The 71,881-nt window shown below is 45.7% G+C and overlaps 1 protein-coding gene and 1 long non-coding RNA gene across 3 annotated transcripts; one reads left to right on the forward strand and one right to left on the reverse strand.

Moving 5' to 3' along the window:
• Window positions 1-24,557: 24,557 nt before the first annotated feature.
• On the reverse strand, window positions 24,558-32,379 carry LOC123375373. Of its 2 annotated transcripts, XM_045026182.1 has the most exons (5): window positions 32,221-32,379; window positions 29,531-29,855; window positions 29,300-29,360; window positions 27,902-27,972; window positions 24,558-25,478 (listed from the first exon to the last, which is right to left on the reverse strand). In XM_045026182.1, exons 3-5 carry the CDS (start codon window positions 29,343-29,345, stop codon window positions 24,720-24,722), a joined length of 876 nt encoding a protein of 291 aa, XP_044882117.1. In that variant the 5' UTR covers window positions 29,346-29,360; window positions 29,531-29,855; window positions 32,221-32,379; the 3' UTR covers window positions 24,558-24,719. The 2 variants fall into 2 exon arrangements, with proteins under 2 accessions (XP_044882117.1, XP_044882118.1); XM_045026183.1 differs by lacking the exon at window positions 29,531-29,855.
• An 81-nt stretch (window positions 32,380-32,460) lies between these two features.
• LOC123375374 lies at window positions 32,461-50,521 on the forward strand. Its single transcript, XR_006581419.1, has 3 exons — window positions 32,461-32,705; window positions 50,135-50,238; window positions 50,375-50,521. It is a non-coding gene; the product is annotated as an uncharacterized LOC123375374 (long non-coding RNA).
• Window positions 50,522-71,881: the final 21,360 nt, after the last annotated feature.

The raw sequence follows: 71,881 nt of genomic DNA on the forward strand, positions 1-71,881 counted from the left end.
ACGTTTACACTTGCCATTGAGTGGCTCGCTGAATTTATAGGGCCAGATTCACCCTTTGGCATAACATCAATGAGTGCCACAGAGTTACACCATGGCTGAATTTGGCCTATGGAGTCTAAAAGTGCTTCGTGGTATCTTCGATGTCTAGAGGAAGGGCCTGCTCTCAACAGGAAAGATTGTCTCTATCAGTAACACCAATTGTTTGTAAGGAACCCCTAAACTAGTTGTCATTCCTCTTTAGAAGAGGAAGACAGGTCTTGTTAAGACGCTGGACTAATACTCAGAGGTGGGTTCAGTTACTGGTTTATTTCCTGGGGGATTTTGGCCCAGTTATTGAATCTCTCTCTGCCTCAGTTCCCTTTATCTAAAATTGGGATAATAGCACTTTTATCTTGTTTATTTAGACAGTAAGCTCTCCAGGGAAGGGACTGTCTCTCTTTATGGGTTTGTACAATGGAGCCCTGGTCTTGGTTGGTGTCTCTAGAAATTGCTGTAATACAAATAATAATCTGGGTTCCACTGTGAAAGTATCACAAAGTTTGTTCTAGCTTTTCTGCCTACAACACATTCTTCCCACTGCAGTTTCAATGAGATACTGGACTGTTCATCTGAACTGTGTAGTGTAGCTGCACTCTGTGAAACAGCTGCTACATTTCACATCAGTGGTGGCTCCATTTCTGTAGTGGATGAACTAATTCCCATGCCATTATACAGAATTTGTAAAGCGAGTTGAGTTGAGGATGAGAGGCTGTATATAAATGTCAGTAGTTATTCAGATGTTCAATGGTGAAGATGCTTAGTGTGTTTAATCACACACCGCTTACAAAGAGGCAGAAGAGTCCTTCCACAAAATAGGAGGGGGATATGAGACCTGAGTCACTTAGGAGGACTGCAGATGACTTGAAAACAGGGGCGGCTCTACAAATTTGGCCGCCCCAAGCAGTCATGCCCGGGAGGCGCCCCCGAGCCGCGGGAGCAGCGGACCTCCCGCGGGCATGACTGCGGAGGGTCCACTGGTCGCGCGGCTCGGCTGGACCTCCCGCAGCTGCGGGCGGTTCGCTGGTCCGGCGGCTCCGGTTGAGCTGCCGCAGGCATGCCTGCGGGAGGTCCAGCCGAGCCGCGGGACCAGCGAACCGTCCGCAGTCATGCCGGCGGGAGGTCCACTGGAGCCGCCGGCCGAGCGTCCCCACCACAGTCATGCCTGCGGCAGGTCCGCTGCTCCCGGGGCTCCGGTGGACCTCCCGCAGGCATGACTGCGGCAGGTTCGCCGGCCCAGCCTGCCGCCCCCCCCGGGAAAGGGCCGCCCCAGGCAGGTGCTTGCCCCGCTGGGCTCTGGAGCCGGCCCTGCTTGAAAAACACAACTGTTGTTTTCTTACATTATTACACATCTCTTGCAGAGAAGGTGCCCAACCAGGCATACCATAGCTGTGGCCAGAAAAATAATCCTTGCCCATATCCCACAGCTAAGTGATACTCAGTGTGGTGTGAAATCACCATCAAATCTTCATTCTGCTGGATCTGCTGACAGGAACAGATGTGAATTCTTCATTAGACATTAAGACCTACTGGTGTCCAGTAGGGAGTGTTTCTCTCTGAAACAGGATCTTTGCTAAATAGGTGTAGAGGGAAAATGGCTGCCGTATGGAATATAAACATTGTTCTGAACTCTTTCATAGAGAACTCTTATCAAAGTGAACGTAAGTTGCACCCATGTATCTGATGGCTGAATTTTTCCCATAGGCTTTAAGGTAGCACATACTGAATATATGTAATGGTATTAAAACCAGAGTTTTCTACTGTGGTGACAGATGAAATATGGGGTTTTATTTAGTACTGTATTATAACAGAGGATCTCCAAGCAGTACTTTCAAGTAACTGCTACATAAATGCCATGCATCGTTTTCAATTTTGCTTCTCGAAACATGGACCAGGAAAAAAAGTGGTTTTTCTGGGCTGCTTGGGATTTTCTATCAGGGTTTTCTATTGCCTGAACAATGAGGAGTCCTTGTGGCACCTTAGAGACTAACAAATGTATTTGGGCATAAGCTTTCATGGGCTATAACCCACTTCATCAGATGCCACAAGGACTCCTTGTTGTTTTTTCTGATACAGACCTGAAACCTATTGCCCGAAGTGACTCTAGAACTGCACCAGTCTAGCAAACACTGGGCCTGATTTTCAGTCCAGCTTTTGACCAGGCCTGTTTTTTTGTGCTTGTTTTGCAGGTGTAAATTATTGCAGGTACAATTCACATTAGTTAGTGCCTAGGGAACTGATTGCACCTGCAAATCACATGCTTGGACTTTCAGGTGGCATGAATTTTGTCAGCTAAAGTGTAGCCTAATTCTTTCTAATGTCTTGGGACCAACATAGCTACTACACTGCAAAAAATCTAGCCCAATGTCATTATCCATTAATTGAACAGAAGCTCAGCTACCTTTTAGTGTAGAACCAACTCCCAGTTCTGCCTAAAGCAACAGCTTCCAGCCACTCTAAAGATGTCAAAATGTGCCTTTTGACCCTTAACTTTCCATGTGTGTTTCAAAAAGAGCTGTTGATGCAACATTCTTTTAGTCTGAAGTATGCTAAAGGCTTTTGCAAATAATTTATTTGGGTAGAAAAATATGCCAAAATAGCACAAGGGAGTGAGAGTGGAGAACACTGTAGCAAAAGCTGTTCTTGCATCTTAACATACTTAATTTAGCTCTGTCCAGTACTGCTGCTGGGAGCTTTTAGGATCTACTTTGCCTGGAGAAGAAAACTATTGGCTAATGCTAAAGGCATAAATAATTAGGATTTAAAAATCCTCCCTTTTCATAAAGCTTCTTGTGATATAAGGTCCAAGTTTCCTGGACCCCAGCTTGCAGAGTACATTATAAGGTGAGTCTTTATTGCATCTGTCTCGTGCTGATGCACCAATTTACTTGGCTCCCAAGAACTGTTTTATTGGGTTTATAAACTATTTTTCTCAACTTCACAAAACGTAGGTTTCACTGGCAGAGTGCTGGTTTTACAGTTTTAAAACTTGTATGATATAAAAAATGACACACTTACCATGACATCCTCATTACACATAAGCTCCAGCATCTTACATAATACAACTCCTGGGCTCTTTTTGAAAATAATGATCCCCAGCACATACCTATGAGAGGATTAAAGCAAACATTTAGACAGTGCTGGGATCCATTACATAATAAGAAAAACTTTCCGTTTTGGTGACAGCAGCCTTTTATTTGGCTCTTAAACTTCAAGGAGATAGAGGTAAAAACTGAAGAAACCGGCCCCTTCCTTCTCCTCCCAGGAGAACCCTATAACATTCGACAGCTGCCAAATGCCAGAAGCATTTTCTAACCCAACAATGCTGTTGGTTTGTGAGTCGGGCTTTGAATGATGATATCCTACATCCCAGCTGAGTTCTCTAGCATAGTTCTGTTTTCTGAGTGTTTTTCCTGTGCAGAATCTTAGGAATTGTACATGGTTCAGTGCTGCTGCTGCTGGTGGTGGTTTCTCCAGTGAAAGTACAATACCCAAGTTGATTTCTTGATTACATGGTAACTGGGATGTGTTCCCTTCCTGCTGCTTATTTACTGGGAAAACAAGGTTCTGAATTCTCTTCAGGCTTTCAGCTAATAGCTGGCAATTAAAATGCTGGTGCATTGGCATGACCTGTGGTATTGTGTGCTGGCAGATGGCAGAAATGAGACAAGGTGAAAAAGGCACCTTGGAAAATGTCTCATTTCAACAGAGCTGTCAGATGCCTACAGGGTTGGCCAGTTAGTCTTTATGGGTTTCAGTGGCTCATCTGCCATCAAACCCAACCATTGTAGTTTATTCTAAGGAGGAAGTACATAACGTTTTTGATTGTACTTGTTAACAAGGGCATCTATTGCCTCCTAAGAGCTGCATGTAAAGAGTTTTACATAAGAAGCCATTTACAGTGTACAACAATCTGTATTGGTCATGCAAAACTGAGGAACGTCGCTGCATGTTCCTGACTGTCATCTACTGACACCTTATATTTGCATATATATAGGCACTTCTCTTTCACAGAGCATTCCTGTAACAACCCTGACACTCAGAGGGTCACAATGAAAATAGCCTATGAGATCATCCATTTCATCTTGGTCACATTTCTCCATAATCTTTCTTAGTTAAGGAGGGCCTATAGTTACTTGTGGCTTCTATCTCTTGTGTCTGCCATGATTACCTTGTATGTCAGTGGTAGCATACCCTGTAGGACTCAACTCAGGACAGCCAGTGTCCTTGGTGAAGGACCCCTGGTTAAAAAACTTGCTTCTACTGGAGATCTAGGTATATCAGAATGTCACTATATTAAAGCTCATTGCAAGCATTTCCCCAAAGAGCTGTGATTGTAAAGCTTCTGATGCTGAAGGAATCCACCACCAGCAGCACCTCTTAGTGTAAGAATCCCTCTTAAGAGAAGAAGGTAAGATTTCTGCTATTTTTTCCAGAGGTAAATTGTATCTCCTCATTTTGGTAGGGTACTACTGGATCCTACACTGATGAAAATGCTTATGTGCATCTTCTGGTGCCTAAATACCTGAGTAAGTCTGGCCCTTAGGAACCAGAATACCTAAGTCACTTTTGTAAATGGGACATAGGGTATGAAAGGTTTTGAAAATTTTCCATATAGACTGATCTGTGACGGGTGTTACTACATCGATATCAAGTGACACTGATGAGTCTGGAATCTCTTCATGGGGGAGGCTTGTGAGGCTTTTAAAATGAAGAATCCAACAAGAAAGCAGAAGGCACAATCACCAAATGCAAAGGTTCAGAAAGGTCTCTGATTCCATTTTAAAAACAGATGAAAGAAGACTATTTTTCCCCTTTTAATCTGTCCGCAAAGGGACTTCAGTTTAGTCCTGAGTGTCCCAGCTTTAGCCAGCTGAGGAACAGGAGCTTGAGGGCTGCCCCTACTTAGTATAAAATGATACAAAATGTAGTTCTTATCTCAAATATATTAAATGCAGCCTACAGAAATTTCAGGTCCCAACATGCAATGTACCATCTAATTCCAAGTGACACTTGTGTTACAGCAGTGGATATCTCTTAGCTTTCAGCTTATACTTTGTCCACCCTGGCTTAAGCAATGAAGCTGCTATCACAATCCCCCCTGCAGGAGTTAAGTGTGATGAAGACCACGAATGGAGCTAGCAGTTCCTAACGTTTATAAGGAAGCAGTAAGATTTAGTAGAATGCTCAGCTCCAGAACAAACATCTTTGAATTACATAAACTGAAGATTTTGGTTTTCCTACTGACTAAACATCAGAGCACACTATAGTGAGATGCCTGTCTAGAATCCAGCCTGCATGTATCTGATGCCATCATCCTGCTGAAAATTATGATATAGGACCAGATTGTGACCTGTCTGATATGCCTGTGCAGATGGATGAGGTAATGTTAGGCTTTCTCTGTGCTGGCTGCCTGTATGGGATGGAGAATACTTTTGCCAGGTTGCTGCTCCCCCCTCACTCATGTGAGAAGCAAACGATAGGCAGTGGGAGGAGTTTCGTCTCAGTGGTGATGGCTGATGCACTCTGGGAAGTAATCTACACCAGGTATAGGTCTGGCACTGATTGTTTCTGCCCACCCAGAACAAAGGGGAACTGGGAAGGAGACTATGACTTTGAATCAGAATCTGCCTACTGGTCTGCTCCTAGGGCAGCACTACTATAACAAAGCCACAGTTAGCCCATCATATTTATACTGAGGCAGATTCAAAGTTTAAAATGTGATTATAGTCAGAAAAGAAACTCTGTCCTCAAGGGAGTTGGTGTTTACCCTCTGGGACTTTCCAAACTCAACCTGGGATCTGAAAATCACCTTGTGTGTCTAGCTGACAATGTTGTGTACGCTGCACAAGTAAGAATAGAACCCCATAGAGCTGAATGAAATTTTTAGACCAAATTCTTTTTTGTTTAAAAGTTCAGCTTCACTGAAAATTGAACTCTTGAAAGCAAAAATTCAAAATGAAGCAAAATGGAAATTGTTTCATTCCCAACAGGAAATTTTTATTCACTTGTGAAATGGAAATTTCAATTCAAATTGAAAGAAACCAAAATGAAAATATTGTTTCGTTTTATTTTGGGGACTTTGTTGAAGACTCACAATTTCCCATGAAAAGTTTTGAACAAAATTGTTTCATTTGATACTTTTTGCAGAAATGCAATTGGATTTGTCAACTGGCTGTAGAACCCAACTCTCTCTCCCATTGCTGCGTTGGCTCTGCAAGGCTAACAAGATAAATACTTGTAATGTGATATTTCAGGGTGTGTTGTCAGCTGTGAAGACTGAACCCGAGATTTCTGGATCTGAAAAACACGAATCTTTACTGTGAGAGATAGAAGACCCAGCTCTGTTAACGCAAAGGTTGTAGCAGGTTCATCCACCTCTGTCCCCACCTAGTGGCTGAATCACAGAGAGCAACACTCTAATTTGGGAGTTAAACATCTATGACCATGGTGTTATCAGGACCAATTCTACAACCATCTAAAACATATTTTGATCAGCAGATAGGACATTGAGAGACACAGGGAGCAGTTAGGTTAAGAGGAAAACGTCATTTTTTACATTCTAATGATACCCGCCTAACTTGTAATTTACCTTAGAGCTGCCTTTGGCTTTCCTTACTGTTGATTGGCATATGGTGTTTTTTGGCTTATTTTTTTAAAAATGAAAAGTTTGGACACCAAATCAATTTGATTTACTAGAACAGAAATATCTATTTTTGTTGAAGTTTCAACAATTCCTGAAGCCAGACAGGGTCCTGTTTCCCTCTGTGAATATTTGGAATATGTCAGGCAGGTGTTTCAAAAGTCCTTATGCTGCAGGGAAATACACCCTGATGTAATCTGCCTAATTTGGCTCTTTGAATTACTTTCAAGAACACTTGCTGTTTGTAATGGAAATAGCTCCCTGACCACTTCAGAGAGGACTTTGTAATGTGAGCTGGTAAAACTCTGCAGGTGTAGCGGGCTTTTTATTTTATTTTACATCTTGGGTTTGTTTACTTTAATGTGTTACTGAAAAAATGACATAAAAGTGGCTTAACAAGTCATTTTTCATTTGAAAAATGTTTTCTTATTAAGAAAGTTAACATCCAGCCTTCTGCTAAAGAACTACCGACTCCAGGAAACCACACTTTGCCCAAGAGAGTGTTTCCTGAGGCTTAAATTCCCCAGAGACGTTTGTTCGGGATTGTACATACCTGAGGTGTTTTGGCATGAGCATCAATTAGAAAATGGGAAGCCATGTTTTCCTTGCTAATTCTTGGCTACTGAACGAGGGTTACTGAAAGCTCTCTGTTTTACCAAAGTTGTTTAGTTTATTTTTTTTTTAAATGTAAATTTTTGAATTAAACTGTTTTTGACTCAGGAAAAGGATCCCAATATGCTGAAACTCATTGAGTGTGCAGTTGGGCAAAGTTACTTAAACATACCTTGGTGCTAGGGGTTAAATACGAGAATATAAAACTCTCTGTGAAGGGAACTGGAAGCTGAGTATCCAATGTATTGTCAGCCTGATTGTAATAAACAGGACTAAAACCCACTGAAGCTTAAAAGAAAATCAAATGAAAATGCACCTTATCCAGCCAGGGCAGTCATTTTGTCTTCAAACATCTAGCCACTGCTCCTTCACTTGCAACTTTTTGGGCCTCCTGTAACTGATTCACCCTTTGATGCACTTCTGCTGTATCATCCCATGACATTGTTACACAGCTGGCTTTAACCTTTTGTAAATCCTTGCAAAGTACTTAGATGACAAGTTAAGGAAAGGTTCAGTCTTAGGAGAAAGCTTTTGTTGAGCTGTGCTCCGCCAAGCCATTTAGGAGGCGCATAAACTCCCAGAAGAATATTTCTAAAGGATCCTTCTCCTTGCAGTACTTTGAATAGTTGTATATTCATATACAGAGATAGTGGGGACAATCTTTCAGGCACCTGATCCTGCACCTGCTAGCCTTCAGGGAGGTGCTGCTTGGTATTGTGTCAGGCTCAGGAACCTATTTTCCATCACTTGGTTGTTCCAAAATCAAATTTCAAACAAGGCAAAGCACTCATTTCTCAATCAAGGCTACCGTATGAGCTTGCCAAGTCTGAAGTTTTAAATCAAAGCCATTTTTTTGAATTATCAAAGCACAAAAAAGCATCTGAGAAACAAAGTTGACAGCTGTGAGTGTTTTTTTCCACATTCATCTAACTCAGAAACAGCTGAATGGTTTTTATAAAACTTTCCAAAAATATCTCCTTCTGGGGTGAGACTAGAGTAGGTTAAACATTGAAAAGCAATGTTTGCAAACATACACTTGAATTCTTACCCCTGTTAAGCTGACAGTCATGTCTCTTTGTTGTTTACAGTGTGAATATTTGTGTAAACAGGCTTTTGTCTGTATGAATATTTGAGGAACAGCTGCGCTTCACACAAATACCTGCATTCACAGACCAGCAAAGCTAGTGTCTATTCATTATTCTGTTTTTTCCAAGTGCATGATACAGCCAGAGACCAGAGCAGTGACCAGAACAATAATTTAGCAAGAATAATGGCTAGTTGTAGAGTCTGCAAGGAAGCCATAGACTGAAAATTGTTTGACAAATCTAAGTGAAGGACTGAATAACAAAGACCTTTGCAGAAATCAGGATTGGTTTGCAAACCATCTACAAAAAAGGAAAAAAGGCTACATTTGCAATAAATATTTTTCAAAATGAATAGATCTACCAGCTCTAGCTGAATGCAAGCAAGACATTTCAGTCTCCATGGTTAATCTGTGTGAGGGCAACTGAAAACGAGGATTCAGGGCCTGCCCTTGTTCCTATTGATGCCATGGCATGTTAGATAATGGCTCACATGAGAGAGACGGTGGAAGCAGTGTGTGTGTGTGTGTGTTTGTGTACTCACATTGCTACCATGATAGCATCATACTTAATAAAGACTGTATACACATGCATTGTGTCCCCTTTGAGGGAGCCATACTGATCTTGCATTCCATGATATGATCACAGAGATGATGAGCAACAATAAATTAGTTCCTCATTGTTCCTGACAGTGTGGCTTTCACTACTACAGCACATCTGGGGAGCACCTAGTGTTCTGCACCATTGGTAAAGAAGGGCCTGTGTTCCATATCATAGCTACTTTTGACTTGTAAATCTGTTTTTATGAGGTGTGTGTGTTCCTGATTCCTCATGCCTGTCCCCTGAGATTGAACACTCTTTCTAAATGGGCATTTGGATACCATATGCTTAGCAAATGCTGGCTATCATGCAGTGAAAGGCAAATCCCTCCTTTTGATAAATGTTGTTGCACTTCTTAGTGAAAGGTTTCACTCTTGAACACAGATTGAGAAGAGATGAGCTGTAGATAAAGAGATTGGGTAGCTGTGTTGCATCTTCAGAGTTAATGTGGATCTTGAGGCTTGGTTTCGGAGTCATCTGATGTAGGACTCTTTTTTTTTCTGTGGGCCTAATCCAAAACTCATGGAAGCCAATTAAAAGGCTCCTGCTGACTTCAGTGGCCACTGGGTTTGGCTGGCCTCCTATGCATCTACTGACTGCATGGTAGCCATAACTTTCAATTTATGAAACAGAGCTAATACCGGTATTTAGTTCAGGTCTGGCATAATGGGGAATCAAATACAGTCTTCTAAGGACATTGGGGGAATCTTTGTCTCTTGGAATACTTATAAGTAGGCTGAATGAAACATTGAGTAGTGTTCTGTGGGGAACACTGCTGAATAGGCAAAGGGCAGATTAGGTGATTTAATAGGGCTTTGCATCTCCCCTGTGTAGGATTCATAACACAGGGCACCCTGGCTGGCAGTGATGGGAAGGCTATAAGTGATGTATCTAGGTTGTTATATGCTGGGATTGGGTCAACTGTCACTTAGCTCCTCTGGTGGATTTACTGGTGTTCAAACAGCAGGGAACATGTGCATTGGAAGTATTTTTATTTTAATGGGGTTTGGTATTTGGTTTTCTAAAACTTGTTGCATTTAAAAAAAAAGGAAAATCACTAATTCCAACCAGCCCCAGTAAGTATCACTAGTTAAGCGTACTATACATCACAGATGTGATGTCCTTATCCCCAAACCAACTATTAGAATATACATATAAATATGAAAGAGAGAGAGACAATCTAATGGTCTGAACAATCACATTCTGTAATGCTTATTCCTGCTTCATTGTATCCAGTTAGGCCTGGTCTGAAGCTTTCAAGACGCTCCCTTATTTTATCCTTCTCAATGTAAGAAATGGGCCTCATAACAGGGTGATAAAGAAGAAGAGTCGGAGACCCCCCTGCTGGCTGGCAAAGACAGCATTGATTGTCCTCACGCTAGGACATAAACAACTGTATCCATTTTTGACCTATAAGGGTCAAGAAGTGGATTCATTCAGACTGAGAAGTATTTAAGAACATGTTCTCAGCTTGAGTCACACCATAGGCAGGCATGGTGGTACTAGCCACACACAGAAAAGTTGGCTCAGGCCCCAATGTGTTTCATTATATGGGTCCTAGCCTGCAAACAGGATTACCGGGCACAGGGTTTACTCCCATAAGTAGAACTATTGACCTGCTCTGACCCAGGGAGAAATGACATTAGACAAGAGGAGGTGGAGATGGGAAGAGAATGTATTTGGGCCTGATACTCCTCTCATTGGTGTAAATCGGGACTAAGGGCTTGGCTACACTGGAGAGTTGCAGCGCTGGTGGTGGCTTTACAGCGCTGCAACTCACTCACCATCCACACTTGCAAGGCACATACAGCGCTGTATCTCCCTGGCTACAGCACTGACTGTACTCCACCTCGGCCTGGGGAATAACGACTGCAGCGCTGGTGATGCAGCGCTGCTCCGCCAGTGTGGCCACCAAAAGCGCTGTTATTGGCCTCCAGAGGTATTCGGAGGTATCCCAGAATGCCTGTTCAGCCACTCTGCTCATCAGTTCGAACTCTACTGCCCTGGCCTCAGGTGACCCGCCCTTTAAATGCCCCGGGAATTTAAAAAATCTCCTTCCTGTTTGCTCAGCCAGGTGTGGAGTGCAATCAGTGAATCTTTCCAGGTGACCATGCCTCCACACGCCAAACGAACCCCAGCATGGAGCAATGGCGAGTTGCTGGACCTCATCAGTGTTTGGGGGGAGGAAGCTGTGCAGTCCCAGCTGCACTCCAGCCGTAGGAATTACAATACCTATGGGCAGATATCAAAGGCCATGCTTGAAAGGGGCCATGACCAGGATGCGCTGCAGTGCAGGGTTAAAGTGAAGGAGCTGCGGAGTGCCTATTGCAAAGTCCATGAGGGAAACCGCCGCTCCGGCACTGCCCCCATGACTTGCTGTTTTTACAAAGAGCTGGACGCGATACTTGGGGGTGACCCCACCGCCAATCTGAGGACCACGATGGACACTTCAGAGCGGGGGGGGGGGGAAGGAGGAGAAGGACGAGGAGGGGGGGGAAACTGAGAGTGAGGGTACTGGGGTGGGGGGAGACACCCCGGAGTCCCTGGAGGCATGCAGCCAGGAGCTTTTCTCAAGCCAGGAGGAAGGTAGCCAGTCGCAGCAGTTGATACTCGGTGGAGGACAAACAGAGGAGCGGGTTCCCGGTAAGCGGCTTTTTATTTTCAGGATGGAAATTTTTTGGGAGAGGAGGGAGGGTTCTGCATGCATCTCTAGATGTGGAATAGCGCATTGATGTGGTCTATCACGTCGCAGTAATCGGCCTCGGTAATCTCTTCAAAAGTTTCAGTCAGAGCGTGGGCAATGCGTTTGCGCAAGTTTATTGGGAGAGCCACCGTGGTCCTTGTCCCAGTCAGGCTAACGCGTCCGTGCCACTGTGCCGCGAGGGGTGGGGGGACCATTGCTGCACACAGGCAAGCTGCATAGGGGCCACGGCGGAATCCGCATTGCTGTAGAAGACCCTCCCGCTCTTCCCAGGTGACCCGCAGCAGCGAGATATCTCCCAGGATCAACTCCTGTGGAAAATGTTGTGAGAGTGTTCAGTGTAGGTGCCCCCTGCAGCTGTTTGCTTTCCCCAATGCACAGAAACCCCAGTACAGCCTTGAAGCAATCAGTCCCCCTTACTCACCATTTTGCGGCTCCTGTGGGTTATGTGCGCTCTCTTTGGTATGGAAAAATTATGCTATTGTGAAGAATGTTACTCCTTCACTGTGTGGGAATAACTGTCTGAGATATAAACAATGCTGCCTCTGTTAAGTGTTGCCTTTTTTGTCTTTCCACAAGCAACCTTGAGTTCTCTGCTGCCTGTGTTATCAACAGCTCAGAAACTACAAAACCTCTGGAAGAAGCCGCGAAAAAGCAAAGAAAACCTGCTGCAAGCAGTTATGGATCACTCTGCCACAGAGAATCAAAAAGTGCAGGACTGGAGGGAAAGGGAAAGCAGGATCCGCTGGAAAAACGCAGCGGACAGGAAGAAAAGCACAAAGCAGCTGATAAGCATCCTGGTGCGCCAAGCGGACTCTATCCAGGCACTTGTAGCCATGCAGGCAGAGCACTACCGCGCCGGCCCTCCGCCGTCCCAAAGCTCTTTCCCTCGTGCCCCAATGTCAGCTCCAAACCCCCTTCCCCAGCATCCAGGTTCTTACCACCACCAGCTGCCTCCAACACCTGTATGTTCACCAACCTGAGAACTACGACCCTTACCCTCTGCACTCAACCCCCATCACCATGCAGTATTTTCATCCTGAAGTGCAGCAGTCTTTGCACAGCATTCCAGACAGGACATATTCAAACCTGTGACTGTACAGTTCCCCACCCCACCTCCCTGCCCTTTTAGGTTCCCAAAATGTTGTGTGTCTGTCAATAAAGTTATTTTCTTTTCAATAAATGAATTATTGGCTTTGAAAACAGTCTTTATTATTGCAGAAATTGAAAGATACCTTAGCCCAGGAAAGAAACAGGCACTGCAAATCAGCTTAGGAAAAACAGATTCCTACTAACATTGTAACCACTGCACTTCACTCCCGTGCAAGGCACCAAACATTACTGTTGGTTTTCAGCCTAAATTCCTCCCTCAAGGCATCCCTAATCCTTGAAGTCCTGTGCTGGGCCTCTCTAGTAGCCCTGCTCTCTGGCTGTGCAAATTCAGCCTCCAGGCGTTGAACCTCGGAGGTCCATGCCTGACTGAATCTTTCACCCTTCCCTTTACAAATATTATGGAGGGTACAGCACGCGGATATAACTGCGGGGATGCTGCTTTCCCCCAAGTCTAGCTTCCCATACAGAGATCACCAGCACCCCTTTAAACGGCCAAAAGCAGACTCCCCAGTCATTCGCCACCGGCTCAGCCTGTAGTTGAACCGGTTCTTGCTCCTGTCAAGCTTCCCTGTATACGGTTTCATGAGCCAAGGCATTAACGGGTAAGCGGGGTCTCCAAGGATCACAATGGGCATTTCGATGTCCCCTACTGTGATCTTCCGGTCTGGGGGAAAAGTCCCTGCCTGCAGCTTCCTGAACAGGCCAGTGTTCCGAAAGATGCGTGCATCATGCACCTTTCCGGGCCAGCCTGTGTAAATGTCAATGAAACGCCCACGGTGATCCACAAGCGCCTGGAGAACCATAGAGAAATACCCCTTCCGATTAACGTACTCGGATGCTAGGTGGGGTGGTGCCAGAATAGGAATATGCGTCGCATCTATCGCCCCTCCACAGTTAGGGAAACCCATTTGTGCAAAGCCATCCACAATGTCCTGCACGTTCCCCAGAGTCATGGTGGTTCTTAGCAGGATGCGATTAATGGCCCTGCAAACTTGCATCAACACGATTCCAACGGTCGACTTTCCCACTCCAAACTGGTTCCCGACTGATCGGTAGCTGTCTGGAGTTGCCAGCTTCCAGATTGCAATAGCCACCTGCTTCTCCACCATCAGGGCAGCTCTCAATCTTGTGTCCTTGCGCCGCAGGGTGGGGGCGAGCTCAGCACACAGTCCCATGAAAGTGGCTTTTCTCATCCAAAAGTTCTGCAGCCACTGCTCGTCATCCCAGACTTCCATGACGATGTGATCCCACCACTCAGTGCTTGTTTCCTGAGCCCAAAAGTGGCGTTCCACGGTGCTGAGCATTTCTGTGAATGCCACAAGCAATTTAGTGTCATACGCGTCAGGCGACTCGCTATCATCATCGGACTCATCACTTTGGATCTTAAGGAATAGCTCAACTGCCAAACGTGATGTGCTGGCGAGACTCGTCAGCATACTCCTCAGCAGTTCGGGCTCCATTTCCCACAGAAATCGCGCTGCACAGAAACCGTTGAGAGAGTCAAGATGGCGCCAAACGTGGACGGAAAAACAGGGATTGCTGGGATGTGAAGCGATGCATCACGGGGCGTTGGGACAGGAAGCAGAATGACCCGCTCCCTCCGCCCCCTTCCCACAACCCACGGTGCCAAAATGGCACCAAAATGGGACGAGGTGCTCTGTGGGATAGCTGCCCATAATGCACCACTCCCAACACCGCTGCAAATGTGGCCACACTGCAGCGCTGGTAGCTGTCAGTGTGGCCACACTCCAGCGCTTTCCCTACACAGCTCTACGAATACAGCTGTAACTCCCAGCGCTGTACACCTGCAAGTGTAGCCAAACCCTAACCTCTTTAAGTCAATGGAATTGCATTGGTTTACGGTGGGTGTAAGTGAGATGACACTCAAGTCCAGCAGGGCTAATATCCTGAACCCTGTGCCAGGCCAATGCAATGGACCTGCGCCATGCACTAGGCATGTGCACAGTGGGGCAGGAAAGGTCAGCTCTTCCCCAAGGCCACAGAGCTGGCGTAGCCTCAGTTTGGCTGCATGCTGCCTGCTGATCATGGAAGCTGGGAGGATCTGCAAAATAGCACACCCTGACACAAAGGGCTCATCTGAGGTACTTACATGAAGCCTGTCAATGTAGTACCTACACACCTCCCAATGCATGTCTTCTCACAGCACTCCTGTGAAGTTAGGGCAGGGCTGTTACCCCCACTGTACAGGTAAGGAACTGAGGAACAGAGATGAAAATGATTTACCTCAGCTTCCAAGGAATCGAACCCAGGTCTTCTGCAGGCTGGGCTAGTGCTTCAGTCACTGGACCATCCTTCCTCCCCTCAGGGACAAATCCAGCCCGCTCCTCCGCAGTGGCACCCTTTGCTATGGAACCGTTGGGGTTCTGCTGAACAGTGTGAGGGCTAGATGTGGAGAGGCCAAATAGGAGCTTTGCACCCTGAGCTACACAGAGCCCTTTCCCTCATGAGATCCCTGTACAAGGACATGCAGGGGATGGGAGGGGTTTGCTGTTCTGTTTATAAAATCTCTTGATTTTTAAGCCAAACTCATGATTGAGGGGTAGGGGGGCCTGATTCAAGCTTTCCGAGAGTTTGAGGTTGGAAATACTGCATCTGACGCACGTATGGAATAACTCCCATGGCAACATCAGAGCACGTAGCAGGAGTGTACAGAAGCACATGCCCGTTGGGTTATGTAACAGCTATGTTGGGATTCTTAGACATTCTCACAACAATGGAAAACCACACTGTAAAAAAAAAAAAGAAAGTAAACCACATGGGCAAATGCAAACATCTTTTGAAATGTGTAAATATGTTTGTTGTCGGCCACAAGACAAAGAAAAATTTCCACTCTGGTCTCACCAGCTGACATGAGACAATGTGCAGCTCCAGGACTTTTTGCTGGTTCCACCCAGCAGGGTGACTTTTTGATGAGTCCAGCTCAGTAGCTGCACAAAGTTTGGGATAAATATATTCTCCACATGCTTGCAGCCCATGCTTATAGCTTCGTGCAAAGTACCAGTGCTTTGTCTGGACATTGACAGGCCTTGAGAAATTCCAATCGGTCTGGGAAGAAGGGAAAATAAAGGATTTGTTTTCCATTTAAAAAAAAAAATTGAAACTTTTAGCCACCACTGCATTCTGTTTCTGGGCAGCGACAAGAACCCAATTGGTTTGTGTTTTATACACCAACTTCTGACCAAATCAGTAGTCAAATCCACCCCTGGCAAATTGGTGTTGAACAAGGCTAGTTCACTAACTTGTCACTGTTTTGTGACTGAAAATGTGTTTCCAGAAAATTGTCCATTTCTGATTATGAAAATATAGTCATCTAATTAATGGGGCTCTTTTTACCGACTCCCCTGGACTTTGGATCAGACCTTAATTTCTTGAGCAGTTTTGTTGCATGCTAAGAATAATGTTAAGAGGATCTGTTTATTTCAATTTCTGAAAATAATTGTTTGCTGGTTCAGGAAGACCTTTATCACAGAGGACCTTGGCTCTTCTGTTCTCAGAGGTGAACGTATCCATTTCCTGCACTCAGCAGGTTTATCCTGAATACTGCTGTACCTCTGCATGGCGAGAGCCTATAAACCACAGCACACAGAATGTTACATGTGGTTCAGACGCTAACTGCATGGTGCTTCCAGCATGTCTCACAAGCAGATCCAGACCTATACTATGCTAAATGTTGTTCTGGCACTGAATATGTCGCTTAGGAGTGTGCTTGTGCTGGAGATCAAAATGGGATAATTTAACAAAGACAATCTGCAGTGGGCAACACTGCCACCTGGAAAAAATGACACACTTGTTTAGCCTCCTTCCAGCCCAGACACAAATAGAAATAAAACCAAGTAACAAAACTACTGTCCTGGATTAGGCTGCAAGGTTATGAGCAGCTGGCTGAGGCCAGACATCTGGCAAATGCATGGATTCTGGCTAGCACCCTAGTCAGAGTGATTAGTGTCACACTCAACAGCCATAATTGTATTTTGGACCTGTTTTCCGTCTGTGTGAATCTCTGCATGCTGGGATTGTGCTGTGACATAGGTCATCCTCACCAAGTGTAAAGTTTGCCTTTGTTTGGGTAGGCTCCCCCGATGTCGGGATGCCTGCCTGAAATGTAGCATACCCTCAGAACAACCTCTGCCCAGTTCTGTAAATCTTGCAAGAACAAGCTCTCTGGTGAGAATGGGAAAGTAGGGTCTCTTGGTCACTGAGTTAAGCCAGACAGAGCCAATTGCATTGCATGTGTTCTTTCTGCATAGTTGTGGTGTCTATGTATGTCCACACTGCAGTCAGAGGTGTGACTGTAGCATGTGTAGACATATCTGAACTAGCTTTGCTCTAGCTAGCTCCAGGAACAGCAGCATGGGTGGTATCATGAGCTGTACAAGGCTACCCAGGATTCTCTGTGTGTATTTGAGTGACTAGCCTGTGTTGTCACGGCTTCATTGCTATTGTTCGTGGAGCTAGCTTGGTTATGGCTTCACATGCTGCAGACACACCTCAATGCCCACCCAACCCTTTTCTGATGGTTTATCTCCAGCTAGAGTCACTGTTTCACTGGGCTGTCAGGACCTGCCTACACTATGACTTTCATTGTGGTCAGATGCACAGGCAAGCTCACCCTGAATCTCTCTGCCAGCATGGGAGCCCTAAAGCACCTTGGGAACAATGTGCTTTAAAGCTCTAGTCTACACTCACCAGGCCCATGTTCTCAGACATGTCAGAAGTGGAAAATACATCATCCAATGTCCTGATTCTTCTGGCTGTGGTTATCTTTGGAATGTGCCCTATGGGATGTGAGCGGCTGCTGCACTCTACCATCTGCAACTCGCTGCATAGAAAGGCCCACATTCAGGAAGGCACTTAAGTGCTTCAGTCCATCCTGCTTCCAAAGCACTTATGCACATGCTTGACTACAATGAAACCTAAGCACAGACATGCTTAAAGTTAAGAATACTAGTGCTGTCCAGACTAGGGATGATGCTCTGACTTCCGTATCTACTACTTTTTTCATCAGTGCCTGTAGGAACACATGGCTTTTCCCTCCTATGCCATAGACAGGATGATTGGTGCTGGAATAGTGGAGTGAAGTTTAGTATAAGTGTAGAGAGGGAATGTATATGTAAGCGGGGGAACAGTCCCGCTACTGTGGGGAACTTTCCTGGCTTCTGCACTTCCCCGATGAAATGGGCTGGCGAAAGGATTTGAGTCCTCGCTCCCACTTCCTTTACCCAGAGGCCTCCCGGCCCTCGAGGACTCCCCTTCCACTCTCCTGTCTGGCAGAGTCCTCGTAACCCCGACACGGCTGGGCCCAGGATTCCTGGGGGGCTCAACCCCCAACCCTGCTGTGGTCACCTAGGACAGAGGCTAGGGTGTCCCCACTCCGGGGTGCTCTCTCTGCACTGGGCACCTCCCTGATCATTACATAAGATTTAAAGCAAATACAAGTTGTTTGTTTAACAATTAATTTAAAAAAAGAATAAGGAAAAATGGGAAAGGTTAAAGGAAAACACATCACCCTGCTCTGTGGCAGGGAACATCACAAACTGTGTCTCTGGAATGTCAGGGCAGTTCACAGTCTGTTCCTTGTAGGTCCCAGGTCTCCTTCTCAGGCCCTGGCTGTGCTGCAGAGACGCTGCGGGTTGGACACTTGCTCTGGCGGTGGCCACAAGCTCTCAGGCTCTGGGCGGCAGGACCCTTCTTCCCAGCGTTGCCCCCGCCCTGTCAGGGTTACGATCCCCCTCCAAGTCTGGCCTGCAGAGCCTCTTGGCTGAGGCGTCTCCCTGCGCTGGGCCCACTGCCCAGGGTCCTCCTTGCTCTTCCCAGCTGCTCACCGCACCCAGCTCTGGACTGCTCCAGCCCCAGCCTGGCTCCAGCCCCAGCTCCACTCTGCCTCAGCACGGCTGCTGCTGCTGCTCTGCCTTCAGCTCCCTGGGCTGCTTGTCTGGCCCCTCTGGCTCTGGTTGCTGCAGCTCTGCTCCCAGGGCAGGTCTGCTCTCTCTGGGCTGTGCTCTGTCTTTGGGGCTGCAGCTCTGCTCCCAGCAGCTTAGCTTGGGCCCCTGCTCTCTCCTTAGCTCAGCCCCACTCCATCTGACCCAGGCAATTCCAGCTCACATGGAGGACAGGACCCCCCTGGCCTCCTGACTCCCTGATTAGCCTGCCCGCCCTGTCAATCAGGCTGACCTGGAGCATTGGCCTCTCCCCATTGCCCCTGGGGACTGTCAGTCTCAGGCTCCTGATTTCCCATCGACCCCTCCCCTTTTAGTGCTGGGAGCTCACCAACCAAAACACCCCCATTGAATGTTAGTAAGGGGGCAACAGTCCCCTTACATGTAGGAAAGCATTGTCCAGTGGCTAATGTGTTAGCTTGGGAGCTGGCAGACCCCTGCTTTGCCGCAGACTTTGTGTTACCTTGGGCAAGCAGTGTTGCCTGAGTCCCAGTTTCGGGACCATTGAGATTCACAAAACTTTCTCTGAACCCTGGAGGCAGCTAAATTCACTCAATTTTCAGAGTAAAAGTTCCCTCGGCACCTAAGTTTCTGCTTCTGGGCCTGCACATTGCTGCCTCCCTCTGGGCGCCTGTCTCTCGCCGAAGCCCCAGAGTGAGTCACAAGATGGGGAAGGTAGGCATTCGTCTGCCTAACCCATGTGTGAGGCCCAATCTGGTAGGTGGACTCAGAGGGTGCCTGGCAGATTGTGCCACAGTCAGAATCTGGCTGCTGAAGGAAGGGACCCCACCTGCTCACTTTTATCCCAGTGGTTAGAACACTGCTCTGGGATGTTAGAGACCTGTGTTCAATTCCCCTCTCTGCTTATGCGGGAGAGAAGATTTGAGCAGCGGTCTCCCATACCTCTCAGGACAGAGTGCTCTAACCACTGGACTATGGCATGTTTCGAGGTAGGGTCCCTTAATCTCTCCTGTTGAAGCTGTATATAGAGTTATTGGAGGAGGGGGACAGGATCCTGGATCTCCCACATGGATGCTCGAACCACTGGACTACAGGGTCATTCTCATGCACACTCTCTGGCTCAATGACTCTTTAAGTATCTATCCATGGTGGAACAGCCTAAGTCATTCTCACAAGAAACACCTTGGGCGCCTAAGCCACCTGACTGCAGGAGAGGGGTTCCTGCCTGTGATTCATTAGCAGAGAGAGGTGACTATCTCCCCGAGAGGAGTAGGGCTCAAGACACGCCCCACTCACTGACCTCTCGGCTAATTTAGGCAATTCCCCCACCTAGGGGGATGGCTTTTATAAATGGCATTCTGAGGTGCCTGTCTCTCCTCATTAATTGTATAGCGAACCCAGGCTCATTATACCTCAGCTTTGGGAATGTGTGTTGTTCCTGGGATTTTTCTAGGCACCTAATGCTAGGCCCTGTGACACTGAGTGTCACAGTACCTAAGTTTCTTTGTGGATCTTGGCCTTAGTTTCTCTATTCTCCATCTGTAAAATGGGGATAATATTTCCTTATCTCACACAATAAATGCATTAAAAATTGTGCAGAGTCCTGGAACTATGGTAATGTAGCCATCTAGGTACCTGAGATTAATAACATTATAGCAGGGTTGGAAAATGCCTTTCAATAGCCTTTCTGCCCATTTTTTAAAAAGCCCCAGTGGTTTAGAATATTTCCATGTTGAGAAAGCCATCAACGTAGATTGATTAATGGAAATTTTTTATTTTTGTACATGAACAAGACTTTGTCATTAATGTCTGTTTCTCTCTGGCTAGCTGTGAGTGGATTTTGCACCCTGCACTGCATTAAAAAGAGATTACTCTGCCCTGACCCTTTGAATTTCCCTTTCCACCCAAAAAAAGAAAAAAGGGAGCCAATAGGCTGTAGCTGAAATATAAACGGACGTGCTTCGACAGTGCTCTGGTATGCTTTGTAGTCTGTGTGTCTTTTCAGTAGAATTAGAATTGAATGCAAAACTTCTACATTTCTGGACCTTGTGGCCCTGATTCAAGTAAGCACTGAAGCGTGTACTTAAGTCCCATTGATTCAGCACGTGCTTAAAGTTAAGTATGTGCTTCAGCGCTCTTCCTGAACAGGGCTGCTTTCCTGTGTCTAGACCTTAGAAAATAAGGGCTTGATTCCAAGCCTCTGCAAGTCGCTGAGATTCTTTCGACTGATTTCCATGGGCTTTGCATCTGTCCCTTTGTGAACAGAGATCAGGGAATTCAAAAGCCAGGCTCCCACAACAGCATAACAAAGCAGCATACACCTGGCCACGTTGCTCATCAAACCCATGCAGAGATGGGCCTGAGCTGCAACATCTGTATTTGGATTTTGAACTCCTGCAGTGTGCAGGTGTCTGGCTTTGGGGCTGTGGTTCAGGCCAGTGATGAGCTGCCAAAATCATAACAACCGGTTCCCTCCTCACCCCAGGAGGGATCATGCCCCCCCCCGGACTCCTGCCCCATCCAATCCCCCGCGTTCCTTGATGCCCCCCACACCCCAGGGACCCCTGCCCCATCCACCCCCCTTCCCTGTACCCTGAGTGCCCTCCGCCGCCCCATCCAACCCCTCCTCTCATTCTTGATGGCCCCCTGGAACCCCTGCCCCATCCAACCACCCCTTCTCTCTGTCCCCTGACTGCCCCTGTAATCCTTGCCCCTGACTGCCCCCCGCTGCCCCATCCAACCCCTGATCCTTTCTGACTGCCCCACCAGGACCCTTGCCCCTATTCAATCCCCCTGTTCCCTGCCCTCTGACCCCCCACCCCCGAACTCCCCTACCCTCTCTCCAACACCCCCTCCCTGCCCCCTTACCGCGCTGCCTGGACGTGGCTGGCGGCGCTACAGTCTGGCCGCTGCTGGAGCCGGGAGCCCGGGGACGCGGGGTGGGACAGGAGTCGCGCGGCTGGAGCCGGAGGATGTGGCGGGAGCCCGGCGGCCGGAGCCAGGCGGCTGGCCGGGCGGAGCCAGAGCTGGACCCGGGCAGCCGGGGCCGCCACCACACCCGGACCCACGCTGCCAGAGCCCACCCCCCTGGCAAAACAGCAGGAGCTGGGCGGCTGGAGCCATGGGGCCAGGCCGGGCCGGAGCTGGGGGGCCGTGTCCGGAGCCGGGCATCCAGGTAGGTGGGGTCGCGGCCGCCGCCGTGCCCGGACCTGCACTACCGGAGCCGGGCGGCCGGGGACGCGGGGCTGGGGAGGGTCGGGGATGCAGGGCTGGGGAGGGCCGGGGCTGGGGACACGGGGTTGGGGATGCGGGGCCAGGGAGGGCCGGGGACGCAGGGCGGGGCGGGGACGCAGGGCGGGCCGCGGCTGGAGACGGGCGGCCGGGGACTCGGGGCTGGGGAGGGTCGGGGACGGGCGGGGGGATGCGGGGCCGGGGAGGGTCGGGGCTGGGGACACGGGGTTGGGGATGCGGGGCCAGGGAGGGTCGGGGCCAGGGAGGGCCGGGGACGCAGGGCGGGCCGCGGCTGGAGACGGGCGGCCGGGGACTCGGGGCTGGGGAGGGTCGGGGACGGGCGGCCGGGGATGCGGGGCCGGGGAGGGTCGGCGCGGGGGACACGGGGTTGGGGATGCGGGGCCAGGGAGGGTCGGGGCCAGGGAGGGCCGGGGACGCAGGGCGGGCCGCGGCCGGAGCCGGGCGGCCAGGGACTCGGGGCTGGGGAGGGTCGGGGACGGGCGGCCGGGGATGCGGGGACGGGGAGGCTCGGGGCCGGGCGGCCGGGGACGCGGGGCCGGGGCCGGCCGCGGCTGGAGACCGGCCGGGGCACACGGCCCCCCTAGATCAGGAGCTTGCTTTGTTTATGCAGGATTCTGGCACCAATTGAAATAGATTTTTTTTTCACTTTCAAAATTCTAAATCTTTGGGCCAGAGAGTCTCAGGTGAAAGTCAGCATAGTTCTGTTGACTTCACTAGGGTGCCACCAACTTATGTTAGCTGAAGATCTGGTCCTTTCTTATTTTCCGCAAACCAGATGAGGTATGTCAGAAAATTCTGCATGACAATAACACAGATACAGCACAGTACTTACTGTACATGGTACGAATGGGTCTTCTGACTACTCTGATCCCTCATCTTTTTGTCCTGCATTTCTGGCCTGACCTCTGGAGAAACCATGCTTTTAGATTCCCTTAGTGACTGCATCCTGCTCAAATGTAAATAGTAACGTTTAAGTCAGTCATGGGAATTCTAAAAATGCAACTCTTTCATATTGCTCCCCCTATTGGCACCAGAAGAGTTATTTCTCATAACTTTTCTTGTATAAAAATCATCAATATTTCTGTCTTACCTTAAGAGAGCCTTGGGTTGTTTTTTTTTTTGACCTGACCATTTTGGATACAAATTAAAGCCATTTAGACATGTAAGTTCTTGACTCATGAGCACAGTTAAGAATTCAGCCACATGAATCACCAAAATTGCATCTACAAATTGGCAGGCACTGGAACAGGGATCAGATTTTAGACATGTGGGTCCTAGATATTTCCTCCCCCAGGAAGGGCGCATCTACACTGGTGCTGGAGTTGTCATTTCCAGCTCAGTAGATGTACGCATGCTAGCTTTGACTGAGCTAGTACGCTAAAACTAGCAGGGTAGTCATGGTGATGCAGGTGGTGGAACAAGCTAGCCACCTGAGTAAGTACCTGGTATCCTGAGTAGGATTATACTTGAGCAGCTAATTAGTCCCATTGACTGTGCCGCCGTGGCCACATTCTTTCTAAAGGGCTAACTCGATCAAAGCTAGTGCGTGCTCATCTGCCTGACTTGGAAATTACACCTGCAGCTTGAAGTGTAGATGTACCCAAAGTTTGCATAGCCAGAGGGGTCTTGCTAATCCACACTTACAGGGCCTAGAGAGTGGAGACCCCTCATGCTGGTCACCGCCGTGATGTAGTATTTGGTGTGGCTAAGGGCTGGTCTACACTGTGGGGGGAGGGTGTCGATGTAAGATACACAACTTCAGCTACGAGAATAGCGTAGCTGAAGTCGACATATCTTATTTCGACTTACCTCCCGTCCTCATGGCGTGGGATCGATGGCCGTGGCTCCCCCGTTGACTCCGCTTCCGCCTCTCGCCCTGGTGGAGTTCTGGGTCGACGAGGAGTGCGCTGGGGATCGATTTATCGTGTCTAGATGAGACGTGATAAATCGATCCCCGATAGATCGATTGCTACCCGCCGATCTGGTGGGTAGTGTGGAGATACCCTAAGAGTGCATTGCATGGCAAATCATACCACAAAAACAAAGGAAGGTGATTGCCCTCGGGGTGGGAGGTGCAGGACCAGAAAGGAGGGGAAAAAAAACAACCACCCTCTGCTTTCCAGGAACATGGGCTGTAGTGTGCAGCCTGTAGTTCCTCAACTGACTTCACCCCCACCCCTGCCCATGCAGTTTTAGATTCTATCCCAGAAGCACAGGGCAGCATAGGCACGGGAGAAAATGCTGTATGCTCTTTGAGAGCCGGACTCAGGATGGAACACAGGAGATGGCCTCTTATGAACCTTCACCTCTGACTGTGTGGGACAGCATGTTAATGGGGAGAGGAGAGGAGGAAGGGAAAATTAAGGACTCATGGTGACCAAGAAGCGGGGGAAAGAGAGAAGGTATTTATAGAACCCCAGTCACAATAGGTCTGGTGAATGCAGAAGAGTAAAGGGGATATTGGGTTGAGGGGCAGAAGGGTGTGATGGAGGGTAAAGTGGAATGAGGGAGACTCTCAGAGTGAGAGGACAGAAAATAATAAAAGGAGGAGAGAAGACTAGGGAGAAAGGAGGACAAATGAAGACAATGTAACAAAGATGAATGAAGAAGTGAGAGATCTGCTGTTAAGGTTTATTCATGTTAGTGTTTTCCAGTCTGTGCTCTCTGGGCAGGTGGCTGTCCCAGGGATGATGAATAGATTAATATGTTGTCCACAGGGGAGGTGGCACACAGCTCTTTGTCTTGGGCACTATACAAACCCCCTACATCAGGCTCTTTTGGTATTGGTATCCGAAGTTCTCCTGTAGCCACTTTTTCATGGCGCCAACATACTTCCCCAACCAGTTCCTTATGGCTGTGATGTATTTGTCTTCTGGCCCCACTTCTTGGGCCTCTTCATCCTCTTGCTCCTGTAGACACGTACTCTGCAGCCACTGGACATCCTTGTCTGAGGGCTCTTCTTTGGCCCTGGCATGTCTTTCCAGCCAGTTATTGGTGGCTGTCAGGGACTGGTGCAGGAACTCTTCTAGGACTTTGACGTGGTTCTCCAGCAGCTTGACCTGAACCTCAGCATACTCTACCAGTGACTTGTCTGTGGTCCCATCATACTCCTCCAGCAACTTGTACAGGATTATGACAGTCTCATCCAGCCACTTGTACAGGGTCCTGTTGTTGTGGTCCAGCCACGTAACTATGTTTGCAGTGTGGTCTTTCTGGTACCTGTCTTGAACATGTACATCTAGCCTCTTGTCGAAAGCTTCAACATACTCCTCATGCCACTCATTCAGGGTCCAAACATATCTGTCCAGCCACTTGTCGAGGGCCCCAATGTGCTCATCCAGCCACCCAAGCAGGTCCTCTGTATGCTCATCCACCCACTTGTCTGGGGTCCCCATGTGCTCCTGCACCCACTTGTTGAGGCTCCAGACGTGTTGATCTACCCATGTGCCTAAGGTACCAATGTGCTTGTCCAGATGCCTGTCTATGGTCTTGATGTGCTCATCCAGCCTCTCCCCTACTGTCTGATGAACACAATGCAGAATAAACCAGTTAGAGAGGGTAGCACAGAGGGTGTGCGTGTGAGAGGGAGAGTCCTGCACATTAACGCACATAAAACTCAAACAGGGACCCTTCAGCACTATTGTTTCTCTTATGCCCATAAGACTTGTCTGGTCTTCACATCACACGATGCCAAGGATACGCCGCTCCCGATTTACAGCCATTCATCATAGCACTGGGGCTACAAATTCTACCCTGCTCCAACTTCTCATTTCTGCCTACCTCCTCCCACTCCTCAGCCTTCAGCATTCCTGCCCCAGTCATAGCTACCTTTAGCTGGTTTTGGTCCCCATACCATCCATCTGAACCCTCCTCAGGATGGTCAGTGACTTCCCCCGCAGCTGACTGTGCCTCCTTTTTATTATTTATTTCTTTAATCTCCATGCAGAATCAGACACCATTGATCATATAACTGACTTTGAAAGCCTTACACCCTATGCATATGTCTATCGCTCACTCCTCACCTGGCTGTACCTGGCCTGCACCTCTTGCTCTAAGATTTCTTCCTTTGTGATAGTTGTAACAACACTTGGCTGCTCCCCCAAGTCCTCTCCTTTTTTTTTTTAAGCTATCCTTTACATTTTACATTACAAATTTTACAGTTACACCTTCTCATAACTCAAGAACTAGGGGTCACCAAATGAAATTAATAGGCAGCAGGTTTAAAACAAACCAAAGGTTTAAAACAAACCATTCTTCGCACAATGCACAGTCAACCTATGGAACTCTTTGCCAGAGGATGTTGTGAAGGCCAAGACTATAATAGGGTTAAAAAAAAAAACTAGATAAGTTCATGAAGGATTGGTCCATCAATGGCTATTAGCCAGGATGGGCAGGGATGGTGTCCCTAGACTCTGTTTGCCAGAAGCTGGGAATAGATGATGGGACAGACCACTTGATGATTATCCGTTCTGTTCATTCCCTCTGGGGCTCCTGGCATTGGCTGCTGTCAGAAGACAGGATACTAGGCTAGATGGACCTTTTGGTCTGACCCAGTATGGCTGTTCTTATGTACCGCCTCCCTCTTGGATGCCTTAGGTCACAATTAATTATCAGCTAATTCTAACAGAGTTGGATGGCCATCATCATATGTCCCTTTAAATTCTTCTCTTCCCCTTTCCCTAGATCCCACCCAGGGCCGGCTCCAGACCCCAGCGCGCCAAGCGCGCGCTTGGGGCGGCGTGCCACGGGAGGGCGGCAGGCGGCTCCGGTGGACCTCCCGCAGGCATGCCTGCAGATGGTCCGCTGGTCCCGCGGCTCCGGTGGACCTCCCGCAGGCGTGCCTGCGGAGGGTCCGCTGGTCCCGCGGCTCCGGTGGAGCATCCGCAGGCGTACCTGCGGGAGGTCCACTGGAGCCACGGGACCGGTGACCGCCAGAGCGCCCCCCGAGGCGTGCCGCCCTGCTTGGGGCGGCGCAATTCCTAGAGCCGCCCCTGATCCCACCCTGGCTGTTTGTCATGACATCTGCCTCTAATTTAATTCCCTTCAGTTGAGTGTCTCCTACTTGACTTACAACCAATGATCCAGGCAGGAAAGTTGCTCATATAATAGAATTTGGTGAAATTAATGTTTATGGCCTGGGTGAAATCTTGTTATGGAGTGAGTGAAAACCTCGTTAAGATTGATAGGTGTGAACTCACCCTTCAATTCACACAACTGTAAAGATATGCCCACATCTAAGGGAAAAGGAGTATGTGGACCCACCCATGAGCTTTTGCTGATGACTGCTTTTGGGTAGAGATGTGAGTATGAAGGAAGGCAGAACACAGAGGAGGAGAGGGATGCACAGACAGCCTGAAGGAGTAGCTGAAAGCACAGGGTATGACCCTGGAAGAAATCTGGGGAAAGATTTTTGGGTCAGAGGTGCAGGCTGAAAAGATTGTTCTTGGTACCATGAGCAAAAGAAGCTGTTTCCTGCTCTTTGATTCCTCCTGTGATTAGAGACACAGAACTTTGTACATTCTTTGTAAATAAGCAAAACTCCATCAGAGGCCTGAAGATCACTAATTTCTACTCCTAACTGGAACATCCACAGGGCTCCAAACTTTCACTAGCCACTTGGGTCGAAAAGGGGCAAAAATATTTTGCCTTTCACCATTGTCTGTCAAGTAATGTATCCCATAATATCTCTGATGTATTTGACCAGCTCTGTGTGTTGCGCTGGTCCAGCACTATTTAGTGAATGCCACTGAAAGTTTGATGCACACTTTGAGTAGCTGGAAGGCTGTTCCCCACAACGAATAACAATATATCACATGTCTTTTCTCCCTTTACCCACACTGATTCTTGATTAGAACATTTAGACCATTGGATCTGCTGTGAGTTGGGAGATAGTGGTATGGCTGAGACCTTATAAAGCAAACTGCATTAATGTATTGCAATGTACCTTTGAAGAGTAATACCAGGAAAAACTATCATCCTCAGTCTCTTTTGTTGTCCAGAAACTCCAGCTTCTCCCTGGCTCCGATACAAAAGCATTAATTTGTTAAAGCTATAGTCTATCACTGCCATTCCTGAGTTCCCAGCTCCTTGACAGGAACTACTGGGCATAAGTAAAGTGGGACAAGCTGTTCATATCATACTATGTCCACCTCCTGTAGTTGCCTTCTAAAATGAGCATTCAGAAGCATAAATGCCCATTTTGCTTCTGACTTAAAACTGGCCAGTTGTTCTGCACCTGCATTTTGCACCCACAATGCTGGATGAAATTTGCATATATAGTTCAAGTAGCTAGATTGCTGCACATTATCAATTACACCTGCAATATTATGGGCTCTGTCATTAGGATTCTGTGGGATCCAATTAGGCCTCTGGGCTGATAAGGGACAGGCTTTGGGTAGAACCAGAGGAGCTGCTGAGAAGAACTCAGTGATCCTACAGTCCCTAGAAGGAGGGCTGTGGAAACTCCGATCTAAAGGGGTGAATTTGCAGGCCAGGGAGGCCAGGACTTGAACGATGCAGTCCAGGATGGAGGGGTGTGGAAACCCTGGACTGGATATAAGGGGCCTTATGTTGGGAGCTGGACAATGTCAAATAAATTAGACCTGAGGGCGAGGAGGAGGGATATTGTTTTAAAGATGTTCTGGGAGTGAATTGTTTCTGGGAACTTCTGAAGGAAACTGAGGCAGGGTACCTGCAGGACCACCCCATGCCATAAATGGGTGCTTTGGAGGTAGAAAGCCTGTATTAGGGGTCCCCACTTCCAAACTGGAAGTCTAGTGAATCAATGTAATTCCCATTACTAGGATAGGGCTTATGTATTAAGGTGGGAAGGCACGATCTTGGTGATTATCAAGAGAGCATCTGCATTTAGTTCAAGCTAGTTTTCGGTCTCCACAAACTCCCTTTCACCCTCCTAAAAATCCACTTACACGTTCAGTCAACCAAGTCCTGTACCTTTTCTACCCTGGGGGACACTGCCAGTACAACATATTTGGCCTGGTTTTCGCTTAAGAAGCCAGACTCAGGGCCCACCCCAGCACACAAGGGTGCATGGCTGCAGCCCCGCCCCGGAGAAGGCCAGGTGTGAACAACGAGAGGTTAAAAAAGACATTCGAGTTGGACTCCCACAGAATTCTAATAGGAGCTGGATTCCCAGCTTCTTTATGCTCAGCTAAAATTCCCACCCTCAGGGCTCAGGGACCATAAATAGAAGCATTCTGCTGTGAAGACACCATTGTCTCCTGCTAATAGCTGGTACCAGCGCTAGCCATTTGGGGCTTTCAAAACTTGGCAATGTTCCTTTAAGAGTCCAAATGGCAACATCGGTGCGTGAGACACTCACCGGGAATGGGCATGGCCAAATGCAACACCAAAATCAGCAGAAACATGGTGGATGGAAGTCCCTGTAAAGAGTAGAGAAAGAGTGCAAAGTTTGACATACCAACTCCAGTGTTGTGCAGAAAATGTTGCCTGTGTCTTAGTGGTCTTTTCAGAGGGAGCCTCTGTCCACTCAGGAGAGATGAGATGGGATTTGCCAACTCCTTCTCTCTCCATCTGCCTTATGTCTGCTTACCTCATATCACCCAGCTGGGCTTTTGTTAGAAGGTTCTTTGCTTGTTGTGAAGTCCTGGGCTCCTCCCCGGCTTTCTGGTGCAGAATGGGAGGACTTTCTAACCCCACTACCAGAACTGGTTACTCTGTTGGCCTCTCAGCAGAGAGGCCAAGGACTGAAATGTGCTCTGGAGACTGAATTCCACCCTGAATCGTAGAGCTGGATCCTCCAAAGCAGGGCTTAAGCATGATGCATGCGTGTGGCATGTTTATATCACTGCTGCTCAGGCTCATGGGGGGCGTCTAACAGGCTGTCATCTTGGCCCTTTTCACAACCACCAAATTGACTTAAAATGAGAGAAAACAGAGTGTGAGCTCTGTATAATTTGGACAGATGACACACAACGGGGATATCAGCTGCAAGTGTTTGATTTACACCAGCTGAGCATATGGCCAGGTGTATTTTCTGATGCTGCTTTTCACCACTGCACTGGTGTGACAGTGATAGACAATTCCCCCACTCATAGGGCTAATGTAGGCAGAAGGATTTCTGGAATCAGTGAGGGTTTGAGGCTTCTGCCTAGGGTGCGTATTTTTAAATATTTATCAATCTAGCTCCATTGACATTAATGGGACTAGGCTGATTTACATTACCTGAGGATCTGTCCCACAGTGCCCAGTCTAGCCAGCCTATGAGAAAAATTTCCCTCCGGGACTTAGCAGCTGCTTGAATGAACCTTAATAGACCAGCAAGGGGAGTGAGTTCCAGAAGAGATGGCCCTTCTCTTAGAGCACTCTCTGTTCAGCCCTCCTGGGTCCAAATCTATGAGCTGTCAACAAGCGTGAGGAGTCTAACGCTCAAGGCCAGAGCATTGCTGGTCCTGGCAGAGGTCTGGAAGGGGGAGTGATGCAACCTGCCTCTCCCCCCTCCTCAGTCTGCCCCCTGTGTAAGGACTAGTCAGTGTGGCTGGGGACTGCAGTCTATGCTCCTTGCTAGTGTTGTCCTGGGTGCTACCTACTCCTCTGCACTGACCAGTGGAGATCCTTAGGCATGCAGCAGGCAGCACATGGCACACACTCCATTGCTGGGTTGTGAGCACTGACCTGAAGACCCCAGAAAGAATTTTAGCCAAGTCTTGCTGACTTCAGTTTCAATGAAGTGCCCCTGAATCCCTCAGTGCACCTGAGAGCTGCCCCCCTCCTCTCCCCGGCAGGATCTAAGCTCCCAGGAGGAGGAAGAATTAACTTTAGGTGGCCCAGAGCTGTATAACTAGGTGTACTGGGAGAAAACTGAGCAAAGGGAAAATTTAGGTTAAAAAGCAGGGAACTGGAGATGCAGTGGAATCCAGCCCCAGACTGGAGAGAGACAAACAGCGAAAGGAGTTGAATCCAAATACCTTGGGGAGGTGGGTGAGGGTGTTTGAAATCTTGATTTAAATCAGAATTCTGTGGCTTAAGCATTCCTCTGCGTTCTCTAGCATGGAGTCTGTTAAACCGGTGCAATCTGCCAAGGAAAGCTGTGGAGATCTCCTGGCTTGAGTCCTTCAACTATTCTTGAAGCAAATGTACCTTCAGCACCCTGGAGTCTGTATAACCAGTGCAGGTTGTATTATGTGATGTGAATGGTTTGGCTCTTTTTCAATCTAGCTGTGAAGTAGCCACATAAAGCTCAAAGAGTTTACAAGAGTTTTTGGTATTTGCCTGTCTCTCACTTGGCAACAAGGGAAGGATTGAGTGTTAGCAACCCCCTGACACCCTGTGATAAATGAAGCGGTGGGTCGAGCTCCCTTTTATGTACACCCAGCCAGCCAGTTAGCTATAAAGTCCCTCTTGGTGGCTGTTCTCTGCTTGCTTTACCTGTAAAGGGTTAAAAAATCTCCCTGGCAAGGTAGAAGAAAGGGAGTGGGCACCTGACCAAAAGAGTCAATGGGACGGCTAGAACTTTTAAAGTTGGAAAAAACTTCCCTTTTGTTGTTGTTGTTCTCCGGAGAGTGAAGACACAGAGCAGCTTTAAAACCAGGTATGAAAAAGCATCAATTCATACCTTGAACCCACTTATCTGAAACCCCAGATATGTAAGTAAATTAGGGAATGTCTAGGAAGATGCAATTAGGGTTATTTTTTAAATTTCTTATTGGCTTTTGGATTCCTCTGTGCTAACCCCAGATGCTTCTGTTTTGCTCGTAACCTTTAAGCTGAGCCCCAAGAGAGCTATCTTGATGCTTAATTTTTGTAATTGTTTCTTTTAAGTTCTAGGAAAAAGCCTAAGTTTCAAATGTATTTCCTTTCTTTTTAGCTTTAATAAAATTTACCTTTAAGAACAGGATTGGATTTTTTTGTCCCTAAGAGGTTTGTGCATATGTTGTTTAATTAGCTGATTTGTTTTTTTTCTCAGCTCTTCCCTGGAAGTGGGGTGAAAGGGCTTGAGGGTACCCTACAGGAAGGAATTCCCGTGTTCCTTCCTGGGTTCTCAAAGACGGGAGGGGGGCTTGCAATTGGGGAGCGGCAGCATCTGTCCATCCAAGATCAGAGAGAAGCTGTGACCTTGGGAGTTTAATACCAGCCTGGAGTGGCCAGTATTAATTTTTAGAATCCTTGTAGGCCCCACCTTCTGCACTCGAAGTGCCAGAGTGGAGAATCAGCCTTGACACACCCATTTATGACCCCTCCACTCAGGGGGTTGAGAATCCCTGTTCTAAAGAATGATCTTACCTGGTTTTATTACCAGTTCTGTGACTTGTTGGGAAATTTAGTTAGAAACCATATCCTGTTTTCCTCCCCTCCTGTCTCTCAAAGGGATGAGTATCACTGAGAGATGCTTGAATGTAAGCCCACTGAGTTTCTGCTGCTTATTCCCCACCTGATGATGTGTCCCTGTGACCTCAGAATCAACTGCCACCTCCATGGCAACTGGTGATGTCAAAAAGCTTCAGGTGGGTGAGTGAGAAATAATCAGCAGGGAGCTGGTAAGTCTAGACTGGAAAACTGAGATCTCGTGTCAGCACAAAACTCCCAATAACAAGAAAGATTGAAGAGGGGAGAAAAACACACAAGATGCCAAAGGAGCGGAGCATTATCGCCAACTTAAATGGGAGTGGGAATGTGTTCTTGGCTAACAAACGGACAAGCCAGGTTTCCCTTTGTGGTGCTAGTGGAAATGCCCCACTGATGGAGGAACAGATGCTTTCCTTATTCAGGTGACAGCAGCGATAATGCTTATTCTGATTCTTCCCCTGGCATGTGTCTGTGTGCGGGGAAAAAAGGGAAACTGAAATCAAAATAAAAGTAGTCACACATATGACAGAGCAGGTTGGAGACTGAAACAGTCAGGGAAAAAGCCAGCATAGGGCTCCTACCACATGTCTAACCCACAGCTGGTAGAATTGCCTCGCTAGAGTTTCTCTGGATCGTATCAAGAATCTGGGAAGATCTGGGGGATGGATATGGAGAGAGGACACTTTATTCTGAAAGAATGCAAGCTCTTTTTTAGGATCATGTGGTTACATATGAGTCCGCTAAGCCATTGAAATGCAGCCACCTGTGGGGTGGAATGCAGCAGTTGTTTAAATATGTGGTGCCACAACCCAGCCATTTACGAGGGGAAGAGAAGAATGCTTTATCCATTTTAATATTAACCATTCAGCAGATGGCCATCATGTGCTGAGCTCAAAGGGGAAATGGCCCATCAATAGGGTTTGGCTGAAGCCAAAACCTGGGATCCCAACACCCTCAAATTATGGGGTGTTCAGAATTCAGATCCCAGATGTGAATTTTGCGGTTTGAGCATCTCTAGGAAAAATTAACTGTCAGAGTTCTTCCAGCAGAGGGGACATCTGTTTAAATCCTCCATGATTCTTCCAGCTGAAAGGTACTAACTACCTATAGATCTTTATTAGCATCAGATTTTGATTCTGCATTGTAGTACCATAAAGTCCCAAGCAAGCAGAGCCAGCTCCTCACAGTATGAGAAACACTATATCAGTGTAATAGCTACTGATAGTGGAAGCAAACCAATATTTTTTTCCAAACGAACAGCACATATTTGAATGTTATCCTCTTTGCTGTCTCATAATCTCGATCAGGTTTCTTTGATGCAGGACCTGTGTGGTTATTAAACTCAGTATGGTTTGATGTTCTGCTGACATTTTATATCAATCACACCTTTTATTATCACGATCCTTCTATATTAAATTTCAGAAAGGGATGCTGGGAAAAACGGCCCTGGATTTCCTTGCACATGGCTGATGTGAATTGTCTGTCTGGCTTTCTCAGGAAATGACTTTTATCCCTGTTATGATTGTCTTTATATGAGATCTGCCAGGAGCTTCGCTCAGCTAAAACATCCCCTTGAGTTGAAAGAAAACATGCCTACCAAACACTTACAAAGAAGATGCCTTCTGGCTTCTGTGTTTAAAGGACTTCTTGATTTGTTGCATGCAGCTCTGAAAGCTACCTGACAGCTTGCCACAAGTGGAGGCTACTTCAAGAGTCATTTGTTGCAAGTTCGTGTTGTCTGTTCTTTTCTACACATTTACTTTTATCTGAGAGTCTCAAAATGCTTTGAAAACCTCAGGTAAGCTCTGTTTGCAATATGGCTAAACCAATGGTCTAATTTTCAGAGGCAATGACCACCCACCTGCAGCAGCCTTTGACTTCAAATGGAGTTGAAGGTGCTCAGCACTTCTGAAGACTAGGCTGGAGAGCACATAGCAAATCAGGGGCAGAGCTTGGAATGCAAGCTAGCTGCCATGTTTCCTGTTTTCCTGGTCTTGCCACTAGACCATGCTTGCCATATATGAGACGCAACATGCATAGTTTATTCCCAGTGGAAACACTTGAAATGTCACTACCAATTGTTGTTTGTTTACTAGACTTCAGGTAGTTACAGCCCATCAACTGCAGTAAAAAAACAGATTCATACAAATAGATTATAGCTATTTTCCCTCAAGTGCCAGACAGGTTCCTCTAATAACATATGATACCTAAGTCAGAGCTTGTAAGAACCATTCTGATAGACCCTGTGGTCTAGCAATGGTGTAGGCAGAAGAAGCATCGGCAAATGAGTGCATCACCTGCAAAAATGTACAGGATCCAGATCTGAAAGCTAGCAAATTGGATATTGGCTACATCAGGGCCAGCTAGTGTAGCAGGAGCCAGAACTCCAATATGAGCTACTGGATGCCCCAGGAAAGATCTGGTTTCCCTTTTGTATTGGAGGGTATATCCAAATGGATTTCAATCTTAAATAAATATATATATCCCCAGGCAAAGAGGTCTATAAACTCCCCAAATCTAAGAGTTCTCTTGCTCAGTGCATCGCTTTGTTTTATGCCATTACAGCAGTTGACTATAGGCAGTTCCCTCTCTTCAATCATTTGCTTTTGGGGAATCCTGTGAAAGGAACATTGTTTCGCTACTGTATGTGGCTGGAGGTTATGGAGCCAGCTGATATAGGCAGACTGGAATAATGTCATGTTCAAATAGGTTTGACTGAATATGAGCCTGACTGTGCAAGATGCTTGAGGGACTCCTGAGAGGTACTGAGTGCTTGTAAGGCCCATCAAGCCAATGGGAGTTAAGGGCACCCAGCACTTCACAGAAGGTGTTCAATATTTTGCAGGATTGAAGTGGAATATCCCCAGGGGTTTGACACGACTTCCCCCCATTCTTATTTTTTGAGATGGAGAACCATAGAATACTAGAAATGAAGGATTAAAAAGGACCTCAATTGGTCATCTAGTCCAGCCCCCTGCATTCATGTCAGGGCTAAGTATTCTCTAGGTCATCTCTGACAGGAGTTTGTCTAACCTGTTCTTAAAAACCTCTAGTGATGGAGATTTCACAACTTCTCTAGGTAAGTTGTTTCAGTGCTTAACGACTCTGACAGTTAGCAAGTTTTTCCTGATGTTTAACCTAAATTGCCCTTGCTGCAATTTAAGCCCATTGCTTCTTGTCCTGTCCTTAGTGGTTAAGGAGAACAATTTATCAGCCTCCTCTTTATAATAACCTTTTATGTACTTGAAGACTGTCATCATGTCCCCCCTGTCTTCTCTTCTCCAGACTAAACAAACCCAGTTTTTTCAATCTTTCCTCATAGGTCATGTTTTCTAGATCTTTAATCAGTTTTGGGTTGCTCTCTTCTGGACTTTTTCCAGTTTGTCTATCTTTCCCAAAGAATGGTGCCTAGAACTGGACACAGTACTCCAGATGAGACCTTATCAGTGCTAAGCAGAGTGGAAGAATTACTTCTCATGTCTTGCTTACAATACACTCCTGCTAATATGTCCCAAAATAATGTGCCTTTTTTTTTGCAACCATATTACATTGTTGACTCTTATTTAGTTTGTGATCCACTATCCCAGATGCTTTCTGCTGTATTCCTTCCTAGGCAGTCCCATTTTGTATTTGTGCAATTGATAAGGAGTGGAGGAAGGGAAGAGACAGGCAGTCTTCTATCAAGAGATGATACACAATCTTGCAGGGCTGTGTGGTGCTGATTCAGGGCCCGATTCTGCATTCCTAGATTCACTGGGAGTTTAGGTGCATGAGGAATGCAGTGTTGCCAAACCCAGTATTAAAAAATCATGAGTTCAGGCCTCCCCAAATCATGAGATTGTCTTAAAAATCATGAAATTTATTAAAAAGAATCAATGTTTGGCTCTTTTTATTTGCTGTCTTTTTGTTGAGAGTTTAGGAGTCATGTTTTCATGCTCTTCTGTGACCATAAGGGCCAGAAATAGTATTTTTATTTTTAAAATGGAAGCTGAGATTCTTATGGAATCACATGGCTCTTGGAGCTGGGGCTTTTAAAAAAAAAAAACACTGCTCATGATGCAATTGTGAAAACTGGCAACATTGGCAGTGTGATAGATTTTGGTGAATATTATGGGGTAGTCTAAAGAATGGAAACTTTTGCTGTTGCCTCTACATATGTAACCTTTCTCTTAGAGCTAGTCTTGGGCCCATCGCATTCTGCTTCGCAGTGCTGCAGCACTATCTATGAGCCCTTTGTGGGCAGGGAGAGGGGCACCAGTGTCCATGCTTGAATCAAGAGCTGCTCATTGGCTTGACCATACCCCCTTCCAGCACAGCTAATGGGACTTCCAAGTGTGCATGGATCCCCCTCGGCCTGCCAGTCCTTGGGACTGGTCAGACTAATATAGTGTCAGCATATGTGTGAATAAAGGGCCACCAAAATGACCCTGTCTCCCTCCTGAGAGGGTTGGAATTAGGCACATTGTGCATGTGATCTCCGGTTGATTGATAATACTGCCCCTGCACTAATGCTATGTAAGGTAGTTGAACGGTGCTGGGATGGCTTACGTTTAAACTGAACACTTTCCCTGTAACTGATTATTCATATTGATGCGAGCAGCATCTTGTCTTATGGTCTCTCTGTTCTCTGATCATGAGTGAGACCCAATTGTAATGCATCTAACCACAACAGATAGAAATAAGGGTGCTGTGGGAACTCTGAATTTCCCAATTAATGTCATTTGACCATCTGGTTCTGATCCAACAAAGTACCTAAGCATAAGCACATGAGTAATTCCACTGAGGTCAAATTAAGCACATGCTTAAGTGGTTTGCTGGACTGAGGTCTTAGACATCTCAATGGCATCTCTTGCAGCCATAAAAATTTTGGGCACAAAACTGAGCCTATAAAACTGTGATATCTGTTTAAAAATCATTCCGTGATCTCAAAGTGTACATTGTGCTGATGTAGATTTTTTGCATGTGATACTCTCCTATTGTGATGCTCTGAGATCTCTCTCTTTGTAGAGAACATTTGAATGGTCTACACCAGTGGTTTTCAAACTTTTTTTCTGGTGACCCAGTTAAAGAAAATTGTTGATGCCCGTTACTCAATGGAGCTGGGGATGAGGGGTTTGGGGTGTGGGAGGGGCTCAGGGCTTGGGCAGAGGGTTGCGGTTTGGGGGTGAGGGCTGTGGCGTGGTCCCGGGAATGAAGGGTTCAAGATGTGGGAGGGGGTTCTGGACTGGGGCAGGGGGTTGGGGTGTGGGAGGGGATCAGGGCTCTGGGCTGGGGGTGCAGGCTTTTGGGTGGGAATGGGGATGAGGGGTTTGGGGTGCAGGAAGGGGCTCCAGGTTTGGGGGGGCTCAGGGCTGGGGATTGGGGCACAGGCTTACCTTGGGTGGCTCCTGGTCAGTGGTGTAGCGGGGGTGCTAAAGCAGACTTCCTGCCTGTCCTGGCACCGTGGACCATGCCGTGCCCTGGAAGCAGCCAGCAGCAGGTCCGGCTCCTATGTGGAGGCACGCAAGTGGCTCTGCATGGCTCTCACATGCAGGCACCACCCCCCAGATGCTATTGGCCAGTTCCCAACCAATCGGAGTACAGAGCCACTGCTCGTGGCAGGGGCAGCGTGTGGAGCCTGGTGGCTCCCTGCCTAGGAGCCGGACCTGCTGCTGGCTGCTTCCGGGGCATAGCGCGGTGTTGGAACAGGTACGGACTAGCCTGCCTTAGCAGGGCAGCACTGCTGACGGGACTTTTAATGGCCCGGTTGGTGGTGCTGACCAGAGTCACCATGACCCAGTCCCATCCATTCCACAACACAGTTCTGGGTCGCGACCCACCATTTGAAAACCACTGGTCTACACCTTTCTGGGAAGTTGAATTAGACATCGGCACTTAAATCTGTCTCTCTGATCTGGAGGAACCTATTGTATATTTCTCTGTGTATATATAAAACCGAAAGACTCCAGTACTGCAGAGTTAGGAATAATGGGCCAAATTCTGTCTGCTACATTACTCCAACCCAAAATAGTTGCATTGGCATAGAAGTGGGGGAGAATGTGAGAATGGAGAAAGTTAAGGGATCAGGTTAAATGCCTATGTTTTTTCATTTGGCCAGATAGATTCTCCTTGTTTGATTTTTCTATAATATTATAATAATCAGTCATGCTGTCCGGTGGCTATATCCCAGGATTAGTGTCGCTGACAATTCATCACAAGCCCAACACATAATCTCTGGGGCTTACTATATTTCTCTACTTTATGCACCTTCCTGTGCTCACTAGTCCAAGAAAAAAAATGTTCCCCACTAATATTTGGCTAAACATACTAGCACCATATGTAGAATACTGGGGATATTTTCCACCTGGGACAAATCAATATTGAGACCAGTTCCATTTTTATAATGGACAGATTGTGTGAGGATATTTTGCACTTGTTTAGACAGTGTTTGTCTCCAGGGTTGCTTACTCATCTAATCTAATTGGTTGTCTGTGAGCAGATGGTTTAACTATCTCTATTAAGTGTCTTTGTTGGGAGATAAAGGGATATATATTTTTAAAAACCCTTTATAAGTCAGAGAAACTTTTATATCAAATCTGAAAGATACAGCAGGGGAGACTTTTGGGGCTAGATTTTCAAAAGAGATCAGGGTCAGATTTTCAGAGGTTAGTGCTCACTTTTGGAGTCTGCATCCCCCCCCAGTGTGATCCAGCATCCTGGGTTCTGAGCTCTTAGGAAAATCTGCCTCTTAACTCTAAGCCTATGGTACTTAGGCCTTTGAACCAAGCTGACTCCTGGTAGCCTGCCATGCAGCACTTTTCTTGAGTTTCCTCATGAACTTGCAAGTAGGATGTTATGAGCAATAAATCCTGGGCTGGATCTGATTCCCACCAGAAATCAGTCTAAGCTCTGAGCTGACCACCTTCAGAGTCCGATCCAACTCCCTTTAACTGAACGGTGATCAGGCCCTTACAGCGCAGCTCCATTCAGGAACTGGAGCCCCCTTGACTTGAGTTAGTCTCCTGGCTGTGATTCCCCTCCCCCCCTCAGTGTATGGCCCATTTTGGCAGCTGATTCTGATGAGATGTTGATTGTGCATCTAAATTATGTAAGTGCACCTTCTAAATGGACATAACTATGATAACTGTTAATCATTAATAATGTCCTGATAATGACAGCAGTAACCCTGAAAACAAATAGGCAACTTACAACCAGTGCTGCAAAATAGAAAAACATCCAGACAAAAACATTTGCCCCTTGAGGGAGGCCACACATGGATTTGAGGATGGAGGCCCAGCTGGCAAAAAGATGTAGGGATTTCTCAGTGATAAGGACTTTGCTAAAGTGACTCACCAGGCCCATCATCAGGTGAGATGCTCAGAAATCCCCAACTTAGACATGGCCCTGCTGGCTTCTGCCATCTTTTCCCTCCATGAAATCTATCACTGAGAGATGGTATAAGTCTGTATTTGGCAGGTATCTAAGATAAGTGAGAACTTGCATTGGCACCTAAAGTGAATGGCTTTAGGAGGCAGCCTGAGACCTCATGCATCATAATATGTGGGATCACAATCCTTTTTAGATGAGTGACAACAGCTGTATGCTACAGACAGGCAAACAGGGTTCCCCACAGCATCCTTTCCATTGTCTGGTTCACCATGGACCACTCCCTGTCTGGAATTCTAGACAGCACACAGGGAAATCTAGTGGTTGAAAGATGTTCTGCAAGTACATGTCATGATGACATGTTACTATTAATAGAATATCAGGGTTGGAAGGGACCTCAAGAGGTCATCTAGTCCAACCCCCTGGTCAAAGCAGGACCAATCCCTAGATAAATTTTTGCCCCATATCCCTAAATGGCCCCCTCAAGGATTGAGCTCACAACCCTGGGTTTAGCAGGCCAATGCTCAAACCACTGAGCTATCCCTCTCCCTCAAAGCTGTTCAGAAAATGGGTTTCATTTCCCAAAAGAAAATTAAATGATTTTGGATGAAAACAAAGGGCTTTAAAAAAAAAAATTCATCCAAAAATGTTTAGATTTTCAGGTGTGTTTTTTTTTTGATAAAATAATCAAATTTGTCCACAGAAAGCAGATAACTTTTCATGAAACAATTGTTTAGTCAACCCCTCAGTTTTCCATTGAAATGCAATTTTGAGATTGGGTGACTCATCTTTTTCAAATCAGAGCAACAAGCTTTAAAATGTACAATGCTTTCTGAGGAAACTTGCTCCCATTGTTAGGCACCTGGGTCCACCTATGATTTCCCGCCAAAACTCTGAGAAACCTGTACTGCTGCTGTTTGATGCAACCCACCAGTCAAAGCATGATGGTTTCAGATGAGTATCTGTTTTGAGCTGTCAGCACTTCATGGGTTCTAGTGTGAATGAGGACTGCAGCATGACTCTCAATGGGCTTCCAGAGGGGAAGGAGCAGTGAAATGGTGGGTGTTATCAAGGGCTAGATTGTCACAGCCCTTACTCAGCTGCATATGGGAATGAGTGGGAATAAGGCCTCACCTTGTTCTCAGCTCTGCTCAGGTTGCAACTCTTGCTGAGGAGGGGAAATGGGGTCTACACACCATATACTGCCACAGATGGGCAGGGAGGAGATTGAGAATAGACAGGAGTAGGAGAGGCCATGTTTCCACTTTCCTGACTCATAGGGCAGAATAACAAGTTGGGAGTGTAGAGGGGAGTAAGTTGCTCCATGAAAAGAGTTGAAGTAACTTACTCCTCCCCAGAGCAAGGTGAGGACAGGGAAGGAAATGTGTCAGTCAGTTTGGCCTTTTTCTAGGGTGGGGAAGGTATGCACTGCCCCACACTCAGAGCAGACAGCAATGCTATTCTATTCTGCACCTCTACCTCGATATAACACGACCCAATATAACACGAATTCGGATATAATGCGGTAAAGCAGCGCTCTGGGGGGGCAGGGCTGTGCACTCCGGTTGATCAAAGCAAGTTCGATATAACACGGTTTCACCTATAACGCGGTAAGATTTTTTGGCTCCCAACGACAGTGTTATATCGAGGTAGAGGTGTATATATATACTACTCTCACCTCCATAGTATCTGTGACAGTCTATCCCTGAATTACCACAGAACTGTTTACAGGCGTAGAGCATTGGTGTAGGAGACACTGCAAATTTCCATTAACCAGATCAGAGATGCATCTGTAAGCTGGGATGGATCCTTAGCGAACTGAAAACTCCAAGTGCTGAGAATGTTAAACCCACAGGAGGATTTGTATTTTAAACCAAGTACCACACAACTGATGGGTCTGAAAAATCTTTACTGCCCCACCTAGGTCAATGGCGGACCTATTTGTAGTAGAGCGGTCGATGCTGTAACAAGTAACAGCAAGCGGTTAAGTATTTCCACACATATTTTACTAGCTTGAATGACGCTTCTGTGCCAGGGGCAGGAGGGGAAAATATGTGAAGATTCTCAATGAATTATGTCTGGGAACCTCCCATACTCTTCTCTCAAGGTTGTTGTAACACTAGACTGACTAATGAAAGTGCAGATGTGACTTGCATTACTGCGGGAGCCTTTCTTCCTTCCCATGTGAAGATGGTGGTTCTTGCATGTGCCGGTAATTTGGGAGAAAGGAGAGCACAAGAACGTGTTCACCTTAATTTATCCAAGTAGTTCTGATTACTCATGAGTAAAGTTATCCTAGGTAATTCCAAGAATAATTAGCAAGAGATTATCTGAGATTATAGGTACTGTGACAAAGTTCCTCCTCTACCTTGGTGGGTCCTGCGCTTATTGGCGGATTTGCTCACCTCATAGATTCACCCTGTGGGTCAGGAAAACAGCCCAGAGACCTTCCCCTCTGGTAGAAGCCACAGTCCAGGTCAATTCCTCCTGTGTTTGATCAGGAGTTGGGAGATTTGGGGGGAACCCGGGCCCACCCTCTACTCTGGGTTCCAGCCCAGGGCCCTGTCTAGAGTGCCTCCTGGTACAGTTGTGCGACAGCTACAACTCCCTGGGCTACTTCCCCAAGGCCTTCTCCCAACACCTTCTTTGTCCTCACCACCGGACCTTCCTCCTGATGTCTGATAACACTTGTACTTCTCAGTCCTCCAGCAGTATGCCTACTCACTAAACCCCAAAGGGGTTACATGTCAATTGCCACAGTCAGCATGCAAGCTAATTGTAGTGGGCACATATGGAAAATTGTGGAAGCAAGTTTTTCTTCCTGAGGAACTGAGATCATGAGGTCTACAAAGGGTCAAGGATCTATTCCAGCGTGTGTATATATACTGTCATAGACTGTGGGTGGGAAAGGGGAACAGCAGTATCATTGTAATCACCTTTCTGTTTTACTGTGCAATATGGCCAAGACTATCAATGCACATGAAAAGGTACTTTGCTGAATCTGGGCCCTACCAAGATGAAATTGAGCCTGCAATAATAGAAGCCAGTTTGAGGTTCAGCTACATTCCAGGGAAAATGTCTTTGTAACACAAATGGGGTGTGTGGTCGGGAAGAGGAAGATGTTCTAGACAATAGTTAAGTAGATGTTGTTTGTAATGAGCTTCAGAACAAAATGTAAAACCTCCTCCTTTGGTTCACCTAATCTCTGACTTAGTTTTTGTCTGCTTTTGTTATCCCTTGTGAAAGAACAGTATGTTAGAGCCATCCATTGTGCATGGTCTTGTGTAACTGATCGTTAATATTGGTACAATTTTGCCTCACTGCTGTGACGATGATAGGTGCCTTACATATAAGTAATGAATATAATGATGAATATAATAATCACTCAATAAAGTCCTGTTACACATAGCTGTACTTACAAAGTTCCAGATCTGACTGCTCTCTCTCTCTCTCTCTCTTTTTCTTGTTTATTACTGTTCCAAAACAAAGTGCCTACAATTAGGCTTCTAAATCTAACATGAAGCTTCTAGGTAAGTTACTTCATTTTCAAAAGCACTCAGCAGCTGGTTGGCAGGACTCATGCACTTTTTAAAATGAGGCCATATAGGTGCCTAGATATGGACTTGAGTTAAGAGTCTGACTTTGGGTATTCATTTAAAAAAAATCTTGACCATTTCTTTTATCTCAGAGTAAATGAATTTTGCTCTAATACAATCGAAGTTATGCTTTCTCCTTGGAGCATATTCTATGGTATCTGAGTGCCTGGCTGTAGATAACAGATTTCTTGGTATGTTTGGGGGTGATCCGTGGGTTTCTTGTATATAGTTGTCTATAGAGTTCTACTGTTAAAGCTGATTGTGGTGTCTAGGAAGTGGTAGTATTCCAGAGAGAGTGTAATGGATGGGTAGTGGCTGTTGAAATTGTGGTGGAACTAGATGAGAGTGTGTAGGTTCTCTGTCCAAAGGATGAAAATATCATTGATGTTTCTCAGGTATATCACTGGATTCATGGTGCATTTGGGAGAAGAGTGGGGTGGTGGGTAAGTGGCTTGTGGAAAGATGTCCCTGGGTGAGGCAGTGAAAAAGACTGTTTGGTTTGGAATGAAGACAGAGAGAGAACAGACTTTGCAAAAGATAGGTGAAATAATGAATGGTGTAATGAGAGCCAATGAGGGGATCCAGTGTATTTTGTCAGCAGTATGTGAACTGGAAAAGTAAATGCACTAGCATGCTGCCAATCATCCCTGTCTTGGCTGTAATTAGCTCATGGTCTCCTCTCCCTGACCCTTCCAGGACTGTGATGAGCTCCTCTCTGACATTTTTACCCACCCACCCCCTCCAATTTTACAAATAAACCAGTAGCATGAATGAATGAAGTAAAATGTACTCGTATTAACTTTTTGTTTTTCCTTTATTCATTTAAAATTATTATTTTTCTCCAATATTTTTACTTTTTCAAACTTTATCTCAACTTTTTATTTCTTTTATTTGTTATGGTCTATTTTTTTATGATTTTGTTTCAGGCTACCCTATGGTTTCCACTAATCATGCCGGTCCCAAACCAGATGAGCACTGATTTCAATGGGGCTATTCATTTAGTTAAGTGCTCTGCTGAACTGGGGTCTTCATTTGATATGCATGGTCCCAGTTCTGTGATTCAGGACTGATCTAAGAAAACCTGGGATCCCGTACAAAGAAACTCCCCTTCGCCTTCCCAACTGACCCAAGCATTGGTGGGTCAGACCCTCAGCTGGTGTAAACCGGCACAGCTCCATCCAAGTATATGGAACTATGCCAGTTTATACCAGGAGCAAAATCCTAGGTCCATTGAAATTTGAGATAGCAAAACTCCCACTGAATTCAATATTATGTATTATTTGGACTAGGAACACCCAGCCGTAGACCAGAACCCCAGAGTGCTAAGTGCTATACAAACACAATGGAGCCACGATTTCACCCCAGGTGAGGATCTGGCTCTGTGTATGAATTATGCATACATACTGGTAAAGAGCACAAGTCTACATCCTTTAGATCAGGGGGAAGTTTTGCCAGCAACCTGAGTGGAAGCCAAGTCTGAGCCAGACTGAGGGGAGGTGGAGAAGGATCGTGTGGGCTACTGAGAAGGTAGACTCTATAAAAACTAAAAAACATACAATAAATACATTCAAATATTTCTAACAGTTTAAAATGAAAAGTTACTCAGTCATTTTAAACATTAATGTGCTCTCCATCCTCTCCTCTATCTTTCTTGTGCCCCTCCATTCACATTTGTTTCTCAGGTGCTATCTATCTGCTCCCCTCCAACTCAAACACGTATCACTAACTTTCCTCTCTGGACCCTCCGCTACTCACCTCTGTCTGCCTCCCATCACTCACTCGGTCTCCACCCCATTGCACACTCTGTTCACTCTTTCTCTCCCCTCCAATGGAGACAATGAAGAGCAAAACGCAGCATGCAGAAGTGGGAGAGACCTGACATCATTTCTCCTCTTCAGGACCTGGGGAGGTTGTACTCTTGCTGCATGAGGGAGCTGTAATTCTGTCCCCACACCTACAAGTCAGGGAGCAAGCTCATTGAGGGCAGAAGGCTTCTTATGTCTATCCTGCTAGCAAGAATGCGGATCTTTTCTACCCCACCTGGGAGGGGGTTTGGGAACCGGGCCTGAGGAGAGGAGGACGTTCAGGCTGATCTGGCACAGGTCACCAGGGCATTAGGCAGAGCCTACTGAGTGTAAGCTGAGCACTAATCAGCTGCTTTCCCCTTAGGCTGATGGGAACGGGAAATTGCTTATTTCGGTACTGGGCAAATTCAGCCTCACCAGTTGTTGGGCCATGGCAATACTGTCAGGGAGGGAGATGCTGGTGGTGGGCAGAGAATATAAGAACAACCATTCTGGGTCAGACCAAAGGTCCATCTAGCCTATTATCCTCTCTTCTGACAGTGGCCAATGCCAGGTGCCCCAGAGGGAATGAACAGAACAGGTAATCATCAAGTGGTCGATCCCCTCTCGCCCATTCCCAGCTTCTGGCAAACAGAGTCTAGGGACGCCATCCCTGCCCATCCTGGCTAAAAGCCATTGATGGACCAATCCTTCATGAATGTATTTAGTTCTTTTTTGAACCCTGTTATAGTCTTGGCCTTCACAACATCCTCTGGTTGACTGTGCATTGTGTGAAGAAATATTTCCTTTGGTTTGTTTTAAACCTGCTGCCTATTAATTAATTAAGAGGCCGTCAAGCCAAACAGTAACATCCCAAGACTTTGCTTTCTGTTCAGAATACAACTGGCAAATATGTTCTAGAAGTATAGAAGTCAAGATGGCCTATTAGAAAATATAAAATATCCCATAGGCGATGAGTGGCCCGGGGGACGGGGTGTCACTGAAAGCTTGGCCCCTTCTCCCCATGACCCTGGCTGGGGCGGAGCGTGGGCTGAGAGCCCAGTAAGGGCCATGGGGGGCAGCGGGGAGGGTTGAGAGCTTGGCTCCAGCCAGGGTTGAGCTAGGGTTACTGATTTTGGTTGGCCATATCCCTAGAGGTTTCATCACACCACATAATCGTTAATTAAAGATTAATCTTTAATTCCTGGAGATTCCAGGACAAACCTGGAGGGTTGGCAACTTTAAGTTGAGCTCTTAGCCTCGGATGGGACCGTGATGAAGCTCTTGGCCCTGGTCCCGGCCCTGCCCCTCCCTCTCCCCGAGGTCCCTTCTCCTGATTGCTCCTCTCCCCCTCCCCTGCTGCAGCCCCGAGACTAGAAAAACTATGTGTCCCCCACCATACCCCGCCCAGAGCTCCTCCACCCATGGTAGGGGGAGGTTTTTCTGGGGGCCCCAAATCTGTCATTGGCCCCCACAGCGGCTCAAGGTTTGGGGAGGCTTAGCCTTCTCCAGCTTCCATTACGTGCCGCCCATGAAATATTCTATATGAGGGTACCAGAGACAGATTTCTGGTTTCCTGCTGGAAGGCAATATCCCAGGTAAAAGCAGTAGAGATTTTGTAGCCTGCAGCCCATGAGTGTTCCTAGACAGAGTGACCTCTCTCCTGCTGTAGATCTCAGGACATGGGACAGGTAGTATCATACCCACAAAAGTCTGCACAGTGCCTTCTCACTGGGGAACTGAGCCTCATTCGAAAGAAAATTATTATAAAGGGAAGATCTAGCAACTGTTTTTTCAAATGAAATGACATATACTAATGGAGAGTGGCCTATCACCGGTTGTGCAATATGGGCTTTCTGTAGATTGCATTGTGGTCCATTATATGTCTCTACATTGTGAATATGAAATGAGTTCCGGCACTTCAGTACTTTGCATATGTTGCTGATATTTCTCAGTAGTGAACTGTGAAAAGGGTAAGAGAGCACATGATTAACCAGGCACTCTGGTGCATGGCGAGCAGCTTTAGTGGGGTTGCTTCATAATGCACTTCTAGACATACCTAGCCATCCAAATCTCCTCTTTATAAGAAGGCCAAATGGTCTTTCAATTATTGTTCTGGGCAGCTTATGTCACTGGGCCTGGAATATATCTTAGTTGGAAGGGCAGGAGCAGACATAAGTGTCATTATCCACTTAAAAGCTTCGAGAGGGACAGAAAGGGGTGTGGGTGTGGGAAGCTGAACTGATATTTGGAAAAATGAAAAATGTTTAAAATATTTCTGAAAAAAAGCTCTCAGCAAATAGTCCTTCCACTCTACTTCTGGCCAGTCTCAAACACTTCTCTTCCAGAAAGTCTGAGTATGAATGAATCATGACACGATCCTGGGAACTCTGCAACCACATCAGTTATTCTCCACATGGCATCACGCCCCACCTGCAGCCGAAGGGAGTGGAAAACTTTGCAGTTTCTAAGGCTCACCTCATTATGCCACGGTGCACAATTAGCCATGTGTGTGCATTTAATAGCTCCCTTGAGAGAGAGGGGGAAAAAACCGAGCAATGTCATCGAATTCACAACATTGCTCGCTGTTGATACTGAAGCTGTCTTGGAAAACTAATATACTAACTAGTTTTTCTAAGAGGTCATGGCCAGAAAATATGGTTTATAGGAGGAAAGTGATGAAAACTAGCAGATCCTGGTGTCTGAAAAGAATCAGTGGGACAAAAGGGCAATCCGAGGCTGGAGTCGGTTTTGCTATTTCAGATGTGGATGTGTCTTTCTGTAGACAAAACATTTGACTCTTCCTAAGAAGTTTCTTTCCCTAGCATTAAACTCTAGATCCTTGGGGGAAAGCTCTGTAACTACAACAGACAGCACTATAAGGGTCAAAATCTGGTCTCAGTTAAGCTTGTGTAAAGCCAGTGAATAAGCAGAATTTGGCTCCAGGCAGGTAGAGAGTATGGTCTATTGGTTAGAGGCTGGAATTGGCAGTCAGGATTCCAGGGTTCGGTCCCGGGCTCTTCCCTAGTTCATGTACTTTTTCTAAGCATAAGGGCTCAGGTTCATATGTCAGTTACACTAGTTTAATCCCTCTGGATTTACACTGGTGTAAATGAAATCGGGCGCTGTCCCATGGTTTTGCTTATGTGCCTGTCACAGGGCAGCATTAGCCCCTTTAAGAAGGAAGAAGCCAATGCACCCGTGACTCATCTGCTGCCTCCCAGTTAGGCTTAAAAGAAGTCATGAGGGCTGCAGAGTGGGGAGAGACTCAGTGAGTCAGAGCTGCCTGAGAGGAGGAGATTGGCAGATGCGAGCTGCTGAAGGCAATGAGAGTAGCAAAAGGAGTTTGCCTATTGACCTCCCCAAGCCAGAGAGCTGGAGAGGGTAGAAGGCAAGAGGGAGGTGGCTTCTAGCTCTAAGCCAGAGAGACGAAGCCAAGGGACGTAGAGGGCAGAGGCAGGGGAGCTGCAGAAAAGTTTACCCACTGACACGTCCATGCTGGAGAGCTGGACCCACGGGAACAGTGAGAGGGTCGGGGGGAAGGAGGGATGCTCTCCTGGTGAAGATGATCTTCTAGCAGAGAGGCCATGGGGGTTCCTGCTGGGATGAGGGAGTTGCACTCCAGCTGAAATGGCCTGGGTTGCAGTCTGGCAGGACACACAAGGGTGAGCAAGGAGCCTAGGTGTGGCGGAAGATACCAGAGTATTGTAAAGATGCACTCCCAGCAGAAAGGCTGGAGGGGGGTTGTTCCCCACTGGGAAGAGTGGGGTTTAAAGGACACTGGGGGTAATATGGATTATGTTCTGGGACTTTTGTTACAGACTGTTTATGTTTTGTAATAAACTGTCCCTTAGAAGGGGTATTATTTAAGCAAGAAGGTGTGTCGTAGAGTTCTTGAGTTATCTGAGGAGGGAAATTGAGGCAGGGCACTGCAGTGTCACCCCAGGCTAGGAAGGGGCTCTCAGGAGGCAGACTGCTACAGTGACTAACAGCTAAACAAGTGGAAATGAAGCATGTAGGCCAGGCTTTGGCACACAGTAGAATTCTCAGATGGGTGACATTTCTCTGAACTGTATTAGAATAGGGTGTGTCATAGCGTCTTGGCTTACTGATCCAGCAAGACGGGTATCCTGACTCCAGCCATGGCTAAAAACTGCTCACTAAAAAGAAGGTGAAAAAGCCAATAATGCAGCTACCAAATTCAGCACCATCCGCTCCTCCCAGTTCATCTAACCATGCTAGATGTAGTGTGGGAAATAGTCATCTTACCCTTACTACTGCATGAATAACCACAAATGTAATTAATGATCAGGAAGCAGTCCAGCCCCCTTACAAATTCCAGCCGGGTGAGCTTCTGTTGAATTCCATAGGTTGACTATAAATGGAGGGTGAAGCAGTATTTTTTTATTTGTTTGGAATTTCCCAAACTTTAAGTTCATGCAAATGTTTCCACCAAACGGCCTAGACGTGCAGAGGGTTTGAAATAGCAGTGCTGTCCAGTAAAGGATTTCTAGCTAAAAAAGTCAGAGTACGAACTAGGATGAGTTCTTTCATCCATCATATTCACTTCCTTTGAAGATCTACCATTGTTGTCCTAATTGTCATGTTTATCACTGGATGAAAGCCTTGCCATGCAATTTCTGCTTTATCCCCACATTTTCCATCAGCGAACTTACTTTATGAGCTCATTGATTTTTCTGTAGTACATCCTTACTCCACCTATCATCTCTCAAACATGATTGAAATGTTGACATCAGTCTGTGACTGGCTCTGGCTGCCCACCTCTGTTGCTCACCTGTTGCATTTTCAAACAAATACCTTTGTTTTTTCTCCCATGCTGTCTTTCACGCCTGGGAGGAGGAGGTCCCCATAAACACCCACAGAACTATTGCATTATCCTCCTTCAAATCACACCTTGAAATTCACATTTTCTATGAGGCCTACAAAAAAATTTATACTTTTTAGCCCAGTGGTGTAATTATTATTCCATTAGAGGTTTCCATCCTTGGGTATGACTGGTCTAGGATCAGTAAGTGACTTTTGATTGCTCTGCTGTGCTCTCCTATCAGCTGGTTTGATTTATTCTCTGATCTCCTTTTCTTTCAGTTGCGCCATGGGAATCACTAGAGACTTGGGTGATGCGTTCTCACTTCCTCCTCATCCTTTCTCTTGGTGTAGATTTCTGCTCATGTTGAGAAAGCCTCCAAAAGGTCAGTTTAAAACTGGCTTTGGATGTTTTTCCAGAGATTATCCAAACTATCGATTTCTTGAGTCAGCAAAACTTTGCTGGAAATCTTGTGATAACAGACTTTATCAATAAATGTTTGTCTCCATCTGTTGTTCCAGGCCCAGCCGCAGAGCAGATTTTCTCCTAGTGTGTTGTGCTTCCATTCCGGGTCCTGCAAATTCACATCTGAACATTGCTGAAACTCATTAAAAGGAGCAGTTTGAGTTCAGCTATAAAACTGGTCAAAGGTCTAAAAAGGTTCATATTTTATTTGAACTGATTCACCTATCTGTAGTTTCTGACTCATAAATCTCTGGAAAGTACATTCTGATTGATCAAACTACCTAGTTGTCTTTACTGCTATGAACATGCACTTGTAGCACATATTGCTTTCATGGGAACTCCAACAATGCTAGACTAGACTCCCTAAAAGAGAGGGACAAATTGCTCCTTAGATTAACTGCATGGATATCCATAGAGATGAACACCAGGGATGAACTTAGCCCATATATCTCAGAATGAAAAATATACCAGTGATGTAATAGGTAGTGAGTGACATGTTTGGAGTCTGTTCTGAGGTGTCTTTTGACGTTGTGTATATTTATATCATGTTGATCTTCCTTCCTAGTTGATCTCCATTGCACATATTTCAGGAGCTAAATGCGAACTTGACTGAGGACATGGATAGATCCAGTATATCATTAACCAAATAACCCTTCTTAATTTCTCTATCTAGACTCCTCCAAGTCCACCTTCTCCAGTCACTTCTTGTATTAATTGAACTGATCACTTTCACGTCTCTTTTTACATTAGGAATGTGCAAATCCCAACTGCATAGAATAAGGATCCACCTAAATTTTTGCTTAAATATCAAATCCAAATGCAACTTGAGCACACATCAAACTCTTTCTGGGAGTTCAAACATTTGATTTAATCTTTTAAAAACTGTATACCTTTTATTGTGTGCTTCAGCATTTCCGGATGCTAGGCAAGGCTGGAAAGAAAAAACGGAGGGAATGGATGATCTTATAGTATTTCTGATTTGATTGGAAAATACACTAGAAACCACCAGAAATCACCCAAAGAAACTCGTTTTTATGATTTCAGCATAAATCTGTTTTCAGGACAATATAAAGGCATGAATGAGAGGGTGGCTGACATGTCATCATATAAATGTCCAGCCAGAACTTGGGGCCTGATCCTACAAAGCATTGGGTGCCCTCAGTTCCAATTCACCATGAACCTTGTAGACTCAGGCACTTACGAAGTGATCTGGGACAAATTGTCAGCCAGCCTCTGCTCTGTTTGTGTTTGGGATATAAGTGTATAACCCTCTTATGGGCTTGACCAAATGGGCATTCGCATGTACAAATATGTATAGGCAGTAATAGTCTGCTCCAAAGCCCAATGAAAGCCATGGGAGTCTTTCCAGTGGCCTTGGATCAGGACCTAAGGCCTCTTCAGCAAAGCCCTTGAGCATGTGCTTCAGTCTCATTGACTGTAATAGGGTTTAAGCATGTGTTTAAGTGCTTTGCTGAGTCAGGACTTAAATGCTATATTTTTGCCCACACTAAGGGATGTGCCTGCAAATTTTGCAACAAAGACTCATTGAAAATCTGGGTCTGAAAGTGTAGTGAGGAATCAATAGTATGAGAAGTAGGCCCATATAGGAGAATGACAAACCTTCTGAGCCAGTAGGTTCTTATGTCCATGTCTAGACCAGAGATTTGGATATTTTCAGATTAGCTTTGGATAAACCTCTGTACTTTTGGACACTTCTCCTAAACAGATCTAGCCTCTAAAGAGCTTGAGGCTCGTCCATCACTAATTTTCATATGAATTACATTAAAAACCCTTAAGCTGAAATATGTCTTATTTTAAAAATAGACTAATAAAACAATAAATCAGAAGGAAAAGCAAGCTGAAAAAATATAGAAAACAGATTAAAAGCAATGGGGAAAAGTGAACTCCATAAGAATACTATACATGCCAAGCCCTTCAAATGTGATTTCCTGCATACTGCACTTTTAAAAAGCATGATATTACAACATGCTCTCACATCCAAGGGCCAAAAATATGAAAGAATAAAGCCTTGTTTGAACTTGGGAGTTGAATAGGTTTCATCTGACCCATCTGTGATTGGATCCTAAACCTAGGACATGTCAGATGATTTTTCACTCAATGAGCATCTGTACCACTCCCCTGTCTCTCTTCCCCACCCTCTATGTGAACAGATAGTGCTGACACACTTCCTGTTATGGACTATTGGGTACAGCTCCCGAGCAGCCTGGCACTGAAATCCATGTGGGTTGGGCAGAGGACTTCAAAAGCAACTTCTGGCACATGGAAAAATATTTCGAAGTGAGCTTGGGTAGTTCCCAAAATGACCTGCTCCAAGCAAATAGAAAGAGAGCTTATATTCTCTTGTGTGAAAGACCCAGCTCCTTTAAAGAGCCTGCCAGAGACTTATGAAATACTATGTTATTGCTGAGAAAGACTGACAGTCGAAATAACCACTGGCAAAAATAAAAGGGCATAAACATGATGCAAAGATACCAGTTCAGAATTAGCTGGAGGCTGCGTGATTTTAACTGCCCAGAATCTAGAATATATGCGTGGTGTAGTGAATATTCTGTTTGTTACAAATGCACATGTTCCATATCTGATTAATCACAGTCAGAACAAATATTTGGTGAAAGCTACAGAGGACAAGAACAAGGCTAAATGTCACTAATGTGAATAAATTAGCAGGGTTAGCCATTGCTAATACAGCTTTTAAAGTCATCCAGTTCACACAATTTTTCTCTGCACTGAGGAAGTTTGCTGCATAATAAGTTGTCAAGTATCAGAGGGGATAGCCATGTTAGTCTGGACCCACTTCATCAGACGTATTGGAGCATAAGCGTCTGATGAAGTGGGTATTCACCCATGAAAGCTCATGCTTCAATATGTCTGTTAGTCTATAAGGTGCCACAGGAATCTTTGTTGCTTTTTGCATAATAAGGGAAATGTTAGGAGCTAGGAAGGAAAAAAAATAGGGTGAAAGAGTACACAGTGTACCTTAGCATAGGAATAGCACTTGCCAGCATCCCTGGGAAATTCAACAAATGTCGTGTTGAGAGTGAATGGGGTGCCAACAATGCTTTGTGACCTATATTTATAAACAGATACAATGTCATGCGTTGAGTAAACTTACATAGAGGGCCAGAAGCCTAGCTGTTATAAATCAGCCCATATCCATTGGGCTTCAGTGGAGCTAGACTGAGACTCATCAGCTAACACTATGGCCCAGTATGTTTTACATGCATCTTTTTCTTATCGGGAGCATCAGAGGCCAGCCATTGCTACTAATCCATAAATGTGCGTGACTGTTCTGGCATGAGACAGGGTAAAGAAAATATGAAATGTTAATGGCATGTCTCAACAGGTTCCAATCTTCTGCCTGGTGTTTCCCCCCATTTTCCATCTCTTTTGAAATGGTCATGTTGCTGCTGGGCTACACTGTCAAGGTGGTGGGAGGTATTGGGAATGTTTGGGAGGACATAATATCACAGAATATCAGGGTTGGAAGGGACCGCAGGAGGTCATCTAGTCCAACCCCTTGCTCAAAGCAGGATTAATCCCCAGACAGTTTTTTATCCCAGTTCCCTAAATGGCCCCCTCAAGGAGAGAGCTCACCACCTTGGTTTTAGCAGGCCAATGCTCAAACCAATGAGCTATCCCTTCCCCCTTGGATATGACATTCTCTTCTGTAAAGAGCACGGTAGGCATAGTATCCATGAACCAAAGTGCACTGATGTCGATGGAAATCCTCTTGTTGGCTCCACAGGGCTGTGGCTCAAGCCCCCTGTGTGCTGTGCTAGAGGAGACATGGGATTGTCCCTGTCAGAGCTGGGACACAGTGTCTCATTTCCACTGGTGACATTTTTCCTCTGAAAATTGTGGTTTTGCTGGAAATTTCTGCATGGAAAATCTCTTCCAGGAGTCAAAGTTCTGCAAGGCTGTGCTGGATGGCTCTGAAGATGGGTAACTGGATAGGAACCATTTACCCTGATCTCACCAGTTTGAACCTTGGCCAGCAATGACTTGGAGTTGTTATCTTCCTTTGTAGGCTATTTGGTGCCAGCCATCGTGAAATGAGTGGGAATGCTGCGGTCTAGTTTCTCGTGCACTGGTGTTCACGTTGCAGAAACTGGAACCTGTTGACAAGTCCGGGCAGTGAGGCCATGGTGAGAGGGTGACAGTCACAAGCTGTCATTTCATCCCCTAAGCATGGTCTCAAAGTGGGCTTTGTGGGAGGGTGTGGGGAGCTTGCTGCCTAGGCTGTGCCTGCTATGGGGATAAAGAGGGGACTTCAGCCTCTGGGGCTGTCAAACCAGCACTTTTCATCAACTATAAATCCACTCTTGATTTTTCTACTGTAAATTCTCCTATTATTCAGCCAGCTCTAGCACTAGATAATCTCCCCAGGTCAAAAACATTTACCCTGGTGGCCATTTGATAACCTCTCTTGTCAGCAGCTCTAATGAGGAAGTCTCTCTTTTTATCGAACCTCACTCCTTTAGCTTCAGGGCATTTCTTATAATATATCTTTGGCCACCCATGAAGAAGAGCTCTGTCCTCCTTTAAGCTGTGTTTCCTCTCTCATATTTGCACAGAGCTATCCTGTTCCCCTGGTCCCTTCCTTGGTTAAGTATCTTTAACCTTTCCTCATATGTCAGCCCCTGCAAGGCTCTTATCTTGGCTACTTTTCTTTGTAGCCTTTTAAATTGGAATAGAGGTGCGTGGGTGGGGTGGTGACCAAAATTGTGTGTAAATTGGACCTCAGCAAGGCTGTGTCCAGAGGAAAACAGCACTCCTTCAGTCTTGCAAACAATCACTTCACCAGGGGCGGCTCCAGGCCCCAGCACACAAAGGGCGTGCTTGGGGCGGCATGCCGCGGGGGGCGCTCTGCCGGTCGGGCGGCAGGCAGGGTGCCTTCGGCGGCATGCCTGCGGAGGGTCCGCTGGTCCCACGGCTCCACCGAAGCCATGGGACCGGCGACTGGCAGAGCGCCCCCCGCGGCATGACGCTGTGCTTGGGGTGGCAAAATGTCTAGAGCCGCCCCTGCACTTCACGTAAATTTATGGACTGTTTTTTCTGTGGGAATTGACATTGGAACTTCTTAAGCCATCCACTTTATAAAGAGTCAAGAAAAATATGCACAGTTACTTAGAAGCCAGGGACAAGATGCTTAACAATAATGACTGAACAAGGAGTGAGGGCGAGGTTTTCCCAAATGGCACATTAGCAGGGTTCTTGGGTGGTTTTTCTTTTTGTTTTCATTTTTCATCATCTGCAGCATTAAGTAGAGATTGTGCTTTGGATTCATGGGAACACTTTGTGATGAAATTATTCTGTTACGGGACGCATGTGCTCAGATGATCATAATGAGCTCTGCCCTCTACTGCTGGACATGGCATGATTAGCAAGAAAGAGATGGTCCTGCAATAAGTCAGCAGCAGGAACTGTGTTCTCTGTTGGACGTGCTATAGCCTGTCATTTCCTGTATGCTTTCTGGAACCTTTGTGTTCTATGCAATTACTGTAATATCTTTGGATGGTGCCTGTGACCTGCTGTGCAACTCTAACCCACTATTGTAAGTGCTACAGGTGAAGGGGAGACCTTTTTAAAAAAAAGTGTTATTCTAATCTGAAAAGTGACTATAAAATGGCACAGCAGGGGAGAGAGTATCAGCATATATTGTTTCTTAGTGACTTCAGGTCAGATTTGCTCAATTGACAAGTAAAATTATGGGTTTTCTAATTGCTAGCTCTGCAAACACAGCCTGGGATCTCAGTCATGCCAGGCTCTTTCTGACATATAAAGATTGAACAAGACAAATTGTGCCCTCAGTTACAAAATAATTTCCCCTGCAGAGCCAGGCCAGCTACAGGAGAGGGAGCTAGATTGTATTCTGGCTCGTGCATCACCAACAGAGTCATACGTTCCATTGAATTCTGCTGCAAAAAACTTTGCAAAGTAAATGTCATTATTGTGGCCACGGTGTGTTAGTAGAGAAAGGTTTGTGTCAGTTGTGTGGAATCCCTTGTGAATTCAGCCCTGCCACTTTACTGATGATTTATGTAGCAAACAAGTGCAGGGTGCTACATACAAGCACTTAGTGGTACAAGAGATAGTTTAGAGTTTGCAGGTGTTAACATGGCCGAGAAGCATTTACAGTTGAGACATGCCAATGATATTTACAGTGCTGTCAGAAGATTTCTTGCTGCTGATCCCTGTGGTATTTACTACCCTCATGAGTTGTGCTTTGAAGTGTAACTGAGTTGTAAAGAGGGTTCCTCTAGTCAATATCTCATTGTTCTGTTAGCTCAGGTTGGCAGGAGAAACTCAGGGCCTTAAACTCCAAGTTTTATCTTTGCTGGTAATTTTGTTTGTGACTTGGGGGAATTGATTTTCATCTTGGCAAGGCAACCCATCCCCATTTTGCTTATATACAACTTGGATAAAATATGGCTCTGGCAAGCTCACTGGCATGACTGCAACAAACAGCAACCTTTGCTGTAGCCAAGGGAGCTGACAGATGTTCGTGTTGTTGTTTGTGAAGAGAGACAACAGAGCCTCTCTTGCAAAGGGAGAGCTAATGTTGTTTTTCTTGACCGTTTTCCATCTCTTTCTTGCAGCCGCCTAGCCATAGTGCAGATGGCATAAAGAGAGGCGGGGAAGATTAAGATCAAAGTTTGGCCTGGGATGTGAAACTGACAGCTTCTCACATTGTGTGGCAGGAGGCCAAGGAGGAGCCGTTCGTTTTCCTGAGGCACTTGTTGTTCATAGATTCCAAAGCTAGAAGGGAGCATTGGGATCATCTAGTCTGATCTCCTGGGTGACGCAGGCCAGAGACCTGTTGCACAATAATCCCTAGAGCAGAGCTGTTAGATAAGCATCTAATCTTGATTTAAAAATTGTCACTGATGGAGAATCCATTTTGCCATAGAAACGTTTATTTCAAGCCCCAACCAGACAGGTGACTGTGAATCAGGATTTCCTGTTGCTGTTACTCTGCAGCAGCTCGCAGAACACGGGGGAGTGGCTGTTGGCAGAGAGCTTTGCTTGACAAAGGTTGATGAGAAGAGGCACAGATCCGAAAGGGCTAGGCTATGACTGGGCTATTTGCCCATGCTAGGGAGTAAGAACCCCCCCCCTTACTCCTCTACCTAGATTCCCTGGCTCTTGATCTCAGGTGTGTAAACAGGTGTTATGCTCCTGATTCCCCAGCCACCTGCTCTAGTTAGGGGAAGTAACAGGCAGAACCTTGGCTTCTCCACTCACTGACTAGTGCAGCTGATCCATCATGGAGCTATCAAAATCTGCTGCTGGCCATCTTCCAGGAGAGTCGTTATAGCCCAGAGGGATGTGTCTGAGGCACAGAGAATCCCAAAGCTACTCTTTGGTTGGTATGGTTTATGTTTCGCCTCTTCTCATCGCTCTACCTAAGGACACAGGCTAGCCCATATTGTATATTCTGTCCCCTTTATCCATAATTCTTCTGCCTCCAAATACATTGAACAATTATTTTCTTTGCATTGCTGACATTTTTTAAAACTCCAAAATCACTGAGGAGCTGATGTCCCATTTTCCAAAGTGACTTAATTCTCAGAAATCTAAGGGCCAGATTTTTAAAGGGTTCTGGCACCTAACTGTGGTGTAAATGCCTTGAAAAATCTGCCCCAATGTCTCATTGAAAGTCAGTTGGACTTAGGCATCTAAGTCACTGTGAGGGGCCTTTGCAAATTTTACTCTTAAGCTTTTTGTTCAGTTGTTCTGCTGCTTTTTGAATGAGAGACCACCCCTCTCCCCATACACCCCAAAATAAAAATGTGGCAAACAACAAAGGAGTAGGACCAAAGCTTCATGTTGTACTCCCTTCTCTTCCTTTGGCCACTTGAGGTGTAGCCTCCCCAGTGGTATTCCTGTCCCCTGATTCTTTAAATGGCTCTGCTCTCCATGCAAACATTGCATTGCCTAAAAGCCCATGTCTCCGAAATTTACATTTGATGTTGTTAGTGGGCAGAAGATTTGGATTGGATAAAGCACTTGAAAGCCTGGGTGCTTATTCAAACTGTCCAAATCTTTGGCGATTCTCTTCCCATGCCCCTTACCTATGTTGTAGTAGCAACAATCTTGGGGGATGGGAGAGGAAGTTGGCAACTTCCCTCTCTCCCCTATTGCCCAAGCAAAACCCTTGAAGGGCAAGGCTTAAGGATGAGCCAGAAGAAGAGCTGATCAATCCTGTGCCACACTAATTGTATCAGCAGAAATACTCTGTCCACCTTTTAGCAATGAAAACAGGTCTGTGAAATGTACAAAATACTAATGAAATGTTCTGGTTGGCTTGAAGTAAGGGCCTGATTCTGCCAGTGGTCACTGAGTAGTAGCTTAAAGGGATGTAGACAACTTTTTATTTGAAGGGTCTAGAGTTAAAATAAATAATGAAATAACTGCTGAATATCACTTTATTGATTAGTTTTGTACCAAGACTATATTTGTCCAATTTTAATGTAAGCAGAGTCAGGATGAGCTCTACCCTGACATCTGGTGGTGAATTGTGGCAAGTTGTGGAAAAGAACTTCAGGGCTGATCTTGTTTGCATAGGCACACCCACCCCGCCTAGCATGAGCCAAAATGGTCACTTTGGCTGCTGTGGGATCCCCGGTTTCTCTGTTATTGGGACAGGAAGAATAAAGTGTTGTTACCCTGCTTATGTGAATCAAGGACAATGAAACTGTTTTATGCCAGAGGGACTCGCCATCAACTAAGTAACACTTGCTAGACAAGGGACATGGGTTCCAAAACCCAGTGAATTGAGAGAGGCTGGTGGTAGGTATTTGTACCTGATGATATTGGCCCCTCTTGAGGGCCTGAAAAACCAATTACACCTCTTCCTTTCTCTACTGTAGAATATCAGAGGTAATTTTAATTCTGTTAGGAGTCTAGTTACAGGCTGTTGAGCTGAATTCACTTTGGGCCAATGGTGCACCAGCATTGAGGCTACCCTCATACAAGATGAAATCACTTAAGAGCTGAAATCGCTGAGTGCTGTGAGGGTGGAGGGGGGCTGAATATGTTGCTGAGCAGCTAGCAGAGCAGTTTGCATGATGACTGGAGCGGCTTGCAGGACAGCTGGTGGAGCGGAGCGGCTGGAAGAGCAGAGCAGTTTGCAGAATGGCTGGAGCAGCTCACAGGATGGCTGGTGGAGCGGAGTGGCTCGCAGTGAAGGCTGCAGCAGAACCCCATGGAGAGGTGGGGCAGTCGGCCTCGGACCACGTAAGGTGCCCCTTAACACCGCTGTGCCTTCTCCCCCCCCCAGGCTGGGAGGTAAAACTCTGCAGATACACATTTGAACTCGGGGGCTGCACTGACCAGGGGCAGAGACTTTTGGGTTGTTGGACTTAAGACCCCTGAGGGGAAAAGGATACTGCCAAACTTACTTGGGGGGGGGTGTCTTTTGCTTATGGTTTGTGTTATGAATCCCGCTTGTGGTGTTTCTCCAACATAATGCCGTATTGTTTCCCTCCTTTATTAAAAGGATTTTGCTACACTCATACTCTATGCTTGCGAGAGGGGAAGTATTGCCTCTTAGAGGCACCCGGGGGTGGTATGTATTTGTCCCAGGTCAGTGGGCAGGGGCTTGAGCCGGTTTTGCATTGAGTTATTGAAACGGAACCCCTAGATACTGAACCCGGCCCTTGTTGCTGCCAATTCAGATGGGCAGAAGGGTTACATTAATGAAGTGAGATAAATGCAAACAGCATTTCCTTTATTTACTAATGCAATCACTACATTTTTGGGGGCTAACACCCCCTCAAGCCTCCATTTGTTTACTGCCATGCTTACTCTGCTAAGCCCACATTTATTTCATTGGGACCGTCCATGGAGTGATGGTGGCAGGCAGTGTTTCTGAACTAGCAGGATGATATAAATGGGGTTTCAAATCTTCGTTCTGTGGCTACTTCATAAAACAGCAATCTTCTTAGAGACTGCCTCCTCTTCACATGTCCTAATGTCCCCCCTTCCTCCAAAGGATTAGCTCCAGGCAGCAGAGCTTGAGAGTCAGAGGATTGCTGGGTGAGTTACTATCCTTTACTGGACCAACTTCTGTGGTGAGAAAGAAGCTTTCAAGTCACAGAGCAATCCTTCAGGTCTAATACCCTTCTGATATCCTGAGACTGATATGACTGATACGACATTGGATTAACATCATTTTAGGAGGATGAATAATATTGGTAGACAATCTTGTGACTTAGAACAAAGGAAATCGAGCCTCATGCTTCTGGGTGTAAATGTAGAAATCAGAATTCCGTGTTAGAATTTGTGATGACCTTACACACTAAATGGACTAGAACATGCATATGCTGTAACCTAGATTACCGATTCCAAGGCCAGAAGGGACTGTTGTGATCATCCAGTCTGACCTCCTGTATAACACAGGCCATAGAATTTTCCCAAAATAATTCCTACGGAAGCTCTTTTAGCAAAATGTCCAATCTTGGGGAAAAAAAGCAAACACAAGTGGGGAAGAATGACTACTGAAAGGCATTATTTTGAAAAGCCACAGATATCCTGTTGACAACTTCCTTTTTGTTGTAGTCGCCCATCTCTCCTGGTAAGTGGGCTGAGTAGTCCTACTGAGGTGTTAGGCTGCAGTTCAGCTTTAGAAGAAAATAGTACTCTAGAGAGGAAAAAAGAGGATGGACAGTAGCACTGATCAGAAGCAAAAGGTGAATTTGAGTCTACACTGGCCATTACCCTCTCTCTGAAAACATAATCACTTCCTATCTCTGCTGTACACAGCTCACTGATGGGCAGAAACTATAGAATTGTTCTATTTATTTTATAGTTTAAGGTCAAATTGGCTCTTCTGTAACACACTCAGATGGTTCACCTCAAAAGACAAGAAATTACACACGGCCTGTCCCAGAGCCCATTGCCTTCACTGAGTGCTGCAGTGGGCCTCGAGAAAACAAATTTTTCAAGAACATGAATGTGACAATGGAGCCATTATTTAATTTTGGGAAACTATCCAGCAGAGACAACTGTACTACTGCCCACCCCACTAGTAACCAGTGGATTGAAGTATATTAGTCAGAGCACTATTCCGCTATGGTAAAATTGCCATGATGACATATGTTAATACTAGTGCAGTTAGCCAGAGATAATTCAGCACTATTAACACATTTTACCATGGCCCTGTGCCATTATTCCCTATGAAAATTCTCACAATCCATACTCTCTGCAATGCACACATGCTGTTTACTGTGTGCTGTTCCCTACCATGCTAAGTAGAGCTTAATTCTCATTCCTGAAAATTCAGGATGTCCTAGAAAGCAGCTGCCTCTGGCACCGGATCTGGGACAGATGTTTCTTAGAATGTAGCACATGGCCACATCCTCTGGTGTGGCAAGGTCATGCTTAACCAAGAGAAAACAGATGTGTCTTTTAAGCTACGTCTATGTTCCCTTGAGCATGAGGCTGGTGCAGTCCTTGGTGTAAGTAAGAGCTGCCTTAAATTCCCATGGGCCATTCAAGTAAGCTGAAGCTTGCTGGGTTGTAACCACACCCTGGTCACTGGAGAATGCCCTCTGCACTGGGGATTGGTAAGAAGGCCAGTCAGAGCACACCTGAGGATCTGGCCCTAAATATCTATCTCTTAAGTGGCTCAGTTTTCATGTTGCCACATGTGAAATTCATCAATACCTAGCTGGCCAAGGGTCAGTGCCATGTGGCCTAGTGATCCAACATGGGATGATTTCCCACAGTCAGGACTAGTGGTGTATCATAGTTAATTATGAAAAGGAAAAAAAAAACTCCTTACAGTCCTGTTGTGTGGAAAGACAGGAAAGCAACCATGAAAGTGCCCAATGGCATGGGTTGCACTAGTTTAATTAGCATATCCTTTATTTTACAATAAAAGCCACACAGACATATTTAGGATATTTAACTACAGTATAAATCCACTTTAAAAGGCTGTATCTGGGTGAGATTCACCACTGTTCAGGGCATGTGAAACTTAACAATACCTACTTGGCCCAGGGTCAATGCTCCCTTGCCGCAGGTTCTGTCAATTCAGCCCCACAGCAGCAGCAATGTAGGGAGTCAAGGGAGACAGGCTCTCAGCTCACTGACTTCTTCCTAAAAAAAAAATAGCACAGAAATCACAGGCTGTTTGACTGCATGGGCAACTGCTAACTTTAATTCTGAGGTTTATGAAATCCATGAATCCTTGGCCAACTGGGACCACAATGCAGACTTATCCATGATTGCTTCCACTGTCAATCTCACCTAGGGTCCGCCTCTGCCACCCTCATTCACCTACTCCTCTCATAATCCCTTGATTTCAGGAAAATAGAGTATGACTTGAACAATGCTCTTATGCAGGGGAGCAATGGGGAGTAACTCCCTGCCCCCCAAGTATGCCCCATGCAGGTACCTGAACCATGGATCAGGATGCGTAAGAGTGTGCTGCAGACTCAATACTGCCCCCCCCCCAAGTGGAGCCTTGGCTCAGCATTCTCTCCCACTGTGCTGGCTGGCATCGCTGAGCCAGTCCAGTGAGTATTGTAATTTGCTGCTGAACTGGCCACCAGCATTATTGGCCGATAGCAAATTATTACCCTCTCGGAGGCAGGGGGAGTCACTGGGGAATTGTGACTTGGAATGGGTGTCCCTTAGGCACAGCCATCCCAGGGCTACTCATGCAACAATCCTTTGTTAGGGCTGTGTGGAGGGGTCCAGTCTAGTCCAATGGGACTAAACAGGGAATCAGAAGCTGGCCCATACTCCTGTTGGATAGCACCGGACTCCACAAGCAGCCCTAAGGTCTTCAATGGTGCTACCTAATGAGAAGGAGAGTCGCGCTATCATGCCTATTGTAATTGATTTATGTTGATTGGTCTGTGCTGCGCAGTGCTATTTGTTACTGAATTTGTCTCCCTATTGTTACCTTTCACTTGCTGAATTGCTGAAAAGAATGACAAGCCTGCTAGTGCTTTCACAGCCCAGTGGTACTGAGCCACATTGGTTGAAATATTCTGCATGTCTTTCCAGTACAAAAATCTCAGCCCTGTACTGTGTTATGGCTACTATTCTGATGCTGGCTCAATTTGGCATGAAAGCAACTGCTTTAAAAGAGCACCGAAGCCAAAGAGTGGAGTGGAAAAGCAGATCAGTGATGGTCTCGGGGATGAGATGTTTTAGGTAGATAGAGCAAGTAAAACACTCCCACTAATCGAGGTGAAAGTCCCCAGATGTCTCCGTGGAATGGATGTAGTTCAGAATAGCTGGAAGCCCTATCTTGACATAAGAGTTAATTGCGCATGAAGTTGCTTATCCTGTCACTCCTTTCAAATGTTTTCATATCCAAGAACAGTAGGTGGACCAGCAAGGAAAACAAACATGTAAGAATGCAGAGGAAGTCCGATTGCCTCTCTAGAATGCCATGCAGTGGGCAAAATATTTATGAATTATTTATAGATGCAAAATCTAACCACTTTCATCATATCATGGGTTTCTGATATTTATTTTTATCTGCTCTCTAGCCCAGAACAGCAAAGCACTCAGTCACATACTTCACTTTAAGCAATCCTATTACTATTCTCTGTCCAGCAAAGCATTTAAGCATGACCTTCAATTCCATTGAAATCAATCAGATTTCAGCACGTGCTTGAAGTTAGACACATGCTGACATGCTTTGCTGAATCAGGGCCTCTGTGCACCTACAACAGAGTGTTCAGGGTGCTCGCCTTCCCTCTTGGCTCTGGCCTGGGAGTGAGCTGGATAATAATAAAAAGCAAGTTAAACTGCACCATCCTTTGAGTATGATCTAGCTTACATAGTGTCCTTCCACACCAAGCTGCTCAGGGTGAGATTGGATTACTCCCTTGAATAAGTACCTCTCACTTGATTATGGTTTGCAGGATCTGAATTGCATGATCCTCCTGAATTGCATGATCCCTTTGAAAAAAAATTACACTGCAGACTTTTAGGGTCTATTACAAGAGGGATGTGGAGCACTTTTCAGTTCCTGTTGGGACCAGTCTTGGGGTTCATCAGTTTGCATTAGTCCTCAGCACTTCACAAGAGGTGCCCAGCTTTGAAGGAACAAGGACAATAAGAGTTACAGGTGCTCAGTACTTCTTCGGATTTAGTCCCTATTGAACATATTTTCTTAGAAATTTTTCCATATGGTAGAGGAGGCAGTAAGGAAGTTAAAAACACACAAATGTACATTTAATGATAGCATGTCATAGTGCATGTTGCAAAGCCAACATCAGTGATCAGCAACTGGCCACAATATTTCAATTTCAGTGGGCAGTTAGTTTCTAGCTTTAACCTCTATAGCTTGTTCACATACATCCAAACAGTACAGAACCTCCCCAGCTGGTATGAATGGTCCCTGTTTCACATTTTAAGAATTCTCTTTGCATAACTTACAGAGCTTTCCAACAGCAATCCCCTTCCATGCCAGATATTTGAAGATTACATGGGAGTGCGTAATCCATTCAGTTTATTTCAGTTTTTCTAGCTGCTATGTGTAATATTATTATACAGTATACTGCTAGGCCGCTAGTTACTCATCGTCATCTTCCCATGTAAATTTGTGTCTTGCAAAACCTTTAGTTTTGTCAAATCAGAAAAGGAACAAAAGGCAAAATTCACTTCTGCCGTAAGTGTTATGGTGTAAATAGAAAGATAACATGAAATGCAGGGGTAAATTTTGGTCCATTGAATCTATAATTTTATAGGATAGACATCAAACAATAAACTCTTCCGAACTATCTTAAAAACATGAGGCTAAACTCTGCAGTCTATTATTTTTAGGCAAAATTTCCATTGGCTTGCTAGTAAGTAGAAGTTCTTGGAACCGTGACCTTTTTTTCTTGACCATGAGCATCACCAACCAAGCTACTTTTGCAGGACATGGTTATTATTGTTCTGAGTCTTAAATAGAGTCCAATTCCTGCAATAGGCTACTCTTCCTGACAAAATTATATACTTTTCTTCTAGCTATCTTGCCATTGCAAACACAGAATAATGCCCCCTCCCCCAACTCACAAACACAAAGCATACAAAAAGCCAATGGGAACAGCATATGGTATTAGTCATCATGGGTACGTCAGACATTCTTTGACACTATTATGCTAATAGCATGGAAAAACATATTGGGTTTTCTTGTTTTTCCCCTCCCCTAATGAGGCATAGTGCACTCATGACTGGTTGGTCCAGTCCAATTTTAAATGGCTGTAGTACAAGGACTCCTCTGCTTCACAGAGGAGACTGTAAGCCCAATTCTCCATGCTCTGGCACCTTGTTCAGTTATGTCCAGCACTGCAAAGTGGATCAGAATCAGAATCGCAATTTTTTCATCCACGCTGTGCTCACATTGCACTGGTGTAAATGACTGCACAAAGTGCAGGGCAATGGAGGATGGGGCCCACTAGGATTGTATTATGTATGACTTGAAATAGGCTAGTTTCAGCCTGTCCTGAGGATCTTCGGCTGGAGCCATTGCATTGGAAGTGGGAGTAGGAGGAACACTGTAACTGACAGAGTAATGGCCCTGATATTAATGAAGTGCTGCAAGGGGTACAAATAACCTGAATTACTTCAGATAAGAATCTGACATTTCCATTAGTGCCGTAACTGTTCCTGCCATTATGATGTCGTTTGTGTAATGGCTACAGTAAGTACATATGACACTTCCATGGACATTGTAACAGCTGTGCAGCTGTAACAGTTTCACCGCTCTGGATTCATATTTTCAGAAATAAAAAGACTGAGAATTAGTTCTTGCAAGTGTGCAATAGCTAATTTGGTTTTTAAAGTGAAATGCCGTTTGCAAGCATTTAATACAAAAAGCCCAAAGTCTGTGCCTGCTGACAAAAGGTAAGGATTACATTTTTCACACTGGGTGTCTCAAGGTAGACCTTTCCATCAATATCCCCAAATAAAAGTGATCTGAGTATGACATGTGCTAAACCACCCCATCTCCCATTGACTTCATTGACTTCTTACTGACTGTATTAAATTCTCTTGATTGTTAGAGTAATTTCTATAGTACATTTATTTAATTTCTATAGAACTGTAATGGGATCTTATTTAGGAAATGTTATGGGACTTTTACATAAAGAAAGGCGTAGTGGAAAATAAGTCCTCTGCGGATAAAATTAGTACAATTTTATTATTTGGTGCCCAGAGACCAGGGTGATGAGAACACTGGAAATGCATACCTAGGTTAGATGCCATTGGATTTGTTAGCTGTGAAATGGATTTAATAAAGAGAGACAGGTTAGCCATTTTCTGTGGTGGCTGAACTCTTTAGCCAGTATACACAATCAGTAAATCCAGACTTCTGTATGATCAAGCTACGTTTCATATTTTTTTTCTTTTCATATTGCCTCGGCACACCCTAGCCTGAGGTGGGATTGGAAATGAAACTCCTGGAATACTTCAGGAAAGACCATTCTTTTGGTATTTTCGTCCCAGCCAAAACCAGGAAGCATGGGAAATCTTGGGGGGTGGGAGGAGAGAGGGAATCAGACTGTTCTGGAGAGACTGCTAAGTTAGTTTCCAGACCAAAGGGATTTGGAAAAGTATCTGACTGTTTCAGGGCTTATTGAAACCAAACTGCTAGACCCTCACTTGTTACTCAATGTACATTCAAACTACAGCCACTATAGTTGTACTGTCATTGAAGAGATTCTTACATTTGAGTGCTTATAACAGCCTCATCCTACCAACCATAACAAGCTACCACCTTATCTCTGTGAAGAATTTGAGTCCTGCTGTTCTGCCAGTTGCTAACGGTGAGTGAAACAAACTTATCCTCAGAAAGAATGAATAAAGGGAAAAGCAGAAGAATAACATTCATAGTCCCAGATGTGGCGCCCATTGGTCACACTGTTAACACCTGTTCAGGATTCTTCTGATTCATCAATAAACCATGTCATACTAGCACCATGCCTGCTATTTTCTGCTCTGTCTTGCTTGTGTAGAGAACCATCCACCACAGAGAAACCTCCTGCAGAATAGCACATGGATGGTGGTAAGGGTGACAGTCACATCAACCAAAAAACATCAGAGGAAGCAGTAGCTGCAGATAGCTTCCCCTCCTCCCCCTGGTTCTTTTCCTCCACTGAACATGTTGTTAAAGCACTAAAACCTGCTGCTGCTGTAGCAATCCCAAGAGTAACTCAGTGCAGACAGAGTGACAAAAGCAGAGATAGCAATCATTACTGTGCAGAAGTCAGTCAAAGTCCAGTGTGCTTGTGACAACAGCCTGATCCAGTTGCCATTGAAGTTAGTGGGAGTTTAACCACTGGTCATAGAAATGGGGCTTGAACATGCATGTAGCTCAATGCTGACTCAACTGCAGAATGTACCACCATGCTTCAAGTGTCTTGGCTTAAAAATGAATGAAGAACTAATGTCTTCTAGGACCAAGCTTAATTACGAGTACCGTCTACTCAGATGGTTGTTGCTGTGTTGTTGTTGATAGAATTAGAAAATGAGTGCATGAAGGGGACACATCATGGGACTATATCTTCAGTGGTAGCTCTGTTAAAGTCTAGGGCCAGACTTTAATCATAACTAGCTGACATAATGCTGAACGTGACCCATTGTTGACTAACTTAACTGCAAAGTTGTGACCAGCATCATGTTAGTTAAATCAGTCTTTCAAGGTCATGCTCTAAGACTCTAAAATTTTGTAGCAAAGTCAAAATGACTGAGATCTCCTAAACTCAACTTTACTTGAAGCGCTAACAGAGCACTGCCAGCAGCATGGCTGTCACCAAAGGGTCTGGGGTTGCACAAAGGACTGCCCTTCCCTCCCTGTGACAAGCTGGGCATGTACATTTGTTGCTAGATGTGAACATTGTCATTGTGATTGTGACAAATCCTTGCAGATGAAGCGCCACCAAGATCCATCTCTAGTGTGGTCTTGAAGATGGTCTTGCTGGCTATTCAGATTATTTCCATCACTGGCAATCTTATCGCACCACTGAAGCTTTTGGTAAGCATGTGATCGTTGATCATGTAGCAGCATTCCTTGGTGCTTTGGTCTTCCATCCTAATAATGTACTAAGACAGCTGCTGAAACTGAGCCTGTGCTGATGGAGGCAGTTGCTGGGATTGACTATGAATATCCTCGTTGCTGATCTTGTCCTTCCAAACAAGCCACCATTAAATCATAGACTCATCAAGTCGTACAGTATAAAGCAACCCTGAGATAAAATAAAAGTGATTCTCCAGATTAGATTTTCTCCATTCTTTCCTCTTCTTTTCCACCTCTGTACCTCCATATCCTGATACCTCTTCTATTCAGGGCCTGTCATTTCCCTCACTTAATTTTTCACCTCTTTAAAAATGTTTCATTTATTTTCCCCCGCTATCTTCCCACAAGATGTTTTTCCAACTTGACATTTCCCCCACTTTTATTTAAGCTTTTGTTGTCTTGTCTTTCCTTTCCCCTCTTTGTTGGAATCTGTTCTTCACCATTGTCCTCTCTCCCACACACCTCCTCCATTTCTACCATGCTTCCAATGTGGTGGTCTCCTCCCTTCTGTTCCTTTCCCCTTACTTTTCTTCATCCCCATCAGCTTTCTCGTGGGGGCTGGCACACAGGTTAGCCTCAGTTTCCAAATGCAACTCTTGAATGAGAGGGAGCATGGTGAAAAAGGGAATTTGAGGCTGTTGCCTTTCAAATGTTGGTGAGGTGGTACCCATAAGCATAGGAACATTAGTACAGGACTTCTCCTGATTCCGCTGCCTGAAAGGGACAATGCCAGTATACGTTCAGATGCTGCAGGTGAGATCCTTTGCAGTCCCCTGAGCTGTGCAGTCCACAGAGTTTAAATTTTCTAATGTGCTATTCACATTGGCACTGACTGAGAAAAGGCTTGTGCTGGAGGAGAACAGCACTGAGGCACAGTATAACACCATTGTATTGAGTCCTCCCTGAGTGAAAACCTCATAATTCAGGCAAACTTACTCCATCAGCTGTTTGCATTCAAGGTTCAGGAACAGACACAGCAGGCTAAAGGAAAAGGAAAAACAGACATAATTAGGCCTATTCAGGGGTTGTATCTGACTGCTCTTGGTGGTTTTAGGCAGCCATCATGTGCTGTATTCAAAGTGTCCTACTTTGTCCTTTAAAAAAACACACACGTTAAGTGAATTTTTCATTCATCAAAACTTCAGTGGCGCCAAGAACCTCTGTCTGGGCCAAATGCTACTACAAAGGACCTATAAAGGCAAACAGCCTCTCATCCTCTCTGCTGTTGGCCTTAGCTAAAGCTATTATTACCAGTTGGTGTCCATTCAACAGCAATGTAATCCAACCCTCCTCCTTATGACATGGCAAGCCTATTGCCTCTGTAGCGTCTACAGTCTTTTGGGTATTTAATTCTTTCTGATTTGTTTCCCTCATTCATAAATAAATGCCTTTTTGTTCTTCACTGCCCAGCATTTCCCTTCTGTTTCATCTAGTTAATCTCCTGTGACTGGTAGTACATAGCTCTCAAGATCCTTATTGTTTATGAGGAGAGAAAGCTGGCTCTTCATAACACTTTTTCCATCTTCCATAGGATCTCTGTCCATCCATCCTTCCTTCTTCTTGACACCTCACTTTCCCCAGGTAGAATATGTCTCATGTTCTTTGCAGATGTGCTCTTTAAGCAGGGGTGGCTCCAGGCCCCAGCACACCAAGTGCGTGCTTGGGGCGGCATGCCGCGGGGGGCGTTCTGCCGGTCGCCGGGAGGGCGGCAGGCGGCTCCGGTGGACCTCCCGCAGGCGTGCCTGCGGAGGGTCCGCTGGTCCTGCGGCTTTGGTGGAGCATCCGCAGGCATGCCTGCGGGCGGTCCACCGGAGCCGCGGGACCGGCGACCGGCAGAGCGCCCCCCACGGCGTGCCGCCGTGCTTGGGGCGGCGAAATGGCTAGAGCCACCCCTGTCTTTAAGATCTCCCGATTCTTTCCTTTCTTTTCTTCCACATGTGCAGGGCCAGCTCCAGGTTTTTTGCCGCCCCGAGCAAAAAAAAAAATTTTTTTTTAAATTAATTTAAAAAAGGGGGCCGGAGTCCTGCTGCCAAAGCAAGCAAGCAAACAAACAAAAAAGCCAGAGTGCCGCCCCAAGCACATGCTTGGAACGCTGGTGCCTAGAGCCGGCCCTGGACATGTGCAATGGAAATGATTTTGCATTTCTTCATAATCATCCTAAATCCACATTCCTGCTTTGTACTTATCTCATGTTCAGGTGTCTGTCAGTGGCTTCTATTCTGCATTTAGAAAGAATGAAATGTTCTACAAACTTTCATCCACGCCCCCCCTCCATTCATCTCACTGGTCATCTCTTCTTGTGCAAATTTTCCTGAGCTCCAAAGAGGCAGAAAGTTTTGGCATGCAAGGTTTAGGAGGTAAGTAGAGGGTGACTGTTGAAAGAATATGCTCTTGTCTAGCACTACACTTCAGCCCAATAACTGTTCCTTGCCACATTTAAAAGAGGCTCTGCAGATTTAGGGTAATTCGGTCTTAGCTAAGCTAAAGGACCTATTGTGATGTGCTTCTCTGTCTGAAAGAGCATGACACACATCTATATTTATGGTATATTATGAAAGCGCCAGTTATAGTTCCATAGCTAAGGTTGCATCGAGTTTTGCATTTATAAGTAGTAGCAACTTTAACTTAAACAAAGTTACTTCTGACCAGTTTTAGCCAAACTGTGTGTCAGTTTTACAGACCCTGGGTGGCCATAAAGATAAGAATGTTAATGGTGCCTTCCTGTCAACTTAGTTTATGGCCTATGCTTTTAAACAACCAGCAGTGATAACTTTAATCTAAACAAATGTGTCTAACCTGAGATGCTTCTGAATAAATGAAACATAGCTGCATAAAGGCTGAAGAAAATGTGCATGTTATTTGATCTTTAGCACATATCCTAAAATATAGAAGAGGCGTGTTTTTAAATTATCCTAAAGTCTGATGGTCCTGTATCTCCTCACACCTTGCTGAGATAGGACCTTGATAACCCACATCATAAAATTCAGATGGGATGGGGAGAGGAATAGCAATAAAACCAAGGCATCAAATGTTTATCGCAAACACATTTTCCCTCAAACATCATTCAGATAAAGAAAATAAGCAACCTAAGCCAGGAACTCCTGATAGACACCTCACATTTTTCACTTGTAACCCTAACATCTGGTCAATAACCAAAGGAGGTGACCTTATGCATTTTAAGAATTTCAACACTTGAGGTCTATGATATGAGAATCAAATGATCAGAAAATTAGGTTTTCCTTCTGCACTAGAAAGATTTGGTTTACTATTGTATGATGTAAGTTTTGTTATTTGTATGCATTCTATCTCTCAGCACTCAGAATGCTGAATACAGTTATTTTAGAAACAAATAAATAATGCTACTGTGACAGTGTGCTCTGATTAATTAGGGCATGGCTATTACTCAGGCTAGAGCAGCAAAAAAGAAATGTGTGTTAGCATGTCTGGAAAACAAATACTAGACAGCCTGAGGCAATGCTAGTAATTGAATTCACGCCTCACTCCACCCCAACAA

This window comes from Mauremys mutica, chromosome 8, assembly GCF_020497125.1.
Source record: "Mauremys mutica isolate MM-2020 ecotype Southern chromosome 8, ASM2049712v1, whole genome shotgun sequence".
Taxonomy (NCBI): Eukaryota; Metazoa; Chordata; order Testudines; family Geoemydidae; genus Mauremys; species Mauremys mutica.

Coding starts and splice junctions, on each gene's coding strand:
- LOC123375373 (XM_045026183.1), bottom strand. CDS start 29,345: ATGTTTCTGCTGATTTTGGTGTTGCATTTGGCCATGCCCATTCCCG. Junction 27,973..29,299: donor TTTGGCCATGCCCATTCCCG/GTGAGTGTCTCA, acceptor TATCGGAGCCAG/GGAGAAGCTGGAGTTTCTGG. Junction 25,479..27,901: donor CCTGGTATTACTCTTCAAAG/GTACATTGCAAT, acceptor TGTGTTCATCAG/ACAGTAGGGGAGAGGCTGGA.